Source organism: Bombus huntii, chromosome 18, assembly GCF_024542735.1.
Source record: "Bombus huntii isolate Logan2020A chromosome 18, iyBomHunt1.1, whole genome shotgun sequence".
NCBI lineage: Eukaryota > Metazoa > Arthropoda > Insecta > Hymenoptera > Apidae > Bombus > Bombus huntii.
This window is the reverse complement of record NC_066255.1, coordinates 625,798-697,886: the sequence shown is the minus strand read 5'-3', so window position 1 is coordinate 697,886 and position 72,089 is coordinate 625,798. Positions and strand designations below refer to the sequence as shown.

General features: G+C 36.0%; 1 long non-coding RNA gene, 6 other non-coding genes and 1 pseudogene across 7 annotated transcripts; 4 read left to right on the top strand and 4 right to left on the bottom strand.

Moving 5' to 3' along the window:
* Positions 1-3,721: 3,721 nt before the first annotated feature.
* LOC126875463 (uncharacterized) lies at positions 3,722-5,544 on the bottom strand. The gene is made up of 3 exons (XR_007693468.1): positions 5,207-5,544; positions 4,749-5,141; positions 3,722-4,420 (listed from the first exon to the last, which is right to left on the bottom strand). It is a non-coding gene; the product is annotated as an uncharacterized LOC126875463 (long non-coding RNA).
* A 5,830-nt stretch (positions 5,545-11,374) lies between these two features.
* LOC126875618 (U6atac minor spliceosomal RNA) lies at positions 11,375-11,481 on the top strand. Its single transcript, XR_007693588.1, has one exon. It is a non-coding gene; the product is annotated as a U6atac minor spliceosomal RNA (small nuclear RNA).
* Positions 11,482-23,481: 12,000 nt separating this feature from the next.
* LOC126875607 (U6atac minor spliceosomal RNA) lies at positions 23,482-23,586 on the top strand. The gene has a single exon (XR_007693579.1). It is a non-coding gene; the product is annotated as a U6atac minor spliceosomal RNA (small nuclear RNA).
* Positions 23,587-30,771: 7,185 nt separating this feature from the next.
* LOC126875621 (U6atac minor spliceosomal RNA) lies at positions 30,772-30,878 on the top strand. The gene has a single exon (XR_007693591.1). It is a non-coding gene; the product is annotated as a U6atac minor spliceosomal RNA (small nuclear RNA).
* Positions 30,879-36,230: 5,352 nt separating this feature from the next.
* Positions 36,231-36,313, top strand: LOC126875593 (U6atac minor spliceosomal RNA; annotated as a pseudogene).
* Positions 36,314-50,661: 14,348 nt separating this feature from the next.
* On the bottom strand, positions 50,662-50,768 carry LOC126875633 (U6atac minor spliceosomal RNA). The gene has a single exon (XR_007693598.1). It is a non-coding gene; the product is annotated as a U6atac minor spliceosomal RNA (small nuclear RNA).
* A 7,826-nt stretch (positions 50,769-58,594) lies between these two features.
* Positions 58,595-58,701, bottom strand: LOC126875620 (U6atac minor spliceosomal RNA). The gene has a single exon (XR_007693590.1). It is a non-coding gene; the product is annotated as a U6atac minor spliceosomal RNA (small nuclear RNA).
* A 7,185-nt stretch (positions 58,702-65,886) lies between these two features.
* On the bottom strand, positions 65,887-65,991 carry LOC126875606 (U6atac minor spliceosomal RNA). Its single transcript, XR_007693578.1, has one exon. It is a non-coding gene; the product is annotated as a U6atac minor spliceosomal RNA (small nuclear RNA).
* Positions 65,992-72,089: the final 6,098 nt, after the last annotated feature.

Sequence of the window (72,089 nt, the reverse complement as noted above, 5' to 3'; positions counted from 1 at the left end):
TAAATAAACAGCCATGTCACTGCGCCACGCCAGAAAAATTACTGAAAATTCTCAACGCGAGAATTGATTGTAATTTCAACAAATGAATAAAAAAAAAAAAAAAAAAAAAAAAAGTCTTTTGTCTATGTTTGACGTGTTGATCGTTTCCACAGCTAGCCGGTTTGGGTGTGTTCCTATTCTTTCTTTATATTTTCCTGCGTGTCTTCTAATTTCCTCTTTGACCGTTGGTATTCCCGGATCCTTCCGTATATCCTCGTTTCTAACGTACCATGGGGAGTTTACTATTGTTCTAGGAATTTTAGCTTGTACGGTCTCTATTTTGTTTATATGGTTCATTGCTGCTGTCCTCCATAGTGCTATTCCGTACGTCCAGATTGGTTTTATGATCGTTTTGTATATTTTTAATTTATTTTCTATACTTAATTTGGATTTTCGACTTGTTAGCCAATGCATTTGTCTCCTTGCTGTTTGTATTTTGTCTGTCATTGATTTGATATCCTATTTCCGTGTGAGTCGTGTATCTAAGTGGAGTCCTAGGTATTTGACTTGCCTTGTTTGTGTTATGTGTGTGCCGTTTAGTACAATGTTTGGTGGTTTCTGTTTTCGCAGTGTGAATGTAATGTGTTTGCATTTTTCGGGGTTTGCTTTGATTTGTTTTGTTTGAAACCACTTTTCTATTTTTGTGATGTGTTCTTGTAGTAATGTAACTGCTGCTGCAAGGTTAGTGCGCCTGTCTAGTACAGCTGTGTCATCCGCGAATGTCAATATTTTACTATTGTTAGTTGTTGGTATGTTGGCCGTGTATAATGTGTATAAAATTGGTCCTAGGACGCTTCCTTGCGGAACTCCTGCCTTGATTCCTTTAACTTCAGAGTATGTGTCTTTGATTTTTACTATGAAGGTTCTCCTGCTTAGGTATGATTTGATTAATTGGTATATCTGCTCCGGGAACTGTTTTCTGATTGATTGAAGTAGGCTATTGTGGTTTATTTTATCGAATGCTTTTTCGATGTCCATAAAGAGTGCCGTGCAATATTGTTTTGTTTCCAGCGCCTGTAACATTTCATTGACGAGTCTGTGCGTTTGTTCTATTGTGGAGTGTTTGTTTTTGAATCCGAATTGGTGATCCGGTATTAATTGATTCTTCTCTATTATAGGTTTTATGCGGTCGTAAATTACTTTCTCTAGTATCTTAGAGAACACAGGAAGTAATGAGATTGGTCTGTATGATTTGGTATCGTGTGGGTCCTTGCCTGGTTTGGGTAACATTATGATTTGTGCCAGTTTCCAAGTTTGTGGAAAGTATTGTATTCTTAGTATTGCGTTAACTATTATCGTGATTTCTCTTATCACTTTTGGCGGAAGGTTTTTCAAGATTTTGCCGTTAATTAGGTCGATTCCCGGTGCTTTATTATTTTTTGTTTTCTCAATTATGTTTCTGATTTCTTGTGCTGTTGCTTTGGGTATGGTGTAGTGATTGTCAGTTGATATACTACTGGTTAGCGCATCCTCGTCCGTATGACTATTGTGGTTGCTGTTGTTGGTATTATGTGGGGTAAATGTGTTGCATAGGTGGTTGGAAAATTCTTCAGCTTCCTCTTCGTTGCTTCTTGCCCATGTGTTATCTGCTCTTCTGATTGCTGAGACCATTTTTATTGTCTTCTTTATTTTTTTTGTGGCTTTCCATAGGGAGTAGTTGTAGTTCTCGTGTGCAGATAGTGACTCGATGAACTTTGTGAACTCGTTGTTGTTGTGCTCTTTTATTTTGTTTTTTATTTCTTTTGCGAGTTTGTTTAGGTGTTTTTTGTTTTCTTTTGTTCTGTGTTTTTGCCATTTTGCTTCCGCTTTTCTTTTTTCTCTAATTTTTTCGAGGATGTCTAGTGGAACTGTTTTTGTTTGTCTGTTGGTTGTTTCAGGTATAGTGGTTGCCCTATGATAAGGGTGAGGGACAAAGACACAATAATAGTGGCGACGATGAAATCAGTGGAGGAAAAAATGAGGATAATGAAGGAACAAAGCAAATTGGAGGAGGGGGTATATATAGATGACGATCTGACAAGAAAAGAAATTGAGCTACAGCAACAAATAAGAAGGATAACTAGATTAAGAAGGGAAAAGGGCGAAGATGTGAGGATGGAATATAAGGAACTAGAAATAGAAAACAGATGGTACAAGTGGAACGAAAATGAAGAGAGGCTGGAGGAAAAAAGAAAGAGAGGGGATGAAAAATGAAAAAAGGGAAAAGAGGAAGGGGGCTACAAAGGGGATGAAAATGTGCTTCTGGAATGTGGCAGGGCTAATAAGTAAGGTCAAGGAGGTGTGGGAATATTTGAAGAAATTCGACGTGGTCAAGCTCACGCAATACATAGATATAGGAAGACAATTGGGAAAAACTGAAATATAGACTACCCAAAGAATTCGACAGGAAATGCAGGGCAGCAATGAGAGTAAGGAAAAAAGGAAGAGCAAAGGGGGAATAATAACGGGTATAAATAAGGAACTGAGAGAAATAGATTACAAAGAAATAAGTAATAATATAGTGGAAAGAAAAATAGTATACAATGATAAGACGTATAGGGTAATGATGGTTTATAATCAAGACCCAAAAGGGACATGTAAAGAAATAGAGGAAAGAGTAGACGGAAGAGAGGAGGAAGTGATGATCATCTGCGTTGATTGGAACGCAGGAAGAGGGAGAAGAAGGAGGGCCGATAAACGAGGATCTAGGGAAAGAAAAAAACAGGCGATCAAAAGACATCATGATAAACATGGAAGGAAGAACTCTGTTGAAGTACCTGGAAGAGAGAGGCTGGATGATAATCAATGGAAGAGATTAAGAAGGAGAGGAGTGGACATATATCGGGGAGAGAGGAAACTCAGTAATAGATTGGCAATCAGGTGGCGACAAAAGAAATAATCGACATGAAAGTAGGAAAAGAACAGAGTCGGACCACGTGCCGTTAGAAATAGAAATAGGGGGACCAGACTCATAAAAAAATGAGGGAAAGAAAGAAGAAGAGAAGGAGAAAAGGGAATGGGCAAATGAAAGTGCGGAAAAATACCTGGAGATTGTGATATAATGTGATATGATGTGATATAATTATCGGAAATATCATACAAAGAAAAAATTTTAAGGAATATCCAGTAAAATAGCCAGTAAGAACATTTAAATGCATTTAAAACAAGATTTAGATGCAATGAGGTTCGCCGAAGCCGGTGTCACGTAAAGTGAAAAAAGAAATGGAAGATGAAAATAAAAAAAGAGAGAATTTATTTGCTAACATCTTGTTTACACTAATGACAGTTTACTTCCGAACTCCAGCCGTGACTTTCAAAGACTGGAGCTCTTACAACTCGGCCGCATCCCTACACAAGTGGTTATCTTACGAAGTAGGGAGGACCCCCGGGTGTTGGGTCTGGGCCCTGACCCCCTGCTGCCGCGTGCACTCCCTTGCCGTCTGGTGGGTGTCCGTCATTAGCTCATCGGTTTTGAAGTGTACCGGTCCTGACACCGGATAAGACCGAATACCAGCACCTAATGACAAAATCTGCAATGACTTAATTGCCAACCCAATGTATAGCTATCGGAACGAGACCTGATATTTCTTCACGGTAAGTAAACTGTCACAATATAATCGGAACTCAAAAGCAATACATTTGATCGCTGTGAAAAAGGAATGTAGATACCTGAATCAGTAGACGCAAGTTGAATGGAAAAAAAATTAAATTTGTAGAAAGAAAGAGTGAAAAAGAGATTAGACAAGATCAAGTCGTGCTTTATTCGTTTTACAATTGAATATGTCTGCAGAACAGTAATGAATATTTTAGTAATAGCATTTTGCAATTAATTTAAAGATGTCTAATACAAAAACTGAAATGTACCATAACGAAACAGTAAAATAATTAAGAAATATGATAAATACAGATATGTATGTATGAGTATCATTTTGTATGTAAATTAATTTTTAAGGAATGGACAGGTGCTATATTTTAATCTTTCAGTTTCGACAAAGAAGATAATTCCTTTGACAAATTTTGTACAAATTCAAATCAGAAAATAAAATAAAAACGTATACAACTTTCTATTAACTTTCGAAATCATTTTAAAAACAATTACAAATAACATATGAGTTGTACGAATGAAAATAGTTACATCAGAATCATTATCCACGCTAAAACCTTATTTATTTAGTATCAATTCAAATTTTTCTCATAGAAAAGGAATGTCACGTGAAAGTATTTAATGCAAAGAGTTTAATTAAGAATTTTCATGCAATTAACTATTCATTTGCGTACACGTTCCAACGTCCCTTGTGATAGGCTCTTCTTATTATTTTATTTCCATCGTTCTTAACAATATGAGTAAAACTAACGCAGAAAAAATTAGTTATTGGTATACTACTTGTAGCAGACTGCAGAACTAAAAAGAAGGCAGAAAATAGCGCGAACTTACAAATTTTGACGGGTTAAAAAAAATGTGTTTTTTAAAAAGAAAAAATAGACTTTAAGGTGCTATAATGATTATTTAAATGAACTTCTTGACGAACTTTTTTAGTTCATCGAGAAGAAAAATATATATAGAATAATTTAATCCTTTTTTGGTTTTTCGTTTCAGTCAAGGATTTCAAGGTGGATCTTTCACGCCGATTGAAAACTGCAGCCCATGAAATAGGCTTAGAAATCTATTATAATTTTTCTTTTTACTTAACAAAACTTTTTGTACTCGTTAAATATATAGAAAACCATACCTCGAAATTCAATAACTTTGTTTCTTTCTTTCCCTTCTAACAAATATCACAAAAAGACGCTATTTTAGAACATTCTAATTCAGGACATCCCCTTAAGGACTTGTCATATTTATCATATTTAACGCAGTCCTTCCCCTTAAATATTATTCAAAGCTTTAGAAATTGTCACTCATTACTCTTATTCTTAAATCAAGGAAGCCAATCCATCGAGCAAATTCAAATTGATCAGTCGCTCTTCCGTCAAATTTATCCAAACTCTTTCAGAATATGCTAATCGGACGACTTCATTCCTTTTTCGAGGATTCGAATATAACGTCAGATTATCAATTCGGTTTTCGGAAGCGACATTCAACAGAACAATATCATCGGATAGCACACAAAATCAGCCAAGACCTAGAGAAGAAAAAATTGTGCCCTGCAGCAGTGGTTATTAAAAAAAAATATATACTTATACCTACTTCTCTGTATCATAGTTGTACTTAGTCAATAGGTTTTTCACAATAAATATTTAGGAGATGCTACTAACTTTTTTATTACATATATTTTGTCTCTCTATATTTCTTTATTATTATTATCTATATTTATTTTACTATAATTTTAGTTGATAATTGAATTGAAAACAATTTCATATTCGATATCGCTGCTATAATTTAAGAAGTATTGTTATTTGGTCTTAGATATCGAATGAAATAAATTTCTTAATTATTACTTCCACATAATTATCGATTACTGCTGCAGAAAATTTTAACTGTACACTATGTTCATAATTCTAAACTTTTCGTATTTTGCCTTTAGCATTCCTATAATATTTATGAATCAAGCGTCCTATTACTCTAATGAAATTATTGATATAACAATTGTAATATCGTAGAATAGCTTTGATTGGAGATCGGCTGAAATTAGAAAACACCGTGTACGCCGTCTTTTTGTGGTTTGTTTACATCCAAGAGCGCCTAGTAACAGTGACGCGAGAAAAGATAAGCAGCGTCAAAACAGAAGTACGGTTTCATATTTCAAGGAGTGGCAATCGAGAGGCCAGAGTATGTGAGCCGAAAAGTGTGTGTGTGTGTGAGAGAGAGAGAGGACGAGAGCAGGAGTGCAAGAGCGAGCACGACCGAGCAGGAGTGCATTGGCGAGGGTCAGAGTTGATGGAGACGTCGAAGCATAGAGTCGTTAGAATTGAGTTGCGAATGTTGTCGAGTGTAGAGTTGCTAGTGAGAGAGAGAGAGAGAGAGAGAGAGAGAGAGAGAGAGTTACCAAATAGTTGTCAAGTTATTTGTTGTAAATACGAGCGTTGCATTTAGTTTTCCTGTTAATCAAACATCGTTTCTCTGTCTAACTAATATCTGTATTTTCAATCCATTATTAATAAATCATAATTAATCGGACAAAATTACACCTTTAATATATTCCGATATTACAAGTGGGGGCTCAGCCGGGATTGAATAAGACAGAGAAACGACACGATTTAACGGAGCTATTTGTGCGGGAGTAGAAAAGAAAAGAATAGGCAAACGTTGAAGACGAACGATTGTCGGGTGAAGAGGATTTGACGCTCAAGAAGCTGAGGACGAAAGAGCTAAGAGCGCGTCTCGTTAGCTTGGGGTTGAAGGTAACGGGAAGAAAATCCGAACTACGCGCGCGGCTACAGGCGGCCCTAGAAGGGAACGATGTATCGTCGGAAGAAGAGAGCTCCGACGAAAGTGAAGGCGAGGACGATAAACAAGGCGCGCGAGAATACAGGAGAGGCACGCGAGCGGTGTATCAGGACCGCGATGAGTATCACCAGAAGGTATGCGTCGGTTCGATGTTGAGTCTTAAAGACGTAGAAGACTCATTAGAGAAATTCAGCGGGGATGATCTGCTGAGTGTAAATCAGTGGGTGGAAGACTTCGAGGAAATGGCAGAAGTGTGGGGTTGGTCAGACGCCCACATGGTGGCCTATGCTAAGAAATTACTCGCAGGCTCCGCTCAGGCCTTCGTACGACAAGAACGATGCGCGAAGTCCTGGGCAAAGCTAAAAAAGGCGTTGAGGAATGAGTTTGAAAATGTAGTAAGCGACCAACAGATACATCGCGAGTTATACCATAGAAAGAAGAAAGCAGATGAGAGTCTGCAACAATATATGTATCACATGTGCGGGATTGCAAAACAAGGAAGGGTTGATACGCAATCCTTGATAGACTACATTATTCAAGGCATTCCCGACGAGGTCGCGAACAAGACTGTGCTATACGGAGCCAGGAATATCGAGCAATTAAAAGAGCGTTTCAGGCGCTATGAAGCGATAAAAAGAGATATGGAGATGAGGACGAAATTTGAGGAGCCGAAGAGTAACAGGGTAAAGCCGGTGGCGAAGCTGTCCGAAACCGAGAGGAACAAGGAACCCGGTCGATCTGGAGATGCGAGGAAGACGCGATGCTACAATTGCGGTGATGCGGAGCACGTGTGTGCGGAGTGTCCGAGCAAGTCGAGAGGACCTAAATGCTTCAAATGTAGGGAGTACGGACACATCGCATCAAGTTGCGACAATTTGGGTGAGCCCTCAAAAAAAGTTTACAGCGTGTTTCGGTCGTTAAAAACAAGGCGTGGTAAGGATGTTAAGATGGAAAATTTCGAATTGAGCGCGTTGATAGACACCGGTAGTGAGCTGACTCTAATGCGAGCAGATCAGCATGTGAAAATCGGAGCGCCCAGATTAAGTCGGGAAATCGTTGGATTTGGCGGTGTCGGTTACGGAAGGAATTTTACGCTCGGGAAATTTTCCACGAACATTATTATAGACAATGAGTCGTACTGTATAACCATACACGTAGTTCCAGACACAGTGATGCAACATTCGCTTATTATTGGCGCAGACTTTTTGGACACTGTTGAAATAAGTATAAAAGGGGGAGAATTTTTTATTAGTAGAATAAAGGACGAAAATCCCGATGAGTGTCCGGAAGTCCTCAAGATAGATGTAGAGACACAGGCGAGTGAGATAGATTTGTCACACGTTAAGGACATGCAACATAGGCTAAAAAGAGATTTGAAGAGAACCAAAGCATTGCTAAGAGACGCTCAAACGATGCTGGAGAGATCGAAAGGTGACTCGACGGGTAAAGCAGCTTTACGACAGCTGAAGAACCAGTTAGAAGATGCAGAATGCGCTAGAGCAGTTGCAGTTAAAGCGAAACAGGCACTGGAGCAAGAACCCAATGAGACGCAGGCTTCGTTGCAGGAAGTACTGCGGCAACGTTCCGAAGCAGAAGATCGTGTTAATGTAGCTAGTCGCGAACGAACTGAGCTACTGTCGCAATTGGAAGAAAATAAAGAAGAGTTAGCAGAAGTTTTGAAGAAGTATCGGGCAGCTGTGCAGCAAGTGTCGGAGGAACGGAGAATAGTGGCAAGACACGTGGTGATTGGTAAAGTGGACCAAGAGATGGTGTCCTCGTCGGATTCTTGCGGCCAGCAGGAGGACTTAGCGAACATCACGAGGAGGAAGAATCTGGCTAAACAACAGCAACAGGATGTTGTTGATGATATTTGCGAATTTACTGAGAAGGATAGCGTTGCGGGTGTGAGGGTTGTTTCAAGTTTTCGGATAGACTCGAAGAGAGTGAATGCAAGGCGAACGAAAAGACAAGGGAAGTCGCACGTGCGGAATCCCTCCAATAATATCGATATACAGAGGATGTGGATGACGAGGACGACGATGGGATTGTCGAGGACACGATGAACGTGAAGACCTTTGAAAAAGAAGAGATCATAGTCTCGGTAGATGGTAAGTTGTTAACGTCTTCCATGTACGAACCGAGCCTACGAAAATGTTACGATGCTGCCACGACGATCAAAGCCCCTGACAAGAGTGAAATGGGTAAACAAACAACGGAGAGGAAGATAGAGGAAGAGCGAAAGAGGAGCAGTAGCATCGAGGACGAACAGGCCGCGGTGTTCCAAGAGGAACGAGATCAGTTGCGTACAAACGCAAAGAGACGGATCGAAGAGATCCAAGCCCGAGACAAGTGGACGTATAACAAGAGACGCAAGAAGGCGACAGCATACAGGACGGGAGATCTAGTGGCGATCGAGAGGACGCAGGGCGTTCCCCGACTAAAGCTGCATCCGAAGTTCCTTAACTAAAAGTAAAGGTCCTGCGAAATGACCGATACGTAGTGCAGCGAGAGCAGCAGGATCACGGCAGCCGATCACATGAAGTGGTGGAATGTTAACGATAGTGATGTAAGTGCGAGCAGCGACGATGAGCACATCTGAGGGCAGATGTGATTGTCAGGAAAGGCCGATTGTAATATCGTAGAATAGCTTTGATTGGAGATCGGCTGAAATTAGAAAACACCGTGTACGCCGTCTTTTTGTGGTTTGTTTACATCCAAGAGCGCCTAGTAACAGTGACGCGAGAAAAGATAAGCAGCGTCAAAACAGAAGTACGGTTTCATATTTCAAGGAGTGGCAATCGAGAGGCCAGAGTATGTGAGCCGAAAAGTGTGTGTGTGTGTGTGTGTGAGAGAGGACGAGAGCAAGAGCGAGCACGACCGAGCAGGAATGCATTGGCGAGGGTCAGAGTTGATCGAGACGTCGAAGCATAGAGTCGTTAGAATTGAGTTGCGAATGTTGTCGAGTGTAGAATTGCTAGTGAGAGAGAGAGAGAGAGAGAGAGAGAGAGAGAGAGAGAGAGAGAGAGAGTTACCAAATAGTTGTCAAGTTATTTGTTGTAAATACGAGCGTTGCATTTAGTTTTCCTGTTAATCAAACATCGTTTCTCTGTCTAACTAATATCTGTATTTTCGATCCATTATTAATAAATTATAATTAATCGGACAAAATTACACCTTTAATATATACCGATATTACACAATAAACAAACGTGCTAATAACGACAGTACCTTCAGTTATGACTTAGTTATTTCAATGCGACGTGATCAACGAGATGTCCATAACAAATTTCAATGTTACTCACCTGAAACGACAAATACAATAATTAAGTTATTAATGTGACATATTGGAATGGAGGGAATTACGAATTCTTACATATAAATTAAAATTCATTTTGTTCTGTTAGAACATACATCATTTATACGTAATTCAATAAATAAATACAAAGCAAAAAATGTTGTGGCTCTATTATTTCCTTATAAAACGAAAGAAACTTTTCGGACAATGTAATATTTATAATCCACTGTATTAATATTTATGTCATATAAACACATGGAGAGAGACTATTAACAGGTACATGGTTTGCGAAGACACGTTTAAATTTAGTTAAAATATATCGCATTAGATGATATTCTTTAATGAAAAATTTACCGCAACAAAAACTACCGATGGCAGAAATTTAAATATTTCCAAAGGTAGTTGTGCTTTGAATTAACTTCTGTCGTATAGTAAATATGAATTAATGAATTTAAAACAAATTGTCACATTATCTTTTTGAATGCAATATTGTTTTACTGTAGATAATAATAAATTATATCTTATAGTTACTGATCGATCGTTCGCGGGGAGACGCGATCGCGAGGAAGCGCGCCAACGGGAGTCGTAAATTCTCGTTACAATTAGACAACCGACGTCACGAAATGATCGATTCTCTATTTCGTTTAGGCCAATAGAGGTAGTTGAATTGATTATAACACTGAGAATAACAAGTTACAACGTACACTTTATTCCAGCAACTTTATCGACATAGACAGTTATGCCAGGTGGGTATAGATATAAGTTAAACAGATGACTGATCTAAAGATGGACAATCAGTCAAGAAGATGTTGACTTATCTAAGGATGGCAACTAACGAAGATATGTTGACTGATCTGAGGACGATGAACCAGTGAAGTTCGGTGACGATGCTGTGACAACAGCCATACCCAAATCCACGTCATTCCACGCTACCTGACAGTGAACCGTTAGACTCTGACCTTACCTTTGCACATGGCCCAAAACTAAATTTTCCTCATTACGTAGGGCACTCAGGATCCTCTCCTTGCCTCTCAACACTACTCTTACTACAAGAAATATAATAGCAGCAAAAATATATTAAGAGCTTTATAATAGATTTAATAATAATACTTTTAATTAAGGGAATTATTTACCTTTGCCCCTTATATTTTGAGAGGGCTATGAAAAAAGTACATCTCCCTCAAGAGGCTAATTAGAACACTTCCTATGATATACATTGCCACATTAAGAATCAAATACTTTCCAATCAGCTAGAAGCTCGGCGGGGCAAGCAGCTACGCTCGTTAAAGCCCAGAACTGAAGACGGCGCGTCGCGAATTCGAATCCGCGGCATACAGAGGAGCAGCCGAACACTTCCCAGAGAATGGAAGTTTCTTATTAAAAGAAACATATACAGCATTTATTAAAGGAACACTACACATGCAAGCGGCCAGCCCCTCCCTTGCGTGTGGTGTTGATGGATGCACTTTCTGAGAGTACTTGGTTAAACGTGCTTGGTGTTAAGCACACAGCGCCTCGACGATCAACTCGCACAACACTATTCCCACTGTCGTCCCGCCCGTGGAGGTTTTAGCCGGTAAGAATCCGGCACTACCTTCTGTCCACCTACACTTAGGGTAGTGTAAGGTGTCTATGAAGATTTTCCTCCACGTAAAAAAAAAAAAAAATTTTTTTTGTAGTATGAAAGGAGAGACGTTTAACACTCCCGTATACAAGGGTGGAACATACATATAAATGGTAAGGCACTGTCGCCTTTCGGCGGTACTTACCAGATGTTTTTGGGAGGATCGCGGAGGGCTTCCGCTATCCTTCCGGATAACGCAGGTGCCAATAATTTTTTCTCATTGGCGAATAATCTTTACCAAAATTTTTTGTGACAAATGATCTTTACATCCTTTTGAGCATTGGATTTCGAACGATATATTAGACGCGAATCTAGATGTTTGATCCATTGACATCATGTAATCAAAAACGAAATACATAAAAAAATTTGACATGCAACTGACAAAATTTTCACTACTAATTATCAAATTCCAAACTTGAACAATATAATCATAGTCAAAACTTGGATACATACTGATGGATAAAAAGTGGCGCCTACCGACATTCTGGATCAAATTCAGTAAACATTTTCTTTGAATTTTTTCGAAAGTTTCTATTTGTAAATTGGTTAGTTAATTATTTTGTTTTATTTTATTTATATTATCACATATTACTTAATTTCCTTTTTTATTATTTTATGTTTTTTATATTATTTATTTATTTTATTTCATCAACATAATTTTCGTATGCCCTAACAAAGCATAAAATAGTCAATGCAAATATTGTAATTAAATATAAGAAATTATAATCTGTGAGTACACTAATTTTAAAGCCATTGGATTGGATTCATTATTTATTTAAAAAAATTTTTTTCGTATTTGTTAAATATATATAAAAGCATGCCACACAATTCAATAACTTTATTTCTTTCTTTCCATTGTAAAAAAATCACAAAAAGACGCTGTTTTAGAACGTTGTAATTCAGGGCACTCCCTTAAGGTCCAAGGGCTGTCCTCGACGAAGTACCCTAATACCAATGTGACCTAATCGCATTCTCGCGGTTACGATTTATCGTTCGATTAGCTTGAAATCAGTTGTTTTAAAGTTCAATAGTATGGGAACTGTTTGCATCTTGTTCAGTACACAGGATTCGGTCGAATAACCTTTACAGACGACCATGGGATGGTTCCATGTGAAAAGATGGTAAGAGAATATATGATACAAATTTTTCGTCCGTGGTTTAGTTTCCAAGCAAGCGAGTCTGAAAATTTGTCAAGTATACTTGAACGTGGCTAATTATAGACTGGGTATGAACAAACAATCAGCAGGGAGTTACTTTATCTGCGAAAATGGCTTCATTTTTATGAAATTAGAATTTGGATATATTTAATTAAAAATTGTCCTAGTATACGAGTACGATAAACTTCCGAATTTATTTGTCTCATAAGCGATGCGTCTTTTAAAGAAATTGTATTTTTTTCATTTTTGACTTATTTTCACATGTTATATAACTTCTTGTCGATTATTTACACCCGTCCAATCCGGAATTAACAATATTCAAGTATATATATTTGATACATTTTTGAATTTGATTTTATCGAAAACGAAGATTCTATATTTTCTTCTTATGTTTTCATAAGGATTGACCTCATTTGCATATCGATGTTATTCAGCCGGGTTTACATTTCTACCAGACTGCGAATTTTTATGAAAATTCATACTTTTGTAAATGTAATCAAGAAAATTGAACTCAAGCAGAGATTTGCTTCACCCTCTAAACATCGTAACAACTATTTTATTTCAGATATCTTATTGACAAGATGATTCTAATAAAATAATCGAAAGGGACTAAAACTCTATCCTAGCTGAAGTTAACACTAGAACTACCACACCAGTGAAATTGACTGGTTTTACAATTTTATTTTAGAATTCCTACTTCATGTTATATTTTCTTTCCGCAATGATGTAATGACTCTCGCAACGATAACTAAAAGAATAATATAATGAATTTTATTTTGTTTTTTATGTATCCAAACTCAAAATAATTTTGTATCAAGGCTACGTATACCAATAGCAGTTAAAATGACTGCTACTTGTCAAAGCGTGAAAGGGTCCTGCAATCTGTTTATCGAACTTCAATTAACCAGTTTCCTCGTTTCCTACAACTTCCCACACGTTTTTCAAATTTTTACCGCATATCATTCGATATGATGATATCAGTTATCAGGAAAATTTCAGATCGATCGCTAGATGCTAACGCTAGAAATACCACAAGCAGTCAAAATGACTGATTCGACAATTTTATAAATGTGTCAACTCTCGGTTAGGGATTATTGTCCCGGATGGATCAATAATACCAAAAATCTACTACATAACATGGAATTGCTTCTGTAAGAAAGTAATAAATCAATAAATATAAAACTGTTCTATTATTACGTATTTTTTAAAGACCAGTCATTTTCACTGGTTTTGGTAGAAATAGCTTCGTGTTAACTATCGGTAGTTCTGGTGTTAAGGAACAATTGTAGAGAAAAATTGTGCACTGTTTTATCCATCACTCCATTTTTTTTATTGATTTGAGGTGTACGGTGTAATAGGTACTGGAGGTACACTCAAGTATGTTCAACCAATAACGTTTATTAACGTCTATCACTCGATAACAATGAATAACACTTAACGATTAACAACAGTTGACGCTTGACGACGATTAACAACAGCGGCGATTAACGGATCTCTTGAAAATAGCCGAGTCGTTTCTCTTCGCCATTCGCGCTTCGTGGTTCGGGGTAGAATGCCCTTTTTGTTCCAGATCGAACGGGTTCTTCCCTTCGTTGCTCATCGATATCGATATCTCCACTAGCGTGAGTTCATTAGATCTGCCGCAGCGGCTGGCGCGCGTATGCTCTTCCGAGAATTCAGCGGAAGAAATCGATGGCACATTTTGCACGTCGGTGTTGCGCTTTGACGGCGTAACGCTTTGTATCACGAAGCCGTTGGAAAGTTCCGTGACACGTGCCGCCGCAATCGTTAATCGTGGTTAATCGTTATTTGTTGTTAATTGTTAAGAGTTTTATTTATTTATTCTTAGTCCATACCTTTCGGCTTTGGACGACTTTTGGTTTACATTTCTTATATAATGCCCTTACATCACTTATATATCTCTTACACTAGCTCTTCTATAATTATATACAACTGCTTATACCTATCTATTGCACCTTACTTGATCTATCTCCATGTTCTAACTTATATCTAACGCTTGTAACTAAGTGTTCTTTCCGTCTTTGGCTTTTGCTTCCTTGTTGTGCTCCCTCCCTGTCGTTCCTCCCCTCTTCTGCTGCTCTTCTCTCCTCTATTATCGCTTTCAGTTCTGCCAGTCCTTCTCCAGTCTCATTTAGTGTTTCTACCATGTTCCTTGCTCCTCCTGTTATCTCACATTCCTCTAATATGTACATAAGTCCTCCTCTCCCTTTTTGCATAATCTGCAAATCCTCTTTCTCCCTCCTCTTTCCAGTGTTCCCTTGCCCTGGTTTCGTTACTACATCTAAATCTTGCTACTATACTTCCATTTCATCTTTCCTTCTAGATATTTTGGTAGCGCTTCTTTTGCTATGTTTCTGTAATATCTATTGTACTTAGATTCCCTTATCCTTTTCTCCCTCTCCTCTGTTTCTCTCTTCCCTCTTTCATCTATGATTTGGTTTGCTGTCATCCTTTCTTGTCCATCTCCTGCCGCCACTTGTGTCCTTCCCTCTCTCGCCTCCTGTAACCGCATCTTTCTTTTCTTTGCTCTTTTCCCTTCTTGGCCCTTTCCCCACTTCCTTTCTCTCTCCTTTATACACTCCTTTACTAATTCCTTCTTCGATTCTAAAGCTTTCTCCTCATACCTTACTGCTCTTTTCAGTGCCTTTTCTCTTATTTCCTCTATCTTGCACTCCTCTCTCAAAATGTAATTCGGCGTTGTTGTGTCTAAGCCTAGAATCCATCTCACGTATCTCCTTTTTATTCTGTCTAGTCTCTCTTCCTATTAAGAGTTTAATAAACGTTATTGTTGAAAATCAATAGTATTTCTTGTGGGCACCTTCGCCGACGATCACCTCAGATATTTTATGTTTGTTTGCATATTACGTACAATTCGATATTTCTACAACCTCGAATGTCTTCGATCATGAAACACTTGATATTTGTATTAACGGATATTAATATTACGAATTTATATAGCAAACTGATTGTATTCGTGTGAGATTAATTTAAAATGAAGCTTCAGTTCCAATTCCTCGATGTTAGATTATTATAATATTTCTATCTGATACGGTGTTACAGCAATAGTCACTTAAGCACAGTAGAATTTTCAACCTCAAACTATTAGGGGGAGGATTAAGCAATTCATATATTGGGTTGGCAACTAAGTGATTGCGGATTTTGTCATGAGAAGGTAATTACAAAATCCGCAATATATAGCGCAAGAGCAATTTGAAGATGATGTTATAAAATGTATATGTAAAATATTATATTTTGTCCATCTAATGATTCCGTTAGAATGCGTGAAAGACTCTTTTTTGATCATATTCAATAATATAAACATCGTGTGGATTGCACGTTTTAAGTCATCCTTCTCCTAGTCGGCGAATTGGAATTGAACACATAAATAATAAAAAAGATTTTTTAATGATACACGAAACGTGCAATTTTTATACACAATCGTTAACATACGTTCAAATGAAAAGAAAAGTTTCTTTGGAATGATAGCACGTTGGAATAATTAATAATCTAAAGAAAGAGTCCATTGCATTAGCATGTTGAAGATTTCGTAGAGTTCACGGTACAGATAGAATTAACTGATCCAAGAAACGTATGATATAGTATGTACGATACGTATGATATTGCTGAAGACAAAATTATTGCAACGGCTATAGATAATACAAGCAATTTGGTGAAGCCTTCCAATTATTTGGAGTAAACGTAAAATGCATAAATAATTGCGAACGAACGTTTAACACTAGAACTACCGATAGTTCCTTTTTTTTTTTTTTATTTATTTGTTGAAATTACAATAAATTCTCGCGTTGAGAATTTTCAATAATTTTTCTGGCGTGGCGCAGTGACATGGCTGTTTATTTACAATAAGTTAATACTTATTATAGATAGGTATAATTTATAAGTATTATTTATAGATAGGTATAATTTATAAGTATTATTTATAGATAGGTATAATTTATAAGTATTATACTGGCTAACAAGTGGAAAATCCAAACGAAGCATAGAAAACAAACTAAAAATATATAAAATGGTCATAAAACCAATCTGGACGCACGGAATAGCACTATGGGGAACAGCAGCAATGAGCCATATAACCAAAATAGAGGCAATGCAATCTAAAATACTCAGAACAATAGTAAGCGCGCCATGGTACGTTAGAAACGAGGACATTCGGAAAGACCTGGGAATACCAACGGTCAAGGAGGAGATTAACAAAAGTGCAAGAAGGTACGGAGAAAGAATAGCAACGCACCCAAACCGGCTGGCAGCGGAAACGGTCGACACATCAAGCATAAAAAGAAGATTAAAAAGGAAACACTCGACAGATCTCACAAAGGACATAACCTAACAAACACGATGATGGTACCCCGCTGGGGGTAGCCACCCACATGTTATATTGGTATACCGCTATAATATTTTACCAAATGTCCTACTGGACAAATTGTAAAATTTAAATAAATAAATAAAAAAAAACTTCGCTTGTCATCTACACGAAGCGAAAGATTAATGCAACCTTTTAAAGAAGCAGCCCAAGTCAATATCCAGAACAACAAAAAGAAGCTTCGTCTGGTGACGGGTTCTTCGATTTTGGAAATAATTACCATGAAATTACTTTACTTGCATCTAGGACAGAGTTAGAAATTCTACAATATTAGGTTGTCCGGAAAGTGTCTTTCTTTCGTAAACGTGTTTTTTACAACAATGCACCTTCATACAAACGTGAAACTAAGTCTGTGAAATGTCGTGGTGTTTATCTCAAGAGAACAAAATGGATCGTACGAAATTCAACAAAATAATATAAAACGAAAAATATGCGTCTATTTTTCGTCATAAAACGAAAGAAACCTGTCGGACAACCTAATACATTTGATATGTGAAAAACAGCAAGGTTTATACCTTCCATATCAGAATCCGTCGATAAGAAACGTTTTTTTCTTATACGTAATACGCCATTACCAACGTCAGCAGCCGTGAAGAGACTATCCTTTCATTATGCAATGATGGAAAAGGAACCGAAGGCGCATAGACTCTCAGATGAAATATTTTTAATGAAAGTCAAATTAAAAGCGTACTATACTCCCACTCGCACATCAAGATCATAATTTATATTCATTTATTATGTAAATATTTTTTCGTTGAATTATTCAACAAATGTGGATTTTATAAAAACTGTCCAATATCACTATAACTACCATAATACATATCAAATTTCTGAGTCGATCATGCCTACTGAATACATTTGCTTTGATTACTTCAGTTATTCATTAATTATGATTGCTAGATTACTTGGTAATCGTGATCATTAATTATGAACATGATTTTACGTTAGTCATAATCGTTAATCAACCAGATTAACTTTTAGCCCAACTCTGATTTAGAACTATGGAGACGAAACCTAATACAGAGCATAGCCGGAACACGGAACGAACACGGCACGGTTTTATCGACCTTTAGCTACACAGGAAACATATGCAAAATGAGTAAACATATTCGTCATCGATTTTCCATTTCTGTATTTCGAGTAACTCACATTGATCCATATCGACATTTGTCGTAGATCTTGCTCTTCTTCTTCTGTTTTTACAAACAGAGTAAATTGGACATAAAGATAATACGTATAATTGATATTTCGAAACAAATTTCTAATAAATTCAGTCACTTATTACTGTTATAAAATACTAATTTGAGAATTTTGGACCTTAATTGCCAAAATAATGTTATAGGAACACTAAATTTACACTTAGAATTTATATTAAAATAGTTATATATTTATTTGATAAAGGATTTCAAAGATATTCATCGATATACACTTGCACGCGTCCCATCTTCTTCCATACCACACTTAACTGAACAGTTTACATTGCTTTGTTTACGAGGCACTGCGCACACACATACTTCCACACACTCATATTCACATACATGTATAGCTACCACGCGGTCAATCTAGTCTAGCACATAAAATTATACACATCTCTATAATCATGAATACGATTTCTATATGATTTATAAATATGAATATTCCTTTTCGTAAAGTGTAACATATATTGGGTTGGCAACTAAGTGATTGCGGATTTTGCCATTAGGTGGCATTGACGAAATCCACAATCACTTAGTTGCCAACCCAATAATAACGAACAATGATAAAGACATACACTAGGTATATGCATGGACTAGATTTTCTTATAAAATGCTGAGTAAATTTGTAAAACATACGATGCCTTATTTAGTTCTTTGGCAAAATAACTTTCCACTCTAAAGTATAAAACTAAATAATAAAAGATATATGTGTATGAACTGTTTTTATAGAAACGTAATGTTTCAATTACTATAAAATCGATATAAGAGATAATTCTAGAACTGTCTCGGAAATAATAACGTTTTGTAAATAATTAATCTAGAAACAAAGTGTATAAGAATCAAAATAGAAATCGTTATAGAAACAGAAATTCCTTACAAGAATTACTCAGTGAGGTAGGTATGGTGATAGGTGCGTAAGGAACTACTCTTGGTGTTTTTAACGAACAATAGTTTTATTAGAACTAATCAACAATCAGAGTTATCAATTAACAACTAACAATTACACTTAACAGACAACAGGTAACAACTAACAAATAACGATAGACACCGCGAGATCATTCGACGCGTTGCTATGCAAATAGTACCGAGAAATTACACATTTAATGGCGCAAGACAGACTGACTCTGCTTTTGTTTCGGATCGCGCAGATTCTTCCCTTCGTAGCCCATCGATATCCCCCACTAGCGTGCATTCATTAGATGTGCTGCCAGTGCTGGCACGTGTATGCTCTTCCGAGAATTCGGCGGAAAGAGTGTGAAGATATCGATGGTACATTGGGCACGTCGGTGTTGCGCTTTGGCGGCGTCGCGCTTTGCATCCGGAACCGTTGAAAAGTTCCGTGGCCCGTGCCGCCACACTCAGAATAGAAGTTCATAAATATCGTAAAAAGCAAAACCAATACCATAAGTTTTTTTTTTATTTATTTATTTATTGAAATGTTATATTTAACATATTATATTTAATAAATCATTTTACATGATTTCTTTTATATATGTCGGAGATGAAAGGAAAGCCGAAGCCTTTCCTTGGAAATTTTGGGAACATCCTCTAGTACCTTAGCCTAGATTTTATTATAGTTGTAATTGCTTAAGATTTGTAATAAGCGAGATTGGGTTCGAGGTGACAATCGGTCGCTGAACGTAGCCACGGTCACGGGATGGATGTTTTATCTAACGGAGGTCTGGAGTGGTTGTATGTGTTTTCCGAGAAATGTGGTTGTGGCGGCATGCGGCCTCGAGAGCGGGCCGAGCCACGTGTGATGTTGCCTCGGAGGTGCCGATGCAATGGGACATACATTGTATTAGTAATCAAAACTCCAGGCAAAAACTGCCTAGCAACGGCGTTTGGAACTTTCTCGATGCTTCCAACGAGTGTGCCTAGCAACGGCGTTTGGAACCTTCTCGATGCTTCCAAACGGGTATAGAAAACAAAATGCAATCGTACAGGGAGAAAAATCTCCACGAGGCTGGCATTCTTGCGATTGCCTTGGAGAGTGATACATCGAGCATTTTCGACGATCGCATTTGCGTCTAAGTTAGTTTCGCTTAGCAAGGAGTTATCCCGGTGACCGTGGATTCGTTTGAACTCAAACATTGCTAATAGTATTATTTAATTTAATTATTCGTAGATCGTATTATTCGTTAGGCTTAGTGTTTGTTAGACTTATTATTAGTCGTACTTATTATTTGTTAAGCTTAGTGATAGACCTGTATATACGTGTAAATAAAATCTCGGCTTTGTGAAACGATGGCTAGTCCACATGAAGAGTCGTCGCGCGCCCAAAATTCGAATCGTGACCCGACATATACATTTATGTATTCCATTTTATATCGTGTTATTTTCATGCCTAAAAGTCTTTGTAAGTGGGAGGTATGCCGTCCTTCCTTAACGTGAAAGCGATGTGATTACATTTGTCGGTATACCCTCTTTTCACTGATTTAACCAAAGTTCCAGCAATCGTATGTGTTACTGCAATAATGTCGATACAACCTTAGCTCGGTGGCTAGAATTACAGTATCATCCGCGAACGTTAAAATAAAGTATTTTTAGAGCTGGCCAGTATATCGGCTGTATACATACAGAGTATACGACGTAGTTATGAAAACATAACCTTGAGTATCGCCAGCACTGACAGTGTGTAATCTGAAAGAGTGTCTGATATTCAGCAAAGAATATTCTATTTTCAAAGTATAATTTAACAAACAGAAGAATATCGATAGGGAAGTTTTGTTTAATTCTGTCAAGAAGTCCCCCACATCATACTTTGTCAAATAGCTTTTCAACATCCAAAAATAGAATAGTGCAGTACTGTTTCAGCTCCAGTGCATTGATGATCTTGTTTGTTACCTTATGTACTTTTTCGTGGCGTATTTATTCCTGAAGCCAAATTCTTTCAGTGATTATCTTTCCCACCCCATTTTCAAATACTTTTTTCAATAACTTCACAACTTTTTATAGGTTTTTTGGACATTGTTGGGAGCAATGAAATCGGTCTAGGGGGAGTTTCCCTATTAGTGGACACTTATGGTTTTCCTTAGATACACAAAAGAAATAATGTCATGTTTTTGTTTATTTTGCATTAATTACAGGTCAACTAAGTAGAAGTCAAAGTAGAGAAATAAGATAAATAAAATTGTCATAATATTTAGATTAAACTAACATTAAACGTTGGTTATTGATTTTAAAAGAACATAGAATGGCACCTAATATCGGACATAGCGAAAATAAGTAACGCAGGGCAGCTTCAAAATAATTTACAACGATCATGAATATAGTCACCGAAAACACTCAAAAACGTCGACACAAACCTCGAGAAGTCATTCTATCGTAACCATTGAACCCAATATTAATCAATGATCCCTAAGCAAACTACGCAGACAGCTTATTTGTTTATATTTTCCAATTTCAGTGCACTGATTTTATATTCTTTGGTCTATTTATCTTTTAAAATCTACTTTCAAAATTCTTCTTCTATTCTTTAACACATTTTTCACTTTCTTTCTCTTAAAGAAATAATTTATAAAAATACGAAATAAAAACTTGACTCTTTTCTGATTTCCTTTTCCTTGGTTCATAGAATCTTTTCATCTTTAAATACATAACATAGATTTTTTGAAAGAATGTTGCTAGAAAATGTATAAACACAGAGTGGATATTCATGCAAATTCATAGTTTTCAAAATAACGCTTAAAGAATGGAACTAAAGTATTTGCTATCTTAAGTTATGACTTGTTTCTGTTTAATAGTGTAATTTTATTGGATAACTATGATCCTTAAGAAAGGAGACATTTTTAGTTATTTTTTAAAAATGTCTAAAAATTGAAATTTTTAAAAATCTGTTACTCTCTTAGCAACTCAACAAAGGGATGCAATGTTTAACATGTGCACAAGCATAGTTACAACGATGAATGCTGCTTTACGTTTATAGGCGCAAATGGATTAAATATCACGTCCTGTCCCTCTATTGGGCGGCACTCCTATATTTGATACGCTCCATTAGGAGATGAACTGATCGTTTCCTCGAGTAGGGAGCCTTAAGGTCTTTCTAATGAATTACTAGAAAATACGTAAAATACGTGTAAAAATGTACGTATTAAAAATTTTTGTTTTCCTACGTATTAAAAATTATAAAAATTCTTCATAACGTTAATACTGAAAATGGTTTCTCGAAGAATTTAGTGTATTTTTTAACTTAATATATATTTTAACTTAATGTATATATATATTTAGTTATATATATAACTAAATTATTATGAGCTATGAAGTCTCTTAGAAAAAAACATGATTCCATAATATGTTTCAATCTAATGATGAAATATCGCTTCAAACATTCTTTATAGCTACTTGAGCTACTATCCTGAAATTAAAATTGAGCCAGAACATTCTCGATTTTGATTTAACAAACGGTAAAATCATCAAAGAACTTTCTTCTAAAGCAATTAGAATATTTACTATGATATACATTGTCACATTAACCCCTTCCCGTGCTTTAACGAGTGAGACTCGCGATGAAGATTTTGGCCCAAACATGAATATCACGAGCCACGGTCGTGAACAGATAGCTTTACATCTGCCAGAGTGTTTTAGGAAATATCATACCATGGAGGTTTTTTTAGAGTTTATTTTACTTTACTTTTTACTATTTACTTTTTACTATTTACTTTTAGGCGTAGTATTATTACATTATTACATTGCTTCGGATAAAATCACATTTGAAGACTCTTGAATTTCTATTGAAGTATCGTTTATTCATGAAATATAATTTTGAAACCGTCATCTATTTCAAAATATAATATATTTATCATATCCATAAAAGGAAAAAGGATTAGAGTTTACTTCCACAACAGCACTGTCGCGTAAAACTGACTATATCATAGGTATTTGTATTTCGGCTTGTATTGTGACTCTTCTTGAGCACAGTCTGGTTTGTTTACCTATCGCTTGGGCCAGTTTTGTCGAGCTATATGAATCAAATACTTTCCAAACAGCTAAAATCTCAGCGGGGCAGCCGGCTACGCTCGTTAAGGCTCACAACCGAAGACGACGCGTCGCGAGTTCGAATCCTCGGCCTGCAAAGTATATTTGGAAAAGGATGGAAAATCCAACATCTCTCTGAAAGGTAATATACAACAGGCAAGCGCCCAGCCCGCCCATCTCCCTTGCGCTGTTGTGGGTGTACCTTCTGGGAGTGCTTGGTAAAGGTGGTGTGCTTGGCGTTATTAAGCACACAGCAGGGGCGCCCCCGACGATCGACTTGCGGCTGGTTACGCCCCGTAGTGGAGGTTTTAGCCGGTAAAAATCCGGCACTACCTTCCACCGTCCTGTGTTTCCGGCCCACAGGGGGTGGGTATGGTGTCTATGAAGATTTCCTCCACGTAAAAAAAAAAAAAAAAAATTTTTTTTTCTACAGTATGAAAAGAGAGACGTTTAGCACTCCCCTAGACAAGGATGGAACACATATATAAGGTAAGGCACTGTCGCCTTTCGGCGGCACTTACCGAATTTTTTTGGAATGACCGCGGAGTTTTTTTGGAATTCCGCTGTCCTTCCGGATGACGCAGGCGCTCACAGGACATGGAGTATTCGGGGAATACCTGCAGAAAATCGGAAGAGAGGTGACGAACACTTGTCACCACTGCGGAGAGTGCGAGGACACGGCCCAGCATACGCTGGAGTTTTGTGCGGCGTGGGAGGCCCCCGTCGTATGCTGCGACTAGCGATTGGCGAGAGATTGGACCCCATGTCAATTATGAAAACGATGCAAGCACAACAAAGATGTACACTTGACATCATTTAGAGGGAGTTTTCCATAATGTTGGACGGCACTTAATATCGGACACCAGTTACATTTTTAAAAAATTAAAACGCAACGGAATAGTTTTAACTGTCAAAGCAGAGGAGGAGATAGAATAAAAGATGTGCAGATTTTTCCACGTTTCCATCGTGTATGTGTAGACAAAAAATCAATCGATCGTTGGCGTTTGACTTAAAATCAATGCACTGTGGAAGTTAAAAATTATATCCATTGCCTGATGCAGTAAAAAGGTGATATCGCGATGATAATTGCGGATGGAAGGAAGATGTACGTTTTTGTACAATAAACTCTGAAATGTATTTAACGACGTCTAATACATACGGATGAAGGACAGGAAATAAAAATAGAAAGATTAGATACTTAGATACAGTAATATGTATATAGATAACTATATGATGTGACTCTAATGATAATTACGATTATAGCGATTATAACGCTGCCGCTAACGGTCTTTTCTGTACATGTATATCAACAACTGTATAATATATATGGTTCGACGCGTCATTCAACTATATAATATATATAATCAATAACTATATATATATATATTATATATATGTAATTTACAACAGACATGTGGAATAAAAATGTTAAATAGAATTCGTTAATAGGTTACTATGTATTAATAGTTGTGAAGTGGAACTCAAAAAAAGGACTTTAGAGCATACTTATCGCTTTGTACAAATCGTATATTCTGAGATATAAGAAAACAAATCTTATGGCTATATATTGAAAATTGATGAACTTACGTATAGTATATATATGTCGGAGATGAAAGGAAAATCGGAGCCTTCCCTTTGCAATTTTGAGGAAGCCTTCTAATGCTTTAGCCTAGATTTTATCATAACTGTAATTAAGCAATTGTCATTTGTAATTGTTTGATATTTGTGAAAACGAAAGTGGGTTCGAGGTGACAACTGGTCGCCGAACGTAGCCACGGTCACGGGATAAACGTTTTGCCTGACGAAGGTGTGGATCGGTTGTATTGTTCTCCCTAGAAATCACATAGAATTGTACTTTAGAGATGTCGATATAATGGGACACACGTTGTATTAGGAATCAATCTCCAGACAGAAACTGCCTAGCAACGGCGTTTGGATCTTTCTCGATGTTTCCAAAGAGTATACAACAAACTTTTGACAGAAATTGCCTAGCAACAACGATTGGAACCTTCTCGATGCCTCCAGCGAGCATGTAACAAACAAATGCAGTCGTATAGCGAAAAAGATTTTCATCAGATATTCATTCGTGTGATCGCCTTGGAAAGTGATACATCGAGCAATTTACCGAGTGTCTCAGCAATCGTATTTTTGTGTTTAAAATTATTCTACGCATAGTAAAGAGTTATCCCGTTGACCGTGGATTCGTTTGAACCCCGGAACATTGTTAATAGCGTTAATTAAATTCATTATTCGTAAAACCTATTAATCGTTAATCTCATTATTCGTTAAATTTATTATTCGTAAGACATATTATTCGTTACTCTTATTATTCGTTAAACTTATTATTCTTTGATCTAATTATTAGTTAAACTTATCGTCTGTTAATCTTATCATTCATTAAACTCAATATTCATAATATTTTGTAAAATCTTGTATATTCGCGTAAATATAATCTCTGTCTCGTAAAACGATGGCTAACTCAAACGTAGAATCGTTACGCGCCTTAAATTCTAATGTTAACCCGACAAATATATGCAACATATACAGAAAATGTTATTATTTAATAAATATTTTATTATTTAAATGTAATAATTAATAATTACAATTTAAATTACAATAAGTTACGAGTATTTTTTCAAGATTATGGAGCATTAATTGATAACGTTTATCGCTTAAGATCAACTTATAAGCTGAGAATGAGCGTTCATCGTCACAAGACGTAATCGAGACATATTTAAATTTGCTGCAGTAGCATACTTTAACCTCATCCAATTCTTCAACTGACTGACCTCGAAAAATTTCATTAACTTTCTAGATTATTTAGAATCTGGTATGTCTTGCTAAAACTGCATTCCACTTTGATACAATTTTGACTGCGCAAGTTCCAGGAATGCTCCTAAAATATTTATCAGTGTCAGTCGTTACTTTCACCGATTCAGTGAAAGACATTGCAATTGTTTCTAGTTTCTTTACATTATCCGAGAAAATCCCAAAGTGGGTTTTGATAAACATTAGATTTTGAATTAGCAATTCATTCTGAAGAAGATCTTGTGCTGTTTTAATTACTAGCACATCATCCGCGTCGAAAAATTTAACAACATTTTTAATATTTTCCAAATACCAGTGTGGTATAAAATATAGCTGTCTCGAGCCAAGTATCTGAGCTCGTTAAAATTGGTTCAGGTGGTAATAGAATGTTCTACGATACACTCTACGATAACATTCGATCCAAAGTGGTGCTATTATAAATACTTTATTAATAGAATGTACTACACTATTTACTAATGGGAAATGTAAACGTACTTCTTCTGCACCTCTATATAATTCATCAATTATACACGTTAGATGCACCATGTTTGGATAAAATATCTCAAGTGTTTTCCAGCTTTCATCATACCTACATCTGTTATCAACAATAACACTGTTTCTTCGTTACCATCTGACCATAGTATTCGACTCTCTGTTTCTAAAGATTGTGATAATATGGTATTACCCTTACTTTTATACGTCGAGTCTTTATGGATTTGTAAGCTATAAGATTTTATAAGTTTCCAATTTTCGCGCGATCAGCAGTGGTTCAATATTTTAAGAATCGAATCACTACTTAACATCAGTTTTTTAAATTCATTAAAAATATGAAAGAAAAAATATTAAATAAATACTTTTATATCGTTTATCTGTATTAGATTTGAAAGATTTAGACAACTTTTTAAACGAAACATCTTACATTCTTTAAAGAGGTTCAGGAGCTTTTGCAATGTCCCTCGTGTGCGTAAGTATAATTATTTATTTATGAAAAAATTCTATGAATAAATAGATCTAAATATTTTGTATGTATGTTCACATTATATGCAATCTGCAAATATATATAAATTTAACAGATTAATTATTCGTACAAGTACTATAATTTTCTATTATTATTTAAATAAATTTTATTAATGACAAAACTCCGTGCCTATATCTTCTACTGAATCAAATTTTTAATTATTTATTTTAAGAAGCATGTGTGAATTTATTATTTTAGTCCATATAATTATTGAATATTTATTACAATTTTTCAACAGTCTCAATGAAAATGCACATTGAATGGAAGAATTTAGTGGCATTTCCGTATAATTTTTAAGCCATTGAATATAATGGAACAAGGTTTAAAAATTATTATGATATAATCTCTTTCTAATAATTTATATATAACATATTTTCTATTTATTTCGTTAGTTTTTCAAATGTCTTAAACTTAATCGTTTGAAACAAATATAACAAAATAAACAAAACTGTTTCTTTGATAGCTTAGAGTTTTTATTTTTTAGGTAATTTAAATTGCAAGTTGGGAACATATTTACTTCACAGATTAAACATGGCAGGGCACAGGAATCTGAACGATTTTTCAAATGAAATAGAATATTAAGATTTCAATTTCTTATGAAGCTTTTATGTTAATACAAAGATGCCAATTTATTTTTTGAAAAAGACTCTCTCGAATATTATTCTAGTTGATTCCAAAGATTTCCTATTACCTTTTGGATCATTTCGTTATGAAATGCTGCAATTTTATCTTTTCTTTCAATTCCTAAATATTGGCAAATGGAGGATCACACTCTTTGTTTTTTGGTTTTTGAGGCAACTATCACTAATCGCATTAAATCAAATTTGCCGATCAAGAGAAATAAGAAATATCGTCATACCATGAAACCGAATGTCCAGAAAACATTCCACGCGCAAACATTCAACACACTGCCATTGTGACGTGCAAAGTTGTATTAGGTTGTCCGAAAAGTGTCTTTCTCTTCCAGACACATCTTTTACAACGACGCATCTTTATATAAGCATGAAACCTAATCTGTCGAACGTTGTGATCTTTATTTTGCTGGGAACAAAATGGATCATACGTAATTCGACAAAATAATACAAAACGGAAAATGCTGTGCATCCATTATTTCCTTATAAAACGAAATGAACTTTTCGATCTATTACCCTAATGGGACCACACAGTGTTCAAGTCGATGCAATTGTGGTTCCAAAGAATTACACAGAATTTTCACATAGCGGTCTTATGTCATCGTAACAGCACAGCCTGTCCTCAAAGAAAAGGCAACGGTACCAAACAATGCTGCTCCATATTATACGGTAATTTTCTGGGTGTGAAAACCTGAACTTCGTGAAGATTTTCAGGAAAATTTTATTTATCGACACAACCAGATAATACAAGATGAGTCTGGTCTGACATAAGCAGAAAGTTCAGCGCACTATTTACAGTCAAAATTTCAAGTAACTCTTGAGAAAAATTTAGCTGTTGGACAACAACTATATTGTATGGATGAAAGTTAGGGTCCTTGTGCAAAATTCTACGAAGACTTCGACTTGAAAATAAAGCGCTTGCGTGTCTCCTGGTTGAACAGCGTTGATCTCGTTGCATTGCTATTCTCACAGTTTCAATGTCCTCTGCAATTCGTATTGCACGAGCAACAGCGAGTAGCTTCGTGTTTAATGCAGAAGCACTGTGCCAAAAATTCCGAACCTGTAACTTGATGGAGTTACGGCAATGAACAGTGTCGTGGCGCGGAATTTAAAAATGTATGCGAAATAATTACTTTGTTCGACAATATAGAAAAATCGCCACAGAAGAGTTACCAAAATACTTAGAAGGGAGGATGAAGTGGAAGGACAGAAAAATATTAGCAGGATTCAGATGTGGAAACGAGACCAAAGCAAGGGAATACTGGAAACAAGAGGGAGAAAAGAGATGCAGGCTACGTAAAAGGAAAGAAGAAGACCTGAGGCACGGAATAGAAGAATGCGAAATAACGGGAGGACCAAAGGACACGGAAAAAATACTAAACGATGCTGGAGAAGGACTAATAGAATTGAAAACAATAATGGAGAAGAGAAGAGCGATACAAGACGAGGAGGAACGACAATAAGGAAGCACAGCAAGGAGGCAAAAGCGCAAAAATTGCCATAGTTTTAGAGACAGAATATATAATGGAGTGCAATATAATAGATAGATTTATAGATAGATTAGATAGATATAAGGGAGGAGGCAATAAAGCGATAACGCCATGAGACTGATAGAATGTAAAAAGCGTAATAGGTAAACGAGATGTAAAACCGAAAGCTCGACCAAGGCCGAAAGGAGCGGACTAAGTAATAATAAATAAAATAAAATAAATAAATAATTACTTTGTTCTAATAACTGATTCACTATTTTTAAAAAACATTTCTGATACAAAAGCACGATACTATTCGGTTCATCGTGCCATCATTACTGAAATTATCGGCAGGTACGCAAAGAAATACAAGGAAAGAGCTCATAAAAAGAAGACTAAAGAGAAAACACCTCAGTGACCTTACTAAAGAAATAAAATAAACAAACTGAAAGATGGTATTCCGATGGGCGTAACCATCCACATATTATTTAGCAATAAAGCTAGAAAAATTTACCAAATGTCTAGCTGGACAAATTGCAAAGTACAAATTAAATAATAATAAAAAAAAAACACCTTCTTCTACCAATGAAGCAGAAATATTTGTATATCCATAAATCATATTTGTGATAATACATGAAATTTCTGTAAATCACCTTTCTAGATATCTTTTCCTATAAAACCATTTACAAACTCAGAGGCCAAAGAAATGATCTATTAGCATTTTAACCCTCAAAAAGCACCGGGATACAATATGACAAGTAAGTAAAACGATTAAGGGAGTGTCCTGAATTAGAATGTTTTAAAACAGCGTCTTTTTGTAATTTTTTTTTAGAAGAGAAAGAAAGAAACGAATTTGCTGAATTTTGAGGTATGATTTTATATATATTTAACGAACAGAAACAAATTTTTTTCAAAGCAAAAAGAAAAATTATCCACCTCGTAATTCTTTACCATAACAGAAAACAAAAAAAGGATTAAATTATTATATATTTTTCTAATAATCTAAATCTAAATCTTGAGGTTCAATCTAAGGTTAAATCTAAATCTTCTGTTTCAAATTATTAATTAGACCTATTTATAAATTATGCTAATCCCATATGTTATAAAATCTCTGCCAGTGCAATGGAAAACACAAGGCTAGGCATCTCGAAAATAAGCGCATTAGAAGAGACAGGAATTCTTTTAGAATGGTCATCTGTTACTACAAGAATTATAATAGTAGCAAAAATATATTATTAAGAGCTTCATAATAGATTTAATAATAATGATTTAATTAAGGGAATTATTTACCTTTACCCCTTATATTTTGAGAGGGCTATGAAAAATGTACATCTCATTCAAGAGGCTAATTAGAATACTTCCTATGATATACAATGCCACATTAAGAATCAAATACTTTCCAATCACCTACAAGCTCGGCGGGGCATCCAGCGACGCTAGTTAAGGCCCGGAACTGAAGACGACGCGTCGCGAGTTCGAATCCTCGGCATACAAAGGAGGCACAAATAGCACAGGGCGAGAAGGTTTCTATTTAAAAGAAATATACAACAGGCAGCAGCCTCTCCCTTGCGTGTTCTCTGGAATGTACTTTCTGGGAGTACTTGGTAAACGTGCTTGGTGTTAAGCACACAGGGGCCCGACGATCAACTCGCACAACACTGGTCCACCGTCGTCCCGCCCGTGGAGGTTTTAGCCGGTAAAAATCCGGCACTACCTTCTGCCCGTCCCCGCAGGGTGGTAAGGTGTCTATGAAGATTTCCTCCACGTAAAAAAAAAAAAAAAATTTTTTTTTGGAGTATGAAAGGAGAGACGTTTAACACTCCCGTAGACAAGAGTGGAACACACATATAAATGGTAAGGCACTGTCGCCTTTCGGCGGCACTTATCAGATCTTTTTGGGAGGACCGCGGAGGGCTTCCGCTATCCTTCCGGATAACACAGGTTATCTGTTAACCTTTTCTCGTGGCAAATGATCTTTACAGCTACATCCTTTCGAGCATTGCATTTCGAACAATATATTAGACGCGAATCTAGATGTTTGATCCATTGACATCGTGTAATCAAAAACGAAATAAGAAAGATAAAAACATTTGATATACAACACAGTATTACCGAGTAAATTTACACTATTAATTACCAAATTCCAGACTTGAACAATATAATCATAGGCAAAACTTGGATACATACCGGTGGTTAGAAGGTGGCGCCTACTGACATTCTGAATCAACTTCAGTAAACGTATTTCCTTGAATGATGAAATTAAAAATGTTACACGAGTAGCGGTAATATCGTAAACTGTTTATAATTTAATTAGACATAATGTTACTTATATGCTTGTAAAAAGTTTCTATTTGTAAATTGGTTCGTTAATTATTTTGTTTTACTTTATTTATATGATCATATATTACTTTATATCCTTTTATTTCATTTTATGTTTCTTTATCTCCTTTATTTAATTTATTTCATCACCATAATTTTCTTTAATCTGTTCTATCGTTTCTAATAATCTGTGAGTACTGTAATTTTAAAGCCATTGGTTTGGATTCATTATAACTAATATTTTATTGATCTGCGGCATTTCAGTCAATATCACACCATAATGTTATTATTATTATTATATTATATTACTATATGGTTATTATTATATTAAAACTGTTATGAGAATAAACGCTAAAAAAGGTACACATTACACAGTTGTTCATCGAAATCGTTACAAAGTTACGTAGTATCTAAACACCCGACGCAACACTTAAAACTCGTTTGTCGGAAAGTAGCGGCATTGCTGTCAATGATATTAGCATAGTCGTCTGTGCTATATGTAACAACACAAGCGTCGGGCGCGTGTATCAGCTGGTGTTGCTATGAGAGTGGTGCAGACAGGCGATCGATGTTGTCCATACAATTCGAATTTAAGACTCAGACTGCGAATTTCAGACGCAGCCGCGTAAGGCGCGGCTGTACGGCTAAGGAAATTCCATCTTTAGACAATAGGGCCATGTCTAGCACTCTTTCCAGGAAAAGCGTGTTCAGATTGCAAAGCGCCTCACAACAAAAAAAGAAAAGTAAAATAAGTTAAATATAAAGGGGCACTCCATGCGTTAGGTGAGATTATTTTCAATCAAAAATGAATTTTTGATCAATATCCAAATGTGTTATGTTGTATATCAATTGTATAAATAACAAAAAAGGATTAATATATCCTTTCAAACTTTGCACGCTGCACTAAAATACAGAACACATTTACTCGCAATATATTTTAATACAGTTTCATTCGCTTGAAAAGATACAAAAGATTTTGATTGCAATATACTTGCGTCTGCAGTTTGTTATTACCATCTTCTCGTCGGTGTACGGCCTGGTCTCTGATGTGGATTAATGTTACACGCTCGTCGGCCCTGATACAACGATTCTCTTTCCAGCAGTTTTTTCGTTTCTATTATAGTACCGCGGAGAGATTACCGACATACAGACAATGTCGACGACAAAGGGCAAATGCCGACAAGCCGAAAGGGTGGGAAACTTCAATAGGCCTAACGGCCATCAATATATTTCGGCACCACAGCCGTTGATGTTCGGTTAGCCACCGGAGTGTCAAGAGTCAAGAGTCGTTCTTCGACAGTTTCTCGACGAATCCGATGATCTCGTGTCCTTAGACACACCCCATCATAGTTTTTCCTCTGTAGCATCATCGGGACGGAAATGCATTCTTTCTTGCGATCTCGTCGACGAAAAGAGTAACACCTTACGACCAGTGAATTTACGCGTACGACTTAGATTTTGCGAGTACGTTCATCTATGATCCCGTCGACCGCGGATTCGTTATTGAACCTAGGATCATTGTCATTAGTTTCTCGAGTACCTAACTACCACGGTTACTTGTCCGGTTCTATACTAATCGTATTTGCACTAGTCAATGTCTTCTCTATTGCATAACGACAACGTGTAACCCAAACGAAGATTCGTTTCACGCCCCTAACCCTAATTTTAATGTAAACCCGACATATAAGAAGCGGCATAGATATAAGAGATGTAAAGCCGAAAGTTCGTCCAAAGCCAAAAGGCACGGATAAATAAAAATAAATAAATAAAATTAGCAAGAAGGAAATATAAAGTACAAAGCAAGATTACTCGCAGTAGGACGTAACTAGAAATCGGAATAAATTGCGGGCAATCATTCGCTCCTGTCAACGATTGGACACAGCAAGGGCTATGCTGGCTCTAACTTCGATTAATCGAATGAAAATCAAGCAATCCAACGTCAAATCGTCATACTTATACAGAAATACAAAGGACAGAGTATATATGGAACAACCACTAGGATTTATAACCGACGGTAACAAAGTATGCGAGCTAGAAAAACGCACATATGGATTGCCTTAATCTGGATACCGTTGGATATTATATAACACACTTTGAAGGAGAATCGTGTGCATATAAATTAAGGGACAGAAGCAACCGATCGTTGGAATATACGTAGCTGACTTTTTATAGCAACAAATGATAAGATAGTTGAATTCCTTAAATATAAAAGTTATAAAAAATAAGGATGTGATATAATTATCGGAAACATACAAAGAACAAATTTTAAGGAAATACCGCCTAGAAAGTTGCGATCCAGTAAAATAGCCACTAAGAAAATTTAAATGCATTTAAAACAAGATTTACATGCATATAAGGTTCGCCGAAGCCGGTGTCAGGTAAAGTAAAAAAAGAAATGGAAGGTGAAAATAAAAAAAGAGAGAATTTATTTGCTAACATCTTGTTTACACTAATGACAGTTTACTTCCGAACTGCAGCCGTGACTTTCAAAAACTGGAGCTCTTACAACTCGGCCGCATCCCTACACAAGTGGTTATCTTACGAAGTAGGGAGGACCCCCGGGTGTTGGGTCTGGGCCCTGACCCCCTGCTGCCGCGTGCACTACCTTGCCGACTGGTGGGTGTCCGTCATTAGCTCATCGGTTTTGAAGTGTACCGGTCCTGACACCGGATAAGACCGAATACCAACAGTTACTGAGACCACTGATCTACTGCATTGGCAACTAAATGATTGCTGATTTTGTCAATACCACCTAATGACAAAATCTGCAATGACTTAATTGCCAACCCAATGTATAGCTATCGGAACGAGACCTGATATTTCTTCACGGTAAGTAAACTGTCACAATATAATCGGAACTCAAAAGCAATACATTTGACCGCTGTGAAAAAGGAATGTAGATACCTGAATCAGTAGACCCAAGTTGGATGGAACAAATATTAAATTTGTAGAAAGAAAGAGAGAAAAAGAGATTAGACAAGATCAAGTCGTGCTTTATTCGCATCACAATTGAATATGTCTGCAGAACAGCAATGAATATTTTAGTAATAGCATTTTGCAATTAATTTAAAGATGTCTAATACAAAAATTGAAATGCACCATAACGAAATAGTAAAATGATTAAGAAATATGATAAATACAGATATGTATGTATGAGTAACATTTTGTATGTAAATAAATTTTTAAGAAATGAACAGGCGCTATATTTTAATCTTTCAGTTTCGACAAAGAAGATAATTCCTTTGACAAATTTTGTACAAATTCAAATCAGAAAATAAAATAAAAACGTATACAACTTTCTATTAACTTTCGAAATCATTTTAAAAACAATTACAAATAACATACGAGTTGTACGAATGAAAATAGTTACATCAGAATCATTATCCACGCTAAAACCTTATTTATTTAGTGTTTCGATCATTCGCGGAGAGACGCGATCGCGAGATATCACGTCAACGAGAGTTGTAAGTTCCCGTTACGATTAAACAATCGCCGCCACGAACTGATCGATTCCCTTATTTCGATTATGATAATAAGGGTAGTTCAATGAAATTTCACAGAATTAACACAACTAAATTAATGTTTATTGCAACAACTTATTAACTAGAAAGATATAAATGGAACAACAAAAAGAAATGTGACTACGTAATGCGCGATATAAGATATGTGTTGACTGTTTGGCTTCTCGAAACGTTATGACGCCTTTCGATTTTTGCCGTTTTTTTCTGGAAGGCGACCCCCACTACGTTCGGATCACGCCACATTCTTTTACGCCAGATAAAATAACGGCCAAGAATCGACGTTTCTGGAGGTCGCCCTGCTTAATGAACCATGCGCTTGCCACTACAATGTTTGTTTGCCGGGCAGCCGCGACGATCCGTCTGCGACATTATAGTGCCGCGACCGACAGTTAAGAATATGATCTATGGCAAGCCGCATGGCGTAACATTTAGTATCAATTCAAATTTTTCTGATAAATAAGAGATGTCAAGTGAAAGTATTTAATGCGGAGTTTAATTAAATGTTTCCATGCTATTGACCATTCGTTTGCGTACACGTTCGAATGTCCCTTGTGATAGGCTCTTCTTATTATTTTATTTACATCGTTCTTAACAATATGAGTAATACTAACGTAGAAAAAATTAGTTATTGGTATACTACTTGTAGCAGACTGCAGAACTAAAAAGAAGGCAGAAAATAGTGTGAAATTAAAAATTTTGGCGGGTTTACATAAATGTGTCTTTTAAAAAGAAAAAATAGACTTTAAGGTGCTATAATAAACTTTTTGACGAACTTTCCGGGCACCCAGGATCCTCTCCTTGCCTCTCAACACTACTCTTACTACAAGAAATATAATAGCAGCAAAAATATATTGAGGGCTTTATAATAGATTTGATAATAATACTTTTAATTAAGGGAATTATTTACCTTTGCCCCTTGTATTTTGAGAGGGCTATGAAAAAAGTACATTTCCTTCATGAGGCTAATTAGAATACTTCCTATGATATACATTGCCACATTAAGAATCAAATACTTTCCATTCAGCTAGAAGCTCGGCGGGGCAGCCAGCTACGCTCGTTGAAGCTCAGAACTGAAGACGACGCGTCGCGAGTTCGAATCCTCGGCATAAGAAGTCTCTGCATCTAAAAAGGGACAGAAAAACCAAAATTTCTCTTAGAATATACAAACAGGCAAGCGGCCAGCGCCTCCCTTGCGTGTGTTCTGGGTGTACTTTCTGGGAGTACTTGGTTTTTAAACGTGCTTGGTGTTAAGCACACAGGGGTCCGACGGTCAAAACTCGCACTGATACACTGCCCCGTTCGTGGAGGTTTTAGCCGGTAAGAAACCGGCACTACCTTCTGCCCGTCCCCACAGGGTGGTAAGGTGTCTATGAAGATTTCCTCCACGTAAAAAAAAAAAAAAAATTTTTTTGTAGTATGAAAGGAGAGACGTTTAACATTCCCGTAGACAAGGGGGAACACATATAAATGGTATCACTGGCGAATAATCTTTATCAATAATCGACATGAAAGTAGGTGTTACGCCACGATGCTTACCACAGGCTGTATTTTCTAACCGTCGCTCGCGGTCCTACAGTGTCGCAGGCAGACCGTCTTATCTGCCCGCCGGATCATATACAATGTATCGACGGGAGTGTCACGTAAAATAACAAAATAAAAAAGGAATTTGAGGTAAAAATAAAAAAAAGAAAACTTTATTTTTTTTCTAACATCAATACACTTTACAATCTACTTCCGAACTCTAGGCGTGACTTTCTAAGACTGACTCTTATGATTTTACTTTCGATCGGATCCGATTACTTTCTTTTGTCATCCCTCAACATCCCCACCGTCCATGCATTTGCTAGGCGTCCGCGATCGTTGCCACGTGCTCTTTCCTCTAGAACCTTCGGTGGAAGGACCGTTGGGATGTTGATGGTTCATTAGGCACTTCAGCGATATACATTGTCGCCGAGTGCCGCCACATCTTTATCTCTATCGTCAGTCCGTCGGATTTGAAGTATGCCGGTCGTGACAGGAGCATAGTTGTCGCCAAGCAGCGAGCCCTAGAAACGTCGATTTTTGTCCGTAACGTTTTCGACACAAGAAGAGCCATACGTGATCATAGGCGCGAGCGATGGCGTGAAGCGAGCATAATGGGATTCGTCTTCCAAACAAGACAAAGAAATGATCGAAAGGCAATCAGTCCCTTCTGACGAGTCAAGCGTTAGACATCGGGAGCTCTGACGAGCAAAATCAAAATCATATAGTTTAACGAATTCATTGAGAGATATCGTAAGGTCGAGACAACTTTGTGTAATTTATTCAACATATTATTGTCAAATATATTTTTTTAAGTTCACCTGTTAATACAGTGTTACTTCATTGAACCACCTCTGTTATCTTAATCGAAACAGGGGAACGACTATTTCGCGGCGTCGATTAACAGAATCGTAGCGAGAATTTACGCCTCTCGCTGACGCGTATTCCTAGCGGTCGCGTCTCTCCGCGAAAGGTCGTAACAGTATAAAAAAGAACATAGTCTGACTACATGCCGTTGAATAGGGTGGGGGGGGGCAGAATTATAAAAAAACCAGGAAAAGCTAGAAGAAGAGAAGGAGAAAAGGGAATGAACAAGCGAAAGTGTGGAAAAATACCTGGAGGAATGTAAAGACTGGACCTGCAAGGGAAGAACAGTAGAGGAAACGTGGACTGAAATCAAAAAGAAGATAAACGAAGCAATGCCAAAGAAGAAAGTGACGATGAGGAAATGGGGTGTGGGAGAGAAAGCGTGGTACAACAAGGAGTGGAAAGAAACGAAAAGAGTGATGAGAAGGAAGATGACAAAGTTTATGAAAGGAAAATGCAGCAGAGAAGCGCTCATAGAGGGAAAAGAGAAAAGAAAAGAAAAGAAGCAAAAGAAAGCAACGGGGGAAAACGGGTTAGAATATGAGGTACGAAAGTATGCACCGAAGGAAGTGGGGGTGGCCTTATGGGAGTTAAGGGGGGCTAAGGTTAATTCGTACAAAAAAGGCATGTTTCTGTGAATTTTTTGTGACGACACAGTTAGAATCTCTTTATTAAAACCAATAATACACTAAAGTATGACATTCGAAGTATATTGTATAAAATTTTCACGGACGTGTCTCGGAAAAAAGTAGAATTGCGGCGCCTCTCGTAACTTGGTGCTGTATCATCTGAAATCAAAAAATTAAAGTTCATTCGTTAGGAAACAGTTTTCTCCAGGTAACGCTGGGAGGATTTTTCGAAATTTCAATTTTTCACTTTTTTGGAATACTTTGAAGGGAAAAACGCGATTTTTTGCGAAAAAATCGGATAATTTGTTATTGTAAAATAAAAATAATTAACAAATTTGAAAAAACTCTACAGCGTTACTTGGTAAATTATGTACAGAAATAGTGTTCAAAGGGGCATCGGGATCTGGGGGGTAAGATTATGTATTATATAGAGAGCGAAACATCTGCCAGGTATCAATAGCACGTTCGGGTCGGGTATGTATTAAAATTCGACATGTATGAAAATACTCGTAACTTTGTCAATTTTGCTCCAATCGACTTGAAATTTTGATACAATATTCTTAAGATATTATGCATTCATTTAAAAAAATACAAAAAAATTGTAATACCTTACCCCCCCCCCCCTTAAGGAGAATATGGAAATAGGGAGGGGATACCAGAAGGTTGGAAAAAAGGATATCGATATGTAAGAAGGGGGACAAGAGAGTAGCGAAGAGCTACAGAGGAGTAACGCTAATGGATACAGCATGCAAGATCTATGCAGAGATATTGGACGAACGACTGAAGGCAGAGATTGAAAACAAACTGGAAGATTCGGATTCAGAAAAGGAAGAGGAGTGACCGATGCGGTTTTTGTGATAAACCACATCATATACAAGCAGCTAGGTAAAGAAAGAGGGAAATTGTATGCCTGCTTTGCGGACTTAAGAGCGGCGTTCAACAGACTAAACAGAGAGAAACTGGAGGAGAAAATGAGGAAAATGGGGATTAGCGAAAAACTAACCCGAAGGATTAAAGCGATATACGAGAGTCAAGAACCGCGACACAAGGGAATTTTGGACTTCGAGGGGAGTCAAACAAGACTGGAAGAAGAACTAAGGCAAGGACAAGCTGGGGGCATAGTGGTAGGAGAAAGAAAGGTATGGTCACTAACATATGCAGACGATATTGTGTCGATGGCAGATAGAGAAGAGGAGCTAAAAGATATGCTAAAGAGATTCAAACAATTTTTAAAGAAAGCCGAATTAGAACCGAGCACGGAAAAGACCAAGATAGTAGTTTTCGAAAAAAGAAGGATAAAAGGAGACAAAGAAAATGGAAATGGGGAGAGCAAGAATTAGAAGAAGTGGACGAGATAAGATACCTAGGGTGCATGCTAGAGAAAAACCGCAGTGATGAGAAACACATACAAGACAGGAAAAAGAGAGCAACAATAGCAACGAAGAAAACATGGAGCGTGGGAGAAAGAATATTCAAACAGGACTACGAGAGGAGAATGAAGATGTTTGGAGCAGAGGTATGGGGCTGGGATATGGAAGAAAGACTGAATAGAATACAAAGAAGATATATAAAACGGATATTAGGTATGACAGCACCAAATTATATATCGATAGAAGAATGCAAGCTAATAGAAATCAAAGAAAAAGCATTAAAAAGAGCAGCAAGGTATGAAGATAAAGCCCTAGAATGAAAAAGGAACTAAAAAGGAGTAAAGGAGTGTATAAAGGAAAGAGAGAGAAATTGGGGAAATGGCCAAGAAGGGAAAAGAGCAAGAAAGGGTAAGGAGGGACTAGAAGAGGTGAGATATGGTGGGACGCAGATAGAAGCAAGAGAGGAGCAAACAAGGATGACAGTAGACCAAATTATAGAAGAAAGAAGTAAGAGAGAAGCAGAAGAGAGGGGGAAAAGGATAAGGGAATCCAAATATAATATACATTACAGAAATATCGCCAAAGAAGAATTACCAAAGTACTTAGAAGGGTGGATGAAGTGGAAGTATAGAAGGCAAGATTCACATGTGGGAACGAGACCAAAGCAAGGGAATACTGGAAAGAAGAGGGAGAAAAAAGATGCAGACTATGTAGAAGGAAAGAAGAAGACCTGAGACATGTAATAGAAGAATGTGAAATAACGGGAGGATCAAAGGACATAGGAAAAACACTAAACGAGACTGGAAAAGGTTTAACAGAACTGAAAGCAATAATAGAGAAGGAAAGGGCAAACGACAGGAAGGAAGCACAGCAAGGAGGCTAAAGACCAAAGCTGCAATAGTTATTAGTCATTAGTTATTAATTTGTAGTTTCTAGTATTTAGTTCGTAGAGATAGAATAATTAAGGGAGTGAAATAGAATAGAGCGGATAAGAGGGGAGGTAGACATATAAGAAGCGAAATAGATATAAGAGATGTAAAACCGAAAGTTCGTCCAAAGCCGAAAGGCACGGACTAAGCAATAATAATAATAAAATAATAATAATTTATATAATAATAATTTAATGTGAATTAAATTTAATGTAAATTAAATTATTATTATATAAATTATATAAATTACCTTACGGTTGATATCGTACGTGATAAGGATCGCGAAAAAGTATCTAATTTGGTATAGTCTTTACCACAAAAAGTATTTCAACCTGAAAAAGTTGTGTAATTCATTTTCGTTGATCCGAGGTCTTATTCAAAAGATATTATTTCTTAAAACTGTTGCCTATTATTTAGTAACAATTGTGTCACTATTACTGCAAACTTTTCAATTTTACATAACATAACGCAAGAAAAAAAAACAGAAAGGAACAATGAGTAATTTACTTATACATTATTTATACAGAATTTGTATAAATCTCTAAACATTTATACAACTTTATTTTTTACACTAATGCTATTATATTCATCGAATTGATTGGTATCTCAAACTTTTTATTTATTTTTGCAATATATTTTTTGTAAAATTATGAAATACATTTATTAGGACAGGAGCGCAATTACATATACTTATTTTCATTAGATTGATTTAAGTCAAATTAGTTATACATGGTATATGTGAATATGCATATTAAAGGTTGGCTGTTCTATTAGCCGTTCAGAAGTCACAGTAATCAATTTCGCAAATTAAGTGACGATGTTGCAAACACTGTTTTTTAATTTACATTAGAATCTATTATCATTTATGTCATCTTTCTGCAATACATGAATTTTTGTTGGAATACAACTGTAATATCGTAGAATAGCTTTGATTGGAGATCGGCTGAAATTAGAAAACACCGTGTACGCCGTCTTTTTGTGGTTTGTTTACATCCAAGAGCGCCTAGTAACAGTGACGCGAGAAAAGATAAGCAGCGTCAAAACAGAAGTACGGTTTCATATTTCAAGGAGTGGCAATCGAGAGGCCAGAGTATGTGAGCCGAAAAGTGTGTGTGTGTGTGTGAGAGAGAGAGAGGACGAGAGCAGGAGTGCAAGAGCGAGCACGACCGAGCAGGAGTGCATTGGCGAGGGTCAGAGTTGATGGAGACGTCGAAGCATAGAGTCGTTAGAATTGAGTTGCGAATGTTGTCGAGTGTAGAGTTGCTAGTGAGAGAGAGAGAGAGAGAGAGAGAGAGAGTTACCAAATAGTTGTCAAGTTATTTGTTGTAAATACGAGCGTTGCATTTAGTTTTCCTGTTAATCAAACATCGTTTCTCTGTCTAACTAATATCTGTATTTTCAATCCATTATTAATAAATTATAATTAATCGGACAAAATTACACCTTTAATATATTCCGATATTACACAACGATATTAATCGCATACAGATAAAGTGATTGATCGAACGGATTCTTCCCTCCGTTGCCCAGCGACATCCCCACTACCGTGCGTTCGTGAGATGTACCGCGGAGGCTAGCGCATGCATGCTCTCCTTTTTAATGTGGGTAGCTTCCATTGTACATTGATAACTTTTTCATTTCCGTTTGGCACCTAATAAAGAATTGAACGTGTGTTGCAAAACGTGTTTTTTCCTAAAAAATGTCAAAGTTATTGAAGTTTTTCTGAATAATATTTCTGAATTTGATAAATTTACAAATTTATATCTCCTCTTAACACTTAACGCTCCAAGTGTGCCTCCCAAGCACCACCAATGTGCGATGCGGTGCGGTACTCTTTTTAAAATCTGACACTTAAGAAGTTTTTTTCTTTCCTTTTTATTTGGAAGAATTTTATAATTAATTCTCACTGAGAATTATAAGTAATAGCTTTTAATTATAATAATAGTCTGTTATTTCGACCAATCGCGGGGAGACGCAGTCGCGAGGAGAGACGTCAACGGGAGTCGTAAATTCCCGTTACGATTATAACAATCGACACCACGAATTGATCGATCCCCTGATTTCCGTTGAGATAATAGGGGTTATTGAGTTTGTATAACACTGTGATTCACAGAATTATAAATCATATATTTCCAACACTTAGATTACACTGATGAGCATAGATAAATAGATAATCACTCATCGCACGAAGATAAGATAGATATGTACGTTAGAGCAGGGCTCTTATAATTGGATTTAGTGTATTAGTGGACGTAGTCATATAATATATTTAGTAGAGGAGATGTATGCTCGACAATACCAAGAACCGACTCTCGCGTTATGCTTAGACTGCCACGATAGGCGTTAGCGTTAGACATAGTAGTTGACTTTTCCAGCGAGGTAGAAGAAGTGAAGTTGAGTGACGATGCTGTGTCGGAGGAAAGCCTGTGATGGGTGTGTCTAGCGCACGGGACCATCGGATTTGTTCATGCCATTGTAGGTCAGGAAGTGAGGGCAGTATACATTGCCTCGGATTGGACAAACGAAGGTTGGTGGACTAGGAAGGGTCTTAACCGCCCTCGATAGAAAGTTGCTAGTAGGAAGCATCGTACGTGAGAAAAACTAACCTTCTCGTGTCAAGCCGTAGTAAACAATAGTCTTTAGAAACTGATTTAGAAAAAGACATTTGTTGGGTCTGAAGGACCTTAGCAGGCAAGTTACTCGGGTTTCGGTGTCCGTCTGGCCCACGGTGTGTGACCTGGGCCAGGCAGAGAGTCGCCCGGCGTAACATAGTCGATTAATAAGCTATTGGTCGGTAAACGTCGACGACAAAAAGCCGATGAATAGGCTATCGGTCGGTAAGCGTCGGAGACTAAAAAGCGATTATTCGGCTATCGGTCGGTAAAGTGTTAAAAGCTTGCAAGTCGAAGTAGAATGAGAATAAGTTGGAATTGTCGGTCGATATTCACAATTAAAAGTCGGAGCGTTAAAGGTTAAAAAATGAGAATAATTAACATTAAATTTGTATTTGTGTTCAAGACTTTAATCAACTTATTCATTATATATTCTTTATATATACATGTCGGAGATGAAAGGACATCGGAGCCTTCTCTTTGGAACTTCGGGAAAATCCCTTAACACCGTAATCTAGATTCTATCATAGGCGTAATTAAACAATTGTCGTCATTCGATCCGATTGTATTTGTTCGAGATTTGTGATAATGAGCTTGGGCTCGAGGCGACAACTGGTGGCCGAACGTAGCCACGGTCACGGGAAGAACGTTTCGCCTGACGGAGGTGTGGTGTGGTTGTATGGTTCTCCCTAGAAATGTGGCGGCATACAGCCTCAACAACGGGCCTAGCCACATGGGATTGTACCTCGGAGGTGTCGATATAATGGGACACACGTTGTATTACTAATCAAACTCCAGGCAGAAACTGCGTAGCAACGGCGATTGGAACCTTCTCGATGCTTCCAACGAGCATATAACAAACAAATGCAATCGTACAGCAAGGAAAATTTCCATCAGTTTATTATTCGTGCGATTGCTTGGAGAGTGACACATCGAGCAGTTTATACCGAGCGTCTCAACAATCGTATTTTATAGTTAAAATTATTCTACGCATAGTAAAGAGTTATCCCGTTGACCGTGGATTCGTTTGAACCCAAGAACATTGTTAATAGCCTTCATTAATCTTATTATTCGTTAAACTCATTCGTTAAACTCAATATTTATTGTACTTTGTAAAAGTCTTGTATATTCGTGTAAATATAATCTCTGCTTCGTAAAACGATGGCTAATTCAAACGAAGAATCGTTACGCGCCTTAAATTCTAATGTTAACCCGACATATATATAACCTTGGTTATGAATATTTTAAATTGGCACAATAATTGTTATAAGTATATAACAAACATTTGTCGTACAGTGGTAAATATTTATATTTTATATAATCGGTAAATATTTCTTATGCTAATCTATAAATCTAAGGAATCTCAGAAAATAAATGTTTCAGATGGAATATGTCCGAATTTGTAAATAACTTCTAGATACTGTTCAGTTTGAAAACAAAGACAAGGAATATATGGATTATGTGGAACATCTCGTATCTTATTCCAAAAATTACGAGCCGAGGTGGTTTATTCTACGTGTTGGTTGGTTTATTCAAGAGACGAGTGATAAAATTGTAATAGTCAGTGTATATTAAAATCACTTTAAATACAAGTACAGAGATAGTGTATGCCGTTTGTAATCGTTGCTCGTCCATTCTTCCGTTCAACTCTACGCTTGCTATTCTACAGTATGAGTCGTTATAATGATTCGTTATAATGATCGTCCTAGAGAGGACGTTCGTCTATTCGTATCGATCGATGGCATTATAAAAAGTTCAAATGTAAATATTTTTTAAAAATTCACAAGTTCGATCACTTTCTTTCAATGAGTCGTTCAAGTCACCAATATAGCTCGATGATTCTGGTAGTGTTTTCAGCATGTAGTCGAGTTTTTCACGTTCACTTACGTTTGCACCAGCACTCTTTGATTCATTTATCGTTTTTTCAAATTCCGTGAAAAATGAATTTGATTCTTCAAAGTCTTTCAGCCTCATCATGTCTAGTCCACTTCTTATACAAATTTGCAATGCTGTTGCTTCCTTCATATACATCTCATCAAATTTTTTAATTATTTTTAAAGCAGTGTCTCGATCACCAACAAATTCTAATTGTTCATTCGTTATACTACCATAGATGTAGTTCATCGCCCATTGATTCTTTTCATCTCAGTTATCTTGCGCATCCGTGTCCATTTTCTCTCATGAAGCCGGTTCTAGACATTTTTTACACTTTAAATACATTAATACTCTTTTCTTCCACATTTTGTAATCACGTCCATCGAATATTTGAAGTTTAATTTCATCGTCCCTTGGCATCTTGATTCGTTTTTTATTTTCATCCTTTTTTTCTTCTTTTTCAAAAATAGTTTTCTTCATTATCCAGGTTCCTTTTATTTGTTCTGCCAATAGCCTCTTTATCTCTTCAGAACTTATTTCCAATTTTTTAAAAATCGACTTTTATATATTCACTTCCGGTTTCACGTGGTTCCATAACATTGAATCTCGGCAATCACGATTTTTGCTACCATGTTGAGAATTGTGGATCTTGATAGCCGAAATAATGTTACAGGAACACTAAATTTACACTTGCAATTAATATTAGAATAATTATATATTTATTTGATAAACGATTCCGAAGATATTCACTTTCTTCTATACCCGACTGTTAACCGACTGAATAGTTTACCTTCATCTGTTTTCGAGACGCCGCGCACACACATACCTCCACACACAGATACCCGCATACAAGTATCTCTACTACGCATTCAAGCCAGTCCAGCACAGAAAATTATATATATCTCAACAACATTAAAAGAAAAACTATGCCAAGCCCTAGTATTAAAATATCCCGACTATACGAAAACATTTACGTTAACAACGGATGCCAGTAACGAAGGTTTAGGAGCCATTCTTTCACAAGACGGACACCCTTGTTGCTTCGTTTCAAGAACATTAAACCCCCCTGAACGAAATTATACTATGACAGAAAAGGAATTATTAGCTATCGTTTGGGCAGTTAAAAGACTTAGACAATATTTACTAGGCCGCAAATTCAAAATTCAAACAGACCATCAAGCTCTTAAATGGCTACACAACTGCAAGGAACCCTCTAGCCGATTGATTCGATGAAGACTGAAATTAGAGGAGTACGAATATGACATGGATTACGTAAATGGAAAGGAAAACACAGTCGCTGACGCCCTATCCAGAATACACGCGATAACACAAACTGACGTTTTATTAAAACGATTCAAACACTGGGAAAAATCAGAAGAAATACCAAAATTATTAAAACTAACATCTAGCAAAGACTACTTTTTCCAATTAACAAAAACGATCTAAGCCCATATGACGAAACCACATGGTTACAGAAAATATCAAACATACTTCAAACAAGTAGAAAGATCGGAATAGGAGACATTAACTTAAACGCACAAGAAAAAGCACACATAAGAAGACTTCTTTTATTTTTCAATGACCAAAGCGACGACATAGAATTTGCTTACGAACCAATACAGAGTTTAAGTGAAGAAGAGATAGAACAAGTACTAAAAGAAAATCATGACTTGATAGGACATCCCGGAATGCAAAAGACGTACGACAAAATCAATGACAAATATAATATCCCACACCTAATGGACAGAATAAAAACTGGAATAGGAACTTGTGCGACGTGTCAAACATCAAAGACTGTTCGGATAAGAGGAAAGGAAGAATCACAAATAACTGACACCCCATTAGAACCTAACGACAAAATCGCTATGGATTTGATAAGTCCATTGAAAAAGACCAAGGCAGGAAACCAATACATTCTCTCTATACACGATGAACTAACCAAATATTTATTACTTGTACCCTTAAAAACAACAACAGACCCAATCAATCTGGAACGCTTTACTGAATCACTACATTTATATATTCTCCGCACCCAAACGTAAACCGTGAAACGAAAGTTTCATTAGCGAACTAATGCAACGATACGAAGAAGCATTTAGAATCAAACATATAAAAACCACCTCATTCCACCCGTAATCCAACGGAAGCTTAGATCGAACACGTGCTGTAATATCCGACATGTTAAAAGCTATACAAAACGACAATGAAACAGAATGGGATCAAAACCTAAATTTTGTGTGTCTAGCATATAACATAATGGTTCATGATGCCATTGGATATACCCCTTTCGAACTCACATTTGGACATGAGGCCAATCTCCCCTCTACCATATCCCAGAATCCCCAAAGAACATACGCTGATGATGTTAGCTTCAGGAATCGAGAATGAGCTGCCAAACTACTTAAAGACAGAGAAACTCTAATGAAGAGTTAACAAAGATATGAAAGAGATAAAAAAAAATTATTAAACTTCAATCCATTTTTAGAGAAGGAGATTTAGTATTAGTTCATAACGATCATAAAGAACACAAGTTAGATACCGAATGGCTAGGGCCATACACCATTGAAAAAGTAAAAACCCTTTATTACGAAATAATGGTAAATGACTCGATTAGGAAAATACATGGTAATCGTATTAAACCTTACTTTCCAGGACGGTCTTCATCTTCTTCATAGATAGCTAAGCTAAACGTTCTATATATCAAGAAAAATTAGCTCATGCATACATATATAGCGAATCTGTAAACGTAATTATATGTTTAGACATTAAGGATATATATGCAAAACTAAGCGAAATTAAAAGATTTAGACTAATGTTAACAGAGCATTGTACGAGTGAATGCCAGTCTTTCAATGAAATGATTACTCGCGCTCACGAAAGAAATTTAGACAATTTAGTAATGCATATTAAACTTATGACACCCACTCGTTACCGAAGAGAGTTATTGAATTTTGTTGGATCCATTTCTAGCAATCTATTTGGAACTCTGGATGACGATGATTTAGAATTAATAAATAAAAATATAGATAAACTTTTTGATGAAAACAATAAATTAAAAACCAATATAGCTTAGAAAACAAATCTCAAAACTATAGCTTTACCCTCAAATGAAAGTCTAGAAGAAATCCTAACAAAAATTGAAACGGCTCCAAAAATCATTAAAACTGTACAATCGTATAGAATGCACCTCAATCAAATTTCCAACGAAGTAAACAAATTCGATCATTTGCATCGGACCTACATCTTGAGGTTAAAATCTTCTGTTACAAATTATTAATTAGACCTATTTATAACTTATGCCAATCCCATATGTTATAAAATCTCTGCCAGTGCGATGGAAAACGCAAGGCTAGGCATCTTGAAAATAAGTGCATTAGAAGAAGCAGCAATTATTTTAGAACGGCCATCTCTTACTACAAGAATTATAATAGCAGCAAAAATATATTATTAAGAGCTTCATAATAGATTTAATAATAATGATTTAATTGAGGGAATTATTTACCTTTACTCCTTGTATTTAGAGAGGGCTATGAAAAATGTACATCTCCTTCAAGAGGCTAATTAGAATACTTCCTGATATACATTGCCACATTAAGAATCAAATACTTCCCAATCATCTAGACGCTCGGAGGGGCAGCCAGCTGCGCTCGTTAAGGCCCAGAACTGAAGACGACGCGTCGCGAGTCCGAATCCTTGGCAAAGAGAACTTGAAAACAGGAACGGAAAAACCAAAATTTCCCTTACAAGTAATATACAACAGGCAAGCGGTCAGCTCCTCTTGCATGTGTTGTTGGTATACTTACTGAGAGTGCTTGGTAGAGTTGCTTGGTAAGCACCCCAGAGCCGACGAACACTCACACTTCCGACCATGTTCCTACCATTTCGACTGTGGAGATCTTAGCCAGTAAGAGTCCGGCCGACACACTACCCTCTGCCGCCGCTCTGTGCCCCCGGCCGGTAAGATGGAGAGATAAGAGGTTGTCTATGAGAACTTCCTCCACGAAAAAAAAAGAAAAAATAAAAAACACAGGCAATCACTACCAACTGAAACGGAAGGACAAAAAGAAAGAAAAACATAAAAAAAAAACAAAAGAAAAGAAAAACAAAAATTTTTTATTGCGGCCGAGGAAGAGAACCTTGACCGCTGTGCCCCGCTCAACCCTTCTAGCACGGGAGGGGGCGCTAGCAGTAATGGCGTCCCCTAGCGTGAAATTAATCAGTTAGGACACTTTTAGGAGAGTGCACCAGCGGTAATTCGTAAAAGGTCCCGTGGTATTCCTGTCACACACGTAGGCATGCCATCGTGGAGTTTTAGTCGGTAAGTATCCGACACTGCTATGCTGCTGCAGCACCAACAAAGCGTCCATGAGGATTTCTCCACGTACCAAAAAAAAGGGATTTAGCTATTATTTCATCCATTCATCTTTTGTCAATTGTCTTCCCTACTATTTTGGATGTTGGATTCCATAGTATGGATCGAAGAATCGAATAGTTTTAATATCAACATATACATTCAAACTATAATACATTAGGTTGGCAACTAAATGATTGCGGATCTTGTCATTACCACTTAATGGCAAAATCTGCAATCACTTAAATGCCAAACCAATAGTACACGATTCCTCTTGTTTCTATCCTATCCGTGGCTTACAGGGAATTTCTGGAAAAAAAAGTTGGCTTGTCTCGTCGATAGCTGGTTATGGATAGCTGGTATTGCTCATTTTCATGAAAGTGGAATCCAGAAACTATTTTTGTAATCGAGTTGCTCCTTTGAAGGTTTAATGTGTAAGATTTAACATATCTAAATGACATTTCGTTCGCAATAAAAAACTTTCTGATGTTGGAAGTTATAAACACACGTCTGTCTTTTAATTCTGAAAATTTTACTTCCAACTGATTTTCAAAAATTTTCAAATATTGAATCCGCCTTAAACGTATGTAAGTAAATGTTTGACAATCGTCTAAAGATGGAATTTCCATAGCGCCTTACGCGGCTGCGTCTAAAATCCGCAGTCTGAGTCTTAAATCCGAATTGTATGGACAACATCGATCGCCTGTCTGCACCACTCTCATAGCAACAACAGCTGATACACGCGTCCGACGCTTGTGTTGATACACATAGCACAGACGACTATGCTAATGTCATTGACAGCAATGCTGCTATTTTCCGACAAACGAGTTTTAAGTGTTGCGTCGGGTGTTTAGATACTACGTAACTTTGTAACGATTTCGATGAACAACTGTATAATGTGTACCTTTTTTAGCGTTTATTCACAAAACAGTTTTAATATAATAATAACTACATAATATTATAATATAATAATAATAATAACATAATGGTGTGATATTGACTGAAATGCCGCAGATCAATAAAATATTAGTTATAATGAATTCAAACCAATGGCTTTAAAATTACAGTACTCACAGATTATTAGAAAAGATAGAACAGATTAAAGAAAATTATGCTAATGAAATAAAATAAATAAAGGAGATAAAGAAACATAAAATGAAATAAATGGATATAAAGTAATATATGATCATATAAATAAAGTAAAACAAAATAATTAACGAACCAATTTACAAATAGAAACTTTTTACAAGCATATAAGTAACATTATGTCTAATTAAATTATAAACAGTTTACGATATTACCGCTACTCGTGTAACATTTTTAATTTCATCATTCAAGGAAATACGTTTACTGAAGTTGATTCAGAATGTCAGTAGGCGCCACCTTCTAACCACCGGTATGTATCCAAGTTTTGCCTATGATTATATTGTTCAAGTCTGGAATTTGGTAATTAATAGTGTAAATTTACTCGGTAATACTGTGTTGTATATCAAATTTTTTTATCTTTCTTATTTCGTTTTTGATTACACGATGTCAATGGATCAAACATCTAAATTCGCGTCTAATATATTGTTCGAAATGCAATGCTCGAAAGGATGTAGCTGTAAAGATCATTTGCCACAAGAAAAGGTTAACAGATAACCTGTGTTATCCGGAAGGATAGCGGAAGCCCTTCGCGGTCCCTCCAAAAAGATCTGATAAGTCCCGACGAAAGGCGACAGTGCCTTACCATTTATATATGTGTTCCATCCTTGTCTATGGGAGTGTTAAACGTATCTCCTTCCGTATTACAAAAAAAATTTTTTTTTTTTACGTGGAGGAAATCTTCATAGACACCTTACCACCCGTGGGGACGGGCAGAAGGTAGTGCCGGATTTTTACCGGCTAAAACCTCCACGAACGGGACATTGGTACCAGCGCGAGTTGATCGTCGGACGACCCCTGTGTGCTGAACACCAAGCACCTTTAACCAAATATTCCTAGAAAGTATACCCAGAACACACGCAAGGGAGGGGCTGGCCGCTTGCCTGCAGTATATAACTTTTAAGAAAAATTTTGGTTTTTCCGTCCCCTTTTTTGAGATGTCCTTATACCGAGGTTTCGAACTCGCAACGCGTCGTCTTCAGTTCTGGGCCTTAACGAGCGCAGCTGGCTGCCCCTCCGAGCTTCTAGATGATTGGGAAGTATTTGATTCTTAATGTGGCAATGTATATCAGGAAGTGTTCTAATTAACCTCTTGAAGGAAATGTATATTTTTCATAGCCCTCTCAAAATATAAGAGGTAAAGGTAAATAATTCCCCCAATTAAATCATTATTATTAAATCCATTATGAAGCTCTTAACAATATATTTTTGCTGCTATTATAATTCTTGTAGTAAGAGATGGCCGTTCTAAAAGAATTCCTGCCTCTTCTAATGCACTTATTTTCAAGATGCCTAGCCTTGCCTTTTCCATCACACTGGTAGAGATTTTATAGTGTATGGGATTAGCATAAGTTATAAATAGGTCTAATTATTAATTTATAACAGAAGATTTTAACTTCACGATCTAGATTTAGATTATTAGAATTACGGTCAAGAATTACGAGGTGGATCTGTCCCGCCGATTGAAAAGTGCAGTTCATTAAATGGGCTTAGAAATCTGTTATAATTTTTCTTTTTACTTAAAAAAAAATTTGTTTGTATTCGTTAAATATATATAAAATCATACCTCAAAATTCAACAGATTCGTTTCTTTCTTTCCCTTCTAAAAAAATCACAAAATGTGGCTGTTTTAGAACATTCTAATTCCGAACACTCCCTTAATCGTTTTATTTACTTATCAATTCGTATCCCGGTGCTTTTTGGGGGTTAAAATGCTAATAGATCATTTCTTTGACCTCTGAGTTTGTGAATGGTTTTACAGGAAAAAATATCTAGAAAGGTGATTTACAAAAATTTCATGTATTGTCACAAATATGATTTATAAATATACAAATATTTCTGCTTCGTTGGTAGAAGAAAGTGTTTTTTTATTATTATTATTTAATTTGTACTTTACAATTTGTCCAGCTAGACATTTGGTAAATTTTTCTTGTTTAATTGCTAAATAGCATTTAGATGGCTACGCCCAGCGGGATACCATCTTTCAGTTTGTTTATTTTATTTCTTTAGTGAGGTCAATGGGATGTTTTCTTTTTGTCTTCTATCTATGAGAGTTTTGTTTGTTTCGGCGGTCAATTTGTTTGGATGTGTTGTCGTTTTTTCCTGGTATTTTTCTGCGTACCTGCCGATTTCAATAGAAGAAAGTGACTTAAATACTTCGGCTAATGCACAACTAAGTTTGCTTTATCTGTGTAGGGTATCGTGTCCTCCTTGCGACAAATGGATCGCAGAAATAATTTACGATGAACAAGTGAATTTCTTGAATATCTACAAAAAAGAATAGTTACAGTCTATTGTAAGAGACAAGTTCCATAGATACTTCTAGAAACAGTTGTTTTTGAATTTCTGAGGGATTGTTGTCACTTTTCTTGTTGCTTCGTTTAACCTGCGTTTCCTCTTGCTTCTCGATTGCTTTGCGATATTCTTCTGAGCTTATGTCTTTCTGTAATTTTCCTTTTTATGGAATCTGGATAGTCCTGTTTGCTTGCGGACTCTTCATCAGGTGTAGTAGAACGGATCGCATTTATTATGTTGCTATTCAAATATTCCATACCTGCTTCAAAATCTTCGTTTGTTCTTAGCGGTACTGAAGTCGATCTTGGGATGTTTAACCCTTTCGCTTCGGCAGTCCAGTCCGCCTAAGTGCTCTTCCTGTACGGAGGCGTGCACCACAAATGCGCACAGTGGCGTGATTGCTGTGTAAATGTTTTCCTAAGTTTTAAATAAGAATTCTACTGAATAAAACAATAATAAAACAATCTTTGCTCCAATATGATAAGTATAATTTACATCTTTAATATGAAAAGGCTTACAAAATTACAGGTAATATATTACATATTTACATATTTACAAGATGGCACTGGTATATGCCTGATATATCGCGTGGTCGCCGCCTATAAGCGGCACCCGAAGCGAAAAGGTTAAAACTTCTCGAAAGCACTGATAATTTGTGAGGTCGTTGTGAGTAGATCTATTTAGTTTTCAATAATTGTTGAATTACTTGTTGCTACAAGTGAGTGATCTGAAGAGAGTTCCAGAAAAGAGCTGACTCGGGCACATTTTGCAGAGATGTTTTAATATTTATATGATTTAATGTTAAATATAATGATAAAGAGATCAATCAACATAGTATTATGTCGTAGATTATTTCAATTACTACACATGTTATATTTCTTATTATTTCGATCTCTTGGTATTTCATTTTTCTCTTTACTTCTCATATTTCTCTCTAATTTACTTTACTTCTCTAACTTATAATTTCTCATTTTATCGAAGAACTTTCAGATATGTAAATATACACACATTTTATCGCTCAGGTAGGTTGTGCAGCTTATTGCTTAATGTACATGAAACAAATATAGACATCCCATAAAATGATTCGCTTAACTATTACCCTATACGCGCAAATATTATTATAAATAATATTTATTTTTATATGCACATATTTAAAAGGTAAACTTTTCGGTTTTCTACATATAAAATGTAGTAATATAATGATCCAAAACTTATTGTAGTTTATAATTATGCCAATAAAGAGAACTGATGTTTATAATGATTCCTTGTGATGTTTAGAATGATATTTATAACGATGCTTGTTGATAAATTATAATTATTTCGTACATTATAACAAAAATACATGATACATTAAAGTTATTCGTTTTAAAGTATAATTAATAAAAAAACGAAGATAGTGTCACGTAAAAATAGTGGGAAAAATAATAATAAAAAGAAATGTTGGGCTCTTGAACCAGAGTTCCAGATACCTTTATTCTGCAATAAGATTGCAAGTGTGCGATTAGACCGTTACCGAAAGACTGAAGTCTCGATCAGTCCTTCAAACAGGCAAACAGTCTTTGTCCCAACTACGGGAAGATAGGGGAGACCTATTTTTTCAACGAACGGCGTCTCCCACTTGCAACTTTCCCTCGAGGGCGGCTAGCATCTTTTTTTAACTACCGATATGGAGATTGACCAATTAGCAGCAACGTCAATTTCCCTTACTTTCCGAACGAAGGCTATCCCCGATGAATCCCATGATCTCGTGTCCTTAGACACACTCCATCGTAGTTTTTCCTCTGTGGCATTGTTGGGACGGAAAGTCATTCTTTCTTGCGATCTCATCGACGAAAAGAGTAACACCTTACGATCAGTGAACATTACGCGTCCGACTTAGATTTTGTGAGCACGGATTCGTTATTGAACCTAGGATCATTGTCATTAGTTTCTCGAGTATCTAATTACCACGGTTACTTGTCCAGTTCTATGATAATCGTATTTGCATTAGTCAATGTCATCTCTATTGCATAACGACAACGCGTAATCCAAGCGAAGATTCGTTTCACGCCCCTAACCCTAATTCGAATGTAAACCCGACATATATATAATTCTTTACTTTGTATTGAATTATTCTATGTACTTTACTGCAGTCTGCTACAAGTAGTATACCAATAACTAATTTTTTCTACGTTAGTTTTACTCATATTGTTAAGAACGATGTAAATAAAATAATAAGAAGAGCCTATCACAAGGGACATTCGAACGTGTACGCAAACGAATGGTCAATAGCATGGAAACATTTAATTAAACTCTGCATTAAATACTTTCACGTGACATCTCTTATTTATCAGAAAAATTTGAATTGATACTAAATAAATAAGGTTTTAGCGTGGATAATGATTCTGATGTAACTATTTTCATTCGTACAACTCGTATGTTATTTGTAATTGTTTTTAAAATGATTTCGAAAGTTAATAGAAAGTTGTATACGTTTTTATTTTATTTTCTGATTTGAATTTGTACAAAATTTGTCAAAGGAATTATCTTCTTTGTCGAAACTGAAAGATTAAAATATAGCGCCTGTTCATTTCTTAAAAATTTATTTACATACAAAATGTTACTCATACATACATATCTGTATTTATCATATTTCTTAATCATTTTACTATTTCGTTATGGTGCATTTCAATTTTTGTATTAGACATCTTTAAATTAATTGCAAAATGCTATTACTAAAATATTCATTGCTGTTCTGCAGACATATTCAATTGTGATGCGAATAAAGCACGACTTGATCTTGTCTAATCTCTTTTTCTCTCTTTCTTTCTACAAATTTAATATTTGTTCCATCCAACTTGGGTCTACTGATTCAGGTATCTACATTCCTTTTTCACAGCGGTCAAATGTATTGCTTTTGAGTTCCGATTATATTGTGACAGTTTACTTACCGTGAAGAAATATCAGGTCTCGTTCCGATAGCTATACATTGGGTTGGCAATTAAGTCATTGCAGATTTTGTCATTAGGTGGTATTGACAAAATCAGCAATCATTTAGTTGCCAATGCAGTAGATCAGTGGTCTCAGTAACTGTTGGTATTCGGTCTTATCCGGTGTCAGGACCGGTACACTTCAAAACCGATGAGCTAATGACGGACACCCACCAGTCGGCAAGGTAGTGCACGCGGCAGCAGGGGGTCAGGGCCCAGACCCAACACCCGGGGGTCCTCCCTACTTCGTAAGATAACCACTTGTGTAGGGATGCGGCCGAGTTGTAAGAGCTCCAGTTTTTGAAAGTCACGGCTGCAGTTCGGAAGTAAACTGTCATTAGTGTAAACAAGATGTTAGCAAATAAATTCTCTCTTTTTTTATTTTCACCTTCCATTTCTTTTTTTACTTTACCTGACACCGGCTTCGGCGAACCTTATATGCATGTAAATCTTGTTTTAAATGCATTTAAATTTTCTTAGTGGCTATTTTACTGGATCGCAACTTTCTAGGCGGTATTTCCTTAAAATTTGTTCTTTGTATGTTTCCGATAATTATATCACATCCTTATTTTTTATAACTTTTATATTTAAGGAATTCAACTATCTTATCATTTGTTGCTATAAAAAGTCAGCTACGTATATTCCAACGATCGGTTGCTTCTGTCCCTTAATTTATATGCACACGATTCTCCTTCAAAGTGTGTTATATAATATCCAACGGTATCCAGATTAAGGCAATCCATATGTGCGTTTTTCTAGCTCGCATACTTTGTTACCGTCGGTTATAAATCCTAGTGGTTGTTCCATATATACTCTGTCCTTTGTATTTCTGTATAAGTATGACGATTTGACGTTGGATTGCTTGATTTTCATTCGATTAATCGAAGTTAGAGCCAGCATAGCCCTTGCTGTGTCCAATCGTTGACAGGAGCGAATGATTGCCCGCAATTTATTCCGATTTCTAGTTACGTCCTACTGCGAGTAATCTTGCTTTGTACTTTATATTTCCTTCTTGCTAATTTTATTTATTTATTTTTATTTATCCGTGCCTTTTGGCTTTGGACGAACTTTCGGCTTTACATCTCTTATATCTATGCCGCTTCTTATATGTCGGGTTTACATTAAAATTAGGGTTAGGGGCGTGAAACGAATCTTCGTTTGGGTTACACGTTGTCGTTATGCAATAGAGAAGACATTGACTAGTGCAAATACGATTAGTATAGAACCGGACAAGTAACCGTGGTAGTTAGGTACTCGAGAAACTAATGACAATGATCCTAGGTTCAATAACGAATCCGCGGTCGACGGGATCATAGATGAACGTACTCGCAAAATCTAAGTCGTACGCGTAAATTCACTGGTCGTAAGGTGTTACTCTTTTCGTCGACGAGATCGCAAGAAAGAATGCATTTCCGTCCCGATGATGCTACAGAGGAAAAACTATGATGGGGTGTGTCTAAGGACACGAGATCATCGGATTCGTCGAGAAACTGTCGAAGAACGACTCTTGACTCTTGACACTCCGGTGGCTAACCGAACATCAACGGCTGTGGTGCCGAAATATATTGATGGCCGTTAGGCCTATTGAAGTTTCCCACCCTTTCGGCTTGTCGGCATTTGCCCTTTGTCGTCGACATTGTCTGTATGTCGGTAATCTCTCCGCGGTACTATAATAGAAACGAAAAAACTGCTGGAAAGAGAATCGTTGTATCAGGGCCGACGAGCGTGTAACATTAATCCACATCAGAGACCAGGCCGTACACCGACGAGAAGATGGTAATAACAAACTGCAGACGCAAGTATATTGCAATCAAAATCTTTTGTATCTTTTCAAGCGAATGAAACTGTATTAAAATATATTGCGAGTAAATGTGTTCTGTATTTTAGTGCAGCGTGCAAAGTTTGAAAGGATATATTAATCCTTTTTTGTTATTTATACAATTGATATACAACATAACACATTTGGATATTGATCAAAAATTCATTTTTGATTGAAAATAATCTCACCTAACGCATGGAGTGCCCCTTTATATTTAACTTATTTTACTTTTCTTTTTTTGTTGTGAGGCGCTTTGCAATCTGAACACGCTTTTCCTGGAAAGAGTGCTAGACATGGCCCTATTGTCTAAAGATGGAATTTCCTTAGCCGTACAGCCGCGCCTTACGCGGCTGCGTCTGAAATTCGCAGTCTGAGTCTTAAATTCGAATTGTATGGACAACATCGATCGCCTGTCTGCACCACTCTCATAGCAACACCAGCTGATACACGCGCCCGACGCTTGTGTTGTTACATATAGCACAGACGACTATGCTAATATCATTGACAGCAATGCCGCTACTTTCCGACAAACGAGTTTTAAGTGTTGCGTCGGGTGTTTAGATACTACGTAACTTTGTAACGATTTCGATGAACAACTGTGTAATGTGTACCTTTTTTAGCGTTTATTCTCATAACAGTTTTAATATAATAATAACCATATAGTAATATAATATAATAATAATAATAACATTATGGTGTGATATTGACTGAAATGCCGCAGATCAATAAAATATTAGTTATAATGAATCCAAACCAATGGCTTTAAAATTACAGTACTCACAGATTATTAGAAACGATAGAACAGATTAAAGAAAATTATGGTGATGAAATAAATTAAATAAAGGAGATAAAGAAACATAAAATGAAATAAAAGGATATAAAGTAATATATGATCATATAAATAAAGTAAAACAAAATAATTAACGAACCAATTTACAAATAGAAACTTTTTACAAGCATATAAGTAACATTATGTCTAATTAAATTATAAACAGTTTACGATATTACCGCTACTCGTGTAACATTTTTAATTTCATCATTCAAGGAAATACGTTTACTGAAGTTGATTCAGAATGTCAGTAGGCGCCACCTTCTAACCACCGGTATGTATCCAAGTTTTGCCTATGATTATATTGTTCAAGTCTGGAATTTGGTAATTAATAGTGTAAATTTACTCGGTAATACTGTGTTGTATATCAAATGTTTTTATCTTTCTTATTTCGTTTTTGATTACACGATGTCAATGGATCAAACATCTAGATTCGCGTCTAATATATTGTTCGAAATGCAATGCTCGAAAGGATGTAGCTGTAAAGATCATTTGCCACGAGAAAAGGTTAACAGATAACCTGTGTTATCCGGAAGGATAGCGGAAGCCCTCCGCGGTCCTCCCAAAAAGATCTGATAAGTGCCGCCGAAAGGCGACAGTGCCTTACCATTTATATGTGTGTTCCACTCTTGTCTACGGGAGTGTTAAACGTCTCTCCTTTCATACTCCAAAAAAAAATTTTTTTTTTTTTTTTACGTGGAGGAAATCTTCATAGACACCTTACCACCCTGCGGGGACGGGCAGAAGGTAGTGCCGGATTTTTACCGGCTAAAACCTCCACGGGCGGGACGACGGTGGACCAGTGTTGTGCGAGTTGATCGTCGGGCCCCTGTGTGCTTAACACCAAGCACGTTTACCAAGTACTCCCAGAAAGTACATTCCAGAGAACACGCAAGGGAGAGGCTGCTGCCTGTTGTATATTTCTTTTAAATAGAAACCTTCTCGCCCTGTGCTATTTGTGCCTCCTTTGTATGCCGAGGATTCGAACTCGCGACGCGTCGTCTTCAGTTCCGGGCCTTAACTAGCGTCGCTGGATGCCCCGCCGAGCTTGTAGGTGATTGGAAAGTATTTGATTCTTAATGTGGCATTGTATATCATAGGAAGTATTCTAATTAGCCTCTTGAATGAGATGTACATTTTTCATAGCCCTCTCAAAATATAAGGGGTAAAGGTAAATAATTCCCTTAATTAAATCATTATTATTAAATCTATTATGAAGCTCTTAATAATATATTTTTGCTACTATTATAATTCTTGTAGTAACAGATGACCATTCTAAAAGAATTCCTGTCTCTTCTAATGCGCTTATTTTCGAGATGCCTAGCCTTGTGTTTTCCATTGCACTGGCAGAGATTTTATAACATATGGGATTAGCATAATTTATAAATAGGTCTAATTAATAATTTGAAACAGAAGATTTAGATTTAACCTTAGATTGAACCTCAAGATTTAGATTTAGATTATTAGAAAAATATATAATAATTTAATCCTTTTTTTGTTTTCTGTTATGGTAAAGAATTACGAGGTGGATAATTTTTCTTTTTGCTTTGAAAAAAATTTGTTTCTGTTCGTTAAATATATATAAAATCATACCTCAAAATTCAGCAAATTCGTTTCTTTCTTTCTCTTCTAAAAAAAAATTACAAAAAGACGCTGTTTTAAAACATTCTAATTCAGGACACTCCCTTAATCGTTTTACTTACTTGTCATATTGTATCCCGGTGCTTTTTGAGGGTTAAAATGCTAATAGATCATTTCTTTGGCCTCTGAGTTTGTAAATGGTTTTATAGGAAAAGATATCTAGAAAGGTGATTTACAGAAATTTCATGTATTATCACAAATATGATTTATGGATATACAAATATTTCTGCTTCATTGGTAGAAGAAGGTGTTTTTTTTTTATTATTATTTAATTTGTACTTTGCAATTTGTCCAGCTAGACATTTGGTAAATTTTTCTAGCTTTATTGCTAAATAATATGTGGATGGTTACGCCCATCGGAATACCATCTTTCAGTTTGTTTATTTTATTTCTTTAGTAAGGTCACTGAGGTGTTTTCTCTTTAGTCTTCTTTTTATGAGCTCTTTCCTTGTATTTCTTTGCGTACCTGCCGATAATTTCAGTAATGATGGCACGATGAACCGAATAGTATCGTGCTTTTGTATCAGAAATGTTTTTTAAAAATAGTGAATCAGTTATTAGAACAAAGTAATTATTTATTTATTTTATTTTATTTATTATTACTTAGTCCGCTCCTTTCGGCCTTGGTCGAGCTTTCGGTTTTACATCTCGTTTACCTATTACGCTTTTTACATTCTATCAGTCTCATGGCGTTATCGCTTTATTGCCTCCTCCCTTATATCTATCTAATCTATCTATAAATCTATCTATTATATTGCACTCCATTATATATTCTGTCTCTAAAACTATGGCAATTTTTGCGCTTTTGCCTCCTTGCTGTGCTTCCTTATTGTCGTTCCTCCTCGTCTTGTATCGCTCTTCTCTTCTCCATTATTGTTTTCAATTCTATTAGTCCTTCTCCAGCATCGTTTAGTATTTTTTCCGTGTCCTTTGGTCCTCCCGTTATTTCGCATTCTTCTATTCCGTGCCTCAGGTCTTCTTCTTTCCTTTTACGTAGCCTGCATCTCTTTTCTCCCTCTTGTTTCCAGTATTCCCTTGCTTTGGTCTCGTTTCCACATCTGAATCCTGCTAATATTTTTCTGTCCTTCCACTTCATCCTCCCTTCTAAGTATTTTGGTAACTCTTCTGTGGCGATTTTTCTATATTGTCGAACAAAGTAATTATTTCGCATACATTTTTAAATTCCGCGCCACGACACTGTTCATTGCCGTAACTCCATCAAGTTACAGGTTCGGAATTTTTGGCACAGTGCTTCTGCATTAAACACGAAGCTACTCGCTGTTGCTCGTGCAATACGAATTGCAGAGGACATTGAAACTGTGAGAATAGCAATGCAACGAGATCAACGCTGTTCAACCAGGAGACACGCAAGCGCTTTATTTTCAAGTCGAAGTCTTCGTAGAATTTTGCACAAGGACCCTAACTTTCATCCATACAATATAGTTGTTGTCCAACAGCTAAATTTTTCTCAAGAGTTACTTGAAATTTTGACTGTAAATAGTGCGCTGAACTTTCTGCTTATGTCAGACCAGACTCATCTTGTATTATCTGGTTGTGTCGATAAATAAAATTTTCCTGAAAATCTTCACGAAGTTCAGGTTTTCACACCCAGAAAATTACCGTATAATATGGAGCAGCATTGTTTGGTACCGTTGCCTTTTCTTTGAGGACAGGCTGTGCTGTTACGATGACATAAGACCGCTATGTGAAAATTCTGTGTAATTCTTTGGAACCACAATTGCATCGACTTGAACACTGTGTGGTCCCATTAGGGTAATAGATCGAAAAGTTCATTTCGTTTTATAAGGAAATAATGGATGCACAGCATTTTCCGTTTTGTATTATTTTGTCGAATTACGTATGATCCATTTTGTTCCCAGCAAAATAAAGATCACAACGTTCGACAGATTAGGTTTCATGCTTATATAAAGATGCGTCGTTGTAAAAGATGTGTCTGGAAGAGAAAGACACTTTTCGGACAACCTAATACAACTTTGCACGTCACAATGGCAGTGTGTTGAATGTTTGCGCGTGGAATGTTTTCTGGACATTCGGTTTCATGGTATGACGATATTTCTTATTTCTCTTGATCGGCAAATTTGATTTAATGCGATTAGTGATAGTTGCCTCAAAAACCAAAAAACAAAGAGTGTGATCCTCCATTTGCCAATATTTAGGAATTGAAAGAAAAGATAAAATTGCAGCATTTCATAACGAAATGATCCAAAAGGTAATAGGAAATCTTTGGAATCAACTAGAATAATATTCGAGAGAGTCTTTTTCAAAAAATAAATTGGCATCTTTGTATTAACATAAAAGCTTCATAAGAAATTGAAATCTTAATATTCTATTTCATTTGAAAAATCGTTCAGATTCCTGTGCCCTGCCATGTTTAATCTGTGAAGTAAATATGTTCCCAACTTGCAATTTAAATTACCTAAAAAATAAAAACTCTAAGCTATCAAAGAAACAGTTTTGTTTATTTTGTTATATTTGTTTCAAACGATTAAGTTTAAGACATTTGAAAAACTAACGAAATAAATAGAAAATATGTTATATATAAATTATTAGAAAGAGATTATATCATAATAATTTTTAAACCTTGTTCCATTATATTCAATGGCTTAAAAATTATACGGAAATGCCACTAAATTCTTCCATTCAATGTGCATTTTCATTGAGACTGTTGAAAAATTGTAATAAATATTCAATAATTATATGGACTAAAATAATAAATTCACACATGCTTCTTAAAATAAATAATTAAAAATTTGATTCAGTAGAAGATATAGGCACGGAGTTTTGTCATTAATAAAATTTATTTAAATAATAATAGAAAATTATAGTACTTGTACGAATAATTAATCTGTTAAATTTATATATATTTGCAGATTGCATATAATGTGAACATACATACAAAATATTTAGATCTATTTATTCATAGAATTTTTTCATAAATAAATAATTATACTTACGCACACGAGGGACATTGCAAAAGCTCCTGAACCTCTTTAAAGAATGTAAGATGTTTCGTTTAAAAAGTTGTCTAAATCTTTCAAATCTAATACAGATAAACGATATAAAAGTATTTATTTAATATTTTTTCTTTCATATTTTTAATGAATTTAAAAAACTGATGTTAAGTAGTGATTCGATTCTTAAAATATTGAACCACTGCTGATCGCGCGAAAATTGGAAACTTATAAAATCTTATAGCTTACAAATCCATAAAGACTCGACGTATAAAAGTAAGGGTAATACCATATTATCACAATCTTTAGAAACAGAGAGTCGAATACTATGGTCAGATGGTAACGAAGAAACAGTGTTATTGTTGATAACAGATGTAGGTATGATGAAAGCTGGAAAACACTTGAGATATTTTATCCAAACATGGTGCATCTAACGTGTATAATTGATGAATTATATAGAGGTGCAGAAGAAGTACGTTTACATTTCCCATTAGTAAATAGTGTAGTACATTCTATTAATAAAGTATTTATAATAGCACCACTTTGGATCGAATGTTATCGTAGAGTGTATCGTAGAACATTCTATTACCACCTGAACCAATTTTAACGAGCTCAGATACTTGGCTCGAGACAGCTATATTTTATACCACACTGGTATTTGGAAAATATTAAAAATGTTGTTAAATTTTTCGACGCGGATGATGTGCTAGTAATTAAAACAGCACAAGATCTTCTTCAGAATGAATTGCTAATTCAAAATCTAATGTTTATCAAAACCCACTTTGGGATTTTCTCGGATAATGTAAAGAAACTAGAAACAATTGCAATGTCTTTCACTGAATCGGTGAAAGTAACGACTGACACTGATAAATATTTTAGGAGCATTCCTGGAACTTGCGCAGTCAAAATTGTATCAAAGTGGAATGCAGTTTTAGCAAGACATACCAGATTCTAAATAATCTAGAAAGTTAATGAAATTTTTCGAGGTCAGTCAGTTGAAGAATTGGATGAGGTTAAAGTATGCTACTGCAGCAAATTTAAATATGTCTCGATTACGTCTTGTGACGATGAACGCTCATTCTCAGCTTATAAGTTGATCTTAAGCGATAAACGTTATCAATTAATGCTCCATAATCTTGAAAAAATACTCGTAACTTATTGTAATTTAAATTGTAATTATTAATTATTACATTTAAATAATAAAATATTTATTAAATAATAACATTTTCTGTATATGTTGCATATATTTGTCGGGTTAACATTAGAATTTAAGGCGCGTAACGATTCTACGTTTGAGTTAGCCATCGTTTTACGAGACAGAGATTATATTTACGCGAATATACAAGATTTTACAAAATATTATGAATATTGAGTTTAATGAATGATAAGATTAACAGACGATAAGTTTAACTAATAATTAGATCAAAGAATAATAAGTTTAACGAATAATAAGAGTAACGAATAATATGTCTTACGAATAATAAATTTAACGAATAATGAGATTAACGATTAATAGGTTTTACGAATAATGAATTTAATTAACGCTATTAACAATGTTCCGGGGTTCAAACGAATCCACGGTCAACGGGATAACTCTTTACTATGCGTAGAATAATTTTAAACACAAAAATACGATTGCTGAGACACTCGGTAAATTGCTCGATGTATCACTTTCCAAGGCGATCACACGAATGAATATCTGATGAAAATCTTTTTCGCTATACGACTGCATTTGTTTGTTACATGCTCGCTGGAGGCATCGAGAAGGTTCCAATCGTTGTTGCTAGGCAATTTCTGTCAAAAGTTTGTTGTATACTCTTTGGAAACATCGAGAAAGATCCAAACGCCGTTGCTAGGCAGTTTCTGTCTGGAGATTGATTCCTAATACAACGTGTGTCCCATTATATCGACATCTCTAAAGTACAATTCTATGTGATTTCTAGGGAGAACAATACAACCGATCCACACCTTCGTCAGGCAAAACGTTTATCCCGTGACCGTGGCTACGTTCGGCGACCAGTTGTCACCTCGAACCCACTTTCGTTTTCACAAATATCAAACAATTACAAATGACAATTGCTTAATTACAGTTATGATAAAATCTAGGCTAAAGCATTAGAAGGCTTCCTCAAAATTGCAAAGGGAAGGCTCCGATTTTCCTTTCATCTCCGACATATATATACTATACGTAAGTTCATCAATTTTCAATATATAGCCATAAGATTTGTTTTCTTATATCTCAGAATATACGATTTGTACAAAGCGATAAGTATGCTCTAAAGTCCTTTTTTTGAGTTCCACTTCACAACTATTAATACATAGTAACCTATTAACGAATTCTATTTAACATTTTTATTCCACATGTCTGTTGTAAATTACATATATATAATATATATATATATAGTTATTGATTATATATATTATATAGTTGAATGACGCGTCGAACCATATATATTATACAGTTGTTGATATACATGTACAGAAAAGACCGTTAGCGGCAGCGTTATAATCGCTATAATCGTAATTATCATTAGAGTCACATCATATAGTTATCTATATACATATTACTGTATCTAAGTATCTAATCTTTCTATTTTTATTTCCTGTCCTTCATCCGTATGTATTAGACGTCGTTAAATACATTTCAGAGTTTATTGTACAAAAACGTACATCTTCCTTCCATCCGCAATTATCATCGCGATATCACCTTTTTACTGCATCAGGCAATGGATATAATTTTTAACTTCCACAGTGCATTGATTTTAAGTCAAACGCCAACGATCGATTGATTTTTTGTCTACACATACACGATGGAAACGTGGAAAAATCTGCACATCTTTTATTCTATCTCCTCCTCTGCTTTGACAGTTAAAACTATTCCGTTGCGTTTTAATTTTTTAAAAATGTAACTGGTGTCCGATATTAAGTGCCGTCCAACATTATGGAAAACTCCCTCTAAATGATGTCAAGTGTACATCTTTGTTGTGCTTGCATCGTTTTCATAATTGACATGGGGTCCAATCTCTCGCCAATCGCTAGTCGCAGCATACGACGGGGGCCTCCCACGCCGCACAAAACTCCAGCGTATGCTGGGCCGTGTCCTCGCACTCTCCGCAGTGGTGACAAGTGTTCGTCACCTCTCTTCCGATTTTCTGCAGGTATTCCCCGAATACTCCATGTCCTGTGAGCGCCTGCGTCATCCGGAAGGACAGCGGAATTCCAAAAAAACTCCGCGGTCATTCCAAAAAAATTCGGTAAGTGCCGCCGAAAGGCGACAGTGCCTTACCTTATATATGTGTTCCATCCTTGTCTAGGGGAGTGCTAAACGTCTCTCTTTTCATACTGTAGAAAAAAAAATTTTTTTTTTTTTTTTTTACGTGGAGGAAATCTTCATAGACACCATACCCACCCCCTGTGGGCCGGAAACACAGGACGGTGGAAGGTAGTGCCGGATTTTTACCGGCTAAAACCTCCACTACGGGGCGTAACCAGCCGCAAGTCGATCGTCGGGGGCGCCCCTGCTGTGTGCTTAATAACGCCAAGCACACCACCTTTACCAAGCACTCCCAGAAGGTACACCCACAACAGCGCAAGGGAGATGGGCGGGCTGGGCGCTTGCCTGTTGTATATTACCTTTCAGAGAGATGTTGGATTTTCCATCCTTTTCCAAATATACTTTGCAGGCCGAGGATTCGAACTCGCGACGCGTCGTCTTCGGTTGTGAGCCTTAACGAGCGTAGCCGGCTGCCCCGCTGAGATTTTAGCTGTTTGGAAAGTATTTGATTCATATAGCTCGACAAAACTGGCCCAAGCGATAGGTAAACAAACCAGACTGTGCTCAAGAAGAGTCACAATACAAGCCGAAATACAAATACCTATGATATAGTCAGTTTTACGCGACAGTGCTGTTGTGGAAGTAAACTCTAATCCTTTTTCCTTTTATGGATATGATAAATATATTATATTTTGAAATAGATGACGGTTTCAAAATTATATTTCATGAATAAACGATACTTCAATAGAAATTCAAGAGTCTTCAAATGTGATTTTATCCGAAGCAATGTAATAATGTAATAATACTACGCCTAAAAGTAAATAGTAAAAAGTAAATAGTAAAAAGTAAAGTAAAATAAACTCTAAAAAAACCTCCATGGTATGATATTTCCTAAAACACTCTGGCAGATGTAAAGCTATCTGTTCACGACCGTGGCTCGTGATATTCATGTTTGGGCCAAAATCTTCATCGCGAGTCTCACTCGTTAAAGCACGGGAAGGGGTTAATGTGACAATGTATATCATAGTAAATATTCTAATTGCTTTAGAAGAAAGTTCTTTGATGATTTTACCGTTTGTTAAATCAAAATCGAGAATGTTCTGGCTCAATTTTAATTTCAGGATAGTAGCTCAAGTAGCTATAAAGAATGTTTGAAGCGATATTTCATCATTAGATTGAAACATATTATGGAATCATGTTTTTTTCTAAGAGACTTCATAGCTCATAATAATTTAGTTATATATATAACTAAATATATATATACATTAAGTTAAAATATATATTAAGTTAAAAAATACACTAAATTCTTCGAGAAACCATTTTCAGTATTAACGTTATGAAGAATTTTTATAATTTTTAATACGTAGGAAAACAAAAATTTTTAATACGTACATTTTTACACGTATTTTACGTATTTTCTAGTAATTCATTAGAAAGACCTTAAGGCTCCCTACTCGAGGAAACGATCAGTTCATCTCCTAATGGAGCGTATCAAATATAGGAGTGCCGCCCAATAGAGGGACAGGACGTGATATTTAATCCATTTGCGCCTATAAACGTAAAGCAGCATTCATCGTTGTAACTATGCTTGTGCACATGTTAAACATTGCATCCCTTTGTTGAGTTGCTAAGAGAGTAACAGATTTTTAAAAATTTCAATTTTTAGACATTTTTAAAAAATAACTAAAAATGTCTCCTTTCTTAAGGATCATAGTTATCCAATAAAATTACACTATTAAACAGAAACAAGTCATAACTTAAGATAGCAAATACTTTAGTTCCATTCTTTAAGCGTTATTTTGAAAACTATGAATTTGCATGAATATCCACTCTGTGTTTATACATTTTCTAGCAACATTCTTTCAAAAAATCTATGTTATGTATTTAAAGATGAAAAGATTCTATGAACCAAGGAAAAGGAAATCAGAAAAGAGTCAAGTTTTTATTTCGTATTTTTATAAATTATTTCTTTAAGAGAAAGAAAGTGAAAAATGTGTTAAAGAATAGAAGAAGAATTTTGAAAGTAGATTTTAAAAGATAAATAGACCAAAGAATATAAAATCAGTGCACTGAAATTGGAAAATATAAACAAATAAGCTGTCTGCGTAGTTTGCTTAGGGATCATTGATTAATATTGGGTTCAATGGTTACGATAGAATGACTTCTCGAGGTTTGTGTCGACGTTTTTGAGTGTTTTCGGTGACTATATTCATGATCGTTGTAAATTATTTTGAAGCTGCCCTGCGTTACTTATTTTCGCTATGTCCGATATTAGGTGCCATTCTATGTTCTTTTAAAATCAATAACCAACGTTTAATGTTAGTTTAATCTAAATATTATGACAATTTTATTTATCTTATTTCTCTACTTTGACTTCTACTTAGTTGACCTGTAATTAATGCAAAATAAACAAAAACATGACATTATTTCTTTTGTGTATCTAAGGAAAACCATAAGTGTCCACTAATAGGGAAACTCCCCCTAGACCGATTTCATTGCTCCCAACAATGTCCAAAAAACCTATAAAAAGTTGTGAAGTTATTGAAAAAAGTATTTGAAAATGGGGTGGGAAAGATAATCACTGAAAGAATTTGGCTTCAGGAATAAATACGCCACGAAAAAGTACATAAGGTAACAAACAAGATCATCAATGCACTGGAGCTGAAACAGTACTGCACTATTCTATTTTTGGATGTTGAAAAGCTATTTGACAAAGTATGATGTGGGGGACTTCTTGACAGAATTAAACAAAACTTCCCTATCGATATTCTTCTGTTTGTTAAATTATACTTTGAAAATAGAATATTCTTTGCTGAATATCAGACACTCTTTCAGATTACACACTGTCAGTGCTGGCGATACTCAAGGTTATGTTTTCATAACTACGTCGTATACTCTGTATGTATACAGCCGATATACTGGCCAGCTCTAAAAATACTTTATTTTAACGTTCGCGGATGATACTGTAATTCTAGCCACCGAGCTAAGGTTGTATCGACATTATTGCAGTAACACATACGATTGCTGGAACTTTGGTTAAATCAGTGAAAAGAGGGTATACCGACAAATGTAATCACATCGCTTTCACGTTAAGGAAGGACGGCATACCTCCCACTTACAAAGACTTTTAGGCATGAAAATAACACGATATAAAATGGAATACATAAATGTATATGTCGGGTCACGATTCGAATTTTGGGCGCGCGACGACTCTTCATGTGGACTAGCCATCGTTTCACAAAGCCGAGATTTTATTTACACGTATATACAGGTCTATCACTAAGCTTAACAAATAATAAGTACGACTAATAATAAGTCTAACAAACACTAAGCCTAACGAATAATACGATCTACGAATAATTAAATTAAATAATACTATTAGCAATGTTTGAGTTCAAACGAATCCACGGTCACCGGGATAACTCCTTGCTAAGCGAAACTAACTTAGACGCAAATGCGATCGTCGAAAATGCTCGATGTATCACTCTCCAAGGCAATCGCAAGAATGCCAGCCTCGTGGAGATTTTTCTCCCTGTACGATTGCATTTTGTTTTCTATACCCGTTTGGAAGCATCGAGAAGGTTCCAAACGCCGTTGCTAGGCACACTCGTTGGAAGCATCGAGAAAGTTCCAAACGCCGTTGCTAGGCAGTTTTTGCCTGGAGTTTTGATTACTAATACAATGTATGTCCCATTGCATCGGCACCTCCGAGGCAACATCACACGTGGCTCGGCCCGCTCTCGAGGCCGCATGCCGCCACAACCACATTTCTCGGAAAACACATACAACCACTCCAGACCTCCGTTAGATAAAACATCCATCCCGTGACCGTGGCTACGTTCAGCGACCGATTGTCACCTCGAACCCAATCTCGCTTATTACAAATCTTAAGCAATTACAACTATAATAAAATCTAGGCTAAGGTACTAGAGGATGTTCCCAAAATTTCCAAGGAAAGGCTTCGGCTTTCCTTTCATCTCCGACATATATAAAAGAAATCATGTAAAATGATTTATTAAATATAATATGTTAAATATAACATTTCAATAAATAAATAAATAAAAAAAAAACTTATGGTATTGGTTTTGCTTTTTACGATATTTATGAACTTCTATTCTGAGTGTGGCGGCACGGGCCACGGAACTTTTCAACGGTTCCGGATGCAAAGCGCGACGCCGCCAAAGCGCAACACCGACGTGCCCAATGTACCATCGATATCTTCACACTCTTTCCGCCGAATTCTCGGAAGAGCATACACGTGCCAGCACTGGCAGCACATCTAATGAATGCACGCTAGTGGGGGATATCGATGGGCTACGAAGGGAAGAATCTGCGCGATCCGAAACAAAAGCAGAGTCAGTCTGTCTTGCGCCATTAAATGTGTAATTTCTCGGTACTATTTGCATAGCAACGCGTCGAATGATCTCGCGGTGTCTATCGTTATTTGTTAGTTGTTACCTGTTGTCTGTTAAGTGTAATTGTTAGTTGTTAATTGATAACTCTGATTGTTGATTAGTTCTAATAAAACTATTGTTCGTTAAAAACACCAAGAGTAGTTCCTTACGCACCTATCACCATACCTACCTCACTGAGTAATTCTTGTAAGGAATTTCTGTTTCTATAACGATTTCTATTTTGATTCTTATACACTTTGTTTCTAGATTAATTATTTACAAAACGTTATTATTTCCGAGACAGTTCTAGAATTATCTCTTATATCGATTTTATAGTAATTGAAACATTACGTTTCTATAAAAACAGTTCATACACATATATCTTTTATTATTTAGTTTTATACTTTAGAGTGGAAAGTTATTTTGCCAAAGAACTAAATAAGGCATCGTATGTTTTACAAATTTACTCAGCATTTTATAAGAAAATCTAGTCCATGCATATACCTAGTGTATGTCTTTATCATTGTTCGTTATTATTGGGTTGGCAACTAAGTGATTGTGGATTTCGTCAATGCCACCTAATGGCAAAATCCGCAATCACTTAGTTGCCAACCCAATATATGTTACACTTTACGAAAAGGAATATTCATATTTATAAATCATATAGAAATCGTATTCATGATTATAGAGATGTGTATAATTTTATGTGCTAGACTAGATTGACCGCGTGGTAGCTATACATGTATGTGAATATGAGTGTGTGGAAGTATGTGTGTGCGCAGTGCCTCGTAAACAAAGCAATGTAAACTGTTCAGTTAAGTGTGGTATGGAAGAAGATGGGACGCGTGCAAGTGTATATCGATGAATATCTTTGAAATCCTTTATCAAATAAATATATAACTATTTTAATATAAATTCTAAGTGTAAATTTAGTGTTCCTATAACATTATTTTGGCAATTAAGGTCCAAAATTCTCAAATTAGTATTTTATAACAGTAATAAGTGACTGAATTTATTAGAAATTTGTTTCGAAATATCAATTATACGTATTATCTTTATGTCCAATTTACTCTGTTTGTAAAAACAGAAGAAGAAGAGCAAGATCTACGACAAATGTCGATATGGATCAATGTGAGTTACTCGAAATACAGAAATGGAAAATCGATGACGAATATGTTTACTCATTTTGCATATGTTTCCTGTGTAGCTAAAGGTCGATAAAACCGTGCCGTGTTCGTTCCGTGTTCCGGCTATGCTCTGTATTAGGTTTCGTCTCCATAGTTCTAAATCAGAGTTGGGCTAAAAGTTAATCTGGTTGATTAACGATTATGACTAACGTAAAATCATGTTCATAATTAATGATCACGATTACCAAGTAATCTAGCAATCATAATTAATGAATAACTGAAGTAATCAAAGCAAATGTATTCAGTAGGCATGATCGACTCAGAAATTTGATATGTATTATGGTAGTTATAGTGATATTGGACAGTTTTTATAAAATCCACATTTGTTGAATAATTCAACGAAAAAATATTTACATAATAAATGAATATAAATTATGATCTTGATGTGCGAGTGGGAGTATAGTACGCTTTTAATTTGACTTTCATTAAAAATATTTCATCTGAGAGTCTATGCGCCTTCGGTTCCTTTTCCATCATTGCATAATGAAAGGATAGTCTCTTCACGGCTGCTGACGTTGGTAATGGCGTATTACGTATAAGAAAAAAACGTTTCTTATCGACGGATTCTGATATGGAAGGTATAAACCTTGC